At 39.5% G+C, this 72,089-nt stretch overlaps 2 protein-coding genes and 1 pseudogene across 2 annotated transcripts; 2 read left to right on the top strand and 1 right to left on the bottom strand.

The window, feature by feature from the left end:
* Window positions 1–637: 637 nt before the first annotated feature.
* On the bottom strand, window positions 638–2,977 carry LOC127627189 (SCAN domain-containing protein 3-like). The gene is made up of 2 exons (XM_052103467.1): window positions 1,972–2,977; window positions 638–1,504 (listed from the first exon to the last, which is right to left on the bottom strand). Exons 1-2 carry the CDS (start codon window positions 2,962–2,964, stop codon window positions 638–640), a joined length of 1,860 nt encoding a protein of 619 aa, XP_051959427.1. The 5' UTR covers window positions 2,965–2,977.
* An 18,137-nt stretch (window positions 2,978–21,114) lies between these two features.
* LOC127626487 (protein FAM133-like) lies at window positions 21,115–23,820 on the top strand. The gene is made up of 3 exons (XM_052102295.1): window positions 21,115–21,213; window positions 22,468–22,710; window positions 23,309–23,820. Exons 1-3 carry the CDS (start codon window positions 21,129–21,131, stop codon window positions 23,539–23,541), a joined length of 561 nt encoding a protein of 186 aa, XP_051958255.1. The 5' UTR covers window positions 21,115–21,128; the 3' UTR covers window positions 23,542–23,820.
* A 10,651-nt stretch (window positions 23,821–34,471) lies between these two features.
* LOC127627188 (uncharacterized) lies at window positions 34,472–61,884 on the top strand (annotated as a pseudogene).
* The last annotated feature ends 10,205 nt before the right edge of the window (window positions 61,885–72,089 follow it).

Raw genomic sequence — 72,089 nt, 5'->3', positions numbered from 1 at the left:
CCAATGTTATTAAAATGAATTGTTTTCCAAAATGTAACTACCTGTTACAATCTCTCCCTATAGATGTCCCCCTCTCTTACTTCCAGCAATTTCATAGTATAGCGAAGTCCTTCATTTGGAATGGTAAGTCCTAGATTACATTTTAATAAGTCACATAGGCCGATTGACAAAGGTGGGCTAGGCCTACCCAAGATTTTGTTTTATTATTATGCATTCGGTCTCAGACATTTAGCTCATTGGTCACTTCCACCTGAGAGAGCCCCTCCCTGTTTTTGTATTGAACAGGAAGTTCTTGCCCCATTTCACCATTGCAAAGCCTTTCAATCAAACTAACCGGCGAAGCCAAGTTACACCCCGTTATCTCGTATTTGGACGTGGTTCTATTGGACCCCCTTTAGACTGTATAGCAGGGGTTCTCAAAGTCTACATTCAAAGGTCCAAATCTGATTTTCATCAATGTCAAAGGTCCGGAACTATTGGTTATTACAAAACTTATTTTTAATAAACATGCATAAAAAAAAATCAACATTCATTTCATTTCAAAAATAAGGTGTTTTTGAAAAATTTCCAAAAAAATTCTTAACAAAACACAACAAGAGGTAGGCCCAAAGTAACATGGTGCAAAATACTGAACAGTCTAATGTGAGAAATGGCACTGTCTGTCTCCCATCAGCTGCCGAAACCGTGGCACAAAAGGTGTGGTTGCCAGACGGAGACACTGGCCTAAATGTTCATTAGTCAAGCTGCTGCGGTATGAGTTCTTTACAGCATTCATTGCTGAGAATGCAGACTCACACCGATAGGTCGACCCAAACATGGTAAGAACACAGATGGCTACTTTCTGCAGATTGGGGAAATTTTCAGCTGTGACCATTTTAGTCCAAAATGTAACAGTGTCACAGTACACTTCCTGCAAAGTCACATTTTCCTGTAAGTCAATGAGTTCAGTCTGCAGAGATGCCATGCTTGCCCATGGGAAGATGCCCTTGGTTTCTTTTGAAAACTCCTCAACATTCTTGACCAGGAATGGAGATGGAATGCAGAGCAGCACTTGTCTGCCTACATTGAACCCCTCAAAGCGCATCCTGAAATTTTCAGCTAGCTTCTCCAAAAAGGAAAGATGGTGACGATGGTGATTGCCATTAGTCTGCTGGAGAAAAGTTGGAAAGTGGATATGTGGCCCTGTGATGTCACCCTTAAAGATCTCCAGCCGGCTTTCAAAGGAGCGTACGGCTGCCATCAGATCACACACTGTGTTGCCTTGGCCCTGGAGCTTCAGATTCAGTTCATTTAGATGAGATGTTATGTCCAATAAAAAGGCCACAAGCTCCATGCTGTCATCATCCCTCAAAAAATCCAAGTAATGCCTGGCTTTGACATTCTTCTGCTGGGACAAAAACATCTCCAAATCTTTCCTGATGGCCCAAAACCTTTCCAAGACTCTTCCCTTACTCAGCCACCTAACATTGTTATGGAGGAGTAAGTCGTCATAAGCAGCATTTACCTGATAAAAGAAAAAAAAGAAAAATAATAAATTTTTTAATCAATAATACAAGAAAAATACATGATCTTTGTGAACACAAACACCTTTGTAAATTCTGTAAGTCTGTTGTATGTAGATTTTGATGACAACCTTTAATACTTCCAAATGCATATAATTACATTATCTCCTACATTTTATTCACAATTAAAAATGATTATATAAATAAAAAAACATTTGTGAAATAAGGGTTGACTTAATATCAATCAGTGGGGACATATTCAGCATTTCCTGCATTAATTATGCCTTAGTTTCCCATTGATAAAAAGTGTTAAAGATTTAAATGCTTTGGCTCTGAAGCAATGTGTGTGTGTGTGTGTGTGTGTGTGTGTGTGTGTGTATGTGTGTGTATGTGTGTGATCATCACTTAATAATCCCCTATTGAACCACACACACAAAAACACAGTAGAAAAAGTCAAAATAATTCTCACCTCAGTCAGGAATGCCCGCAGAAGACGGTGCTGAAGGGCAGAGGATGCTCTCAGGTAGTTCACAAGCTTCATAATAGTTTCCATGACGTCTGAATATTCTTTTCCAAGGCTAGCACACAGCACGGACTGGTGTATAATACAGTGGTATGTCAGCAGGTCGGAGTGCTCCTCTTTCAGACGTTGAACAGCTCCCTTCTCCTTCCCTATCATGGCTGGAGCACCATCAGTAGTGATGGACACAATATTCTTGACATCAATTCCCCGTTCATTAAGCATCTGCATGATAGCTTCATAGATGTCCTCTCCTCTAGTGTGACAGAGTGGAGTAAGGCCCAGTAAGTCTTCACAGAATGTCCCCTTTGCCTTGCTGAAGTATCTGACAAACACACATAGCTGGGCTTGGTCTGTGCAGTCTGTTGACTCATCCACCGCAAGTGAAAGGCAGGGTGCATCTTTGATATCATCAGTTAACTGATTAATTAAGTCATGGGCAAGTATCTCTGTCCTCCTGGTTGAAGTGTCATTGGACAGTGGGATTTTCTTTAATTTATCTGACATCTCCTGTCTCTCCTTTCCCTCAAACAAAGCATCTGCTATCTCCACTAAACACTCCTTAACTATCTCTGCATCAGAGAACGGCTTCTTGTTTTTGCCAAGTACCCAGGCCACTCGGAAAGATGCTTCTGTAGCTCTCTCTTGCTGTGTCACAGCTCTCACAAGCAACTTATTTGTTGATTCATATGATGACTTTAGCTGTCGTAGTTTTGCTGTCTTTACCTCTGTATTTTGTGGATATTGCTGTTCAAAATGTTTGTGTTTTGTTTCGTAATGTCGTTTGACATTTCCACTCTTCACAACTCCAACGGTCTCATTACAAATTAAACAGAATGGCTTCGTGCTGGATTGGGGCAAAATGAACGCATACCTCTCGGTCCAATCATCTTTAAAAATTCTGTTTTCTCCGTCAACTTTTCTTTTCTTGGACGATGCCATCCTCCACACCCATTCAAACGCTTACTGCGGTGAACTTGAAGTGTCGAACAATTACGTCAAAAATCAACGCTCACTGGATGTCATGGCAACTAAATCACGGAGGAAAACTTTAAATATCTCGCCTTCGCTTTAATTTCGGACCATCTCACAAAAGACATGTGATTTTACAAATGATTTTAACATGCGTTTATCAAAGTAGAAATCCACACTTTTAATCCATTACACACAATTAGTGCTCTTGAAATACGAAAAGCAGGCCGGTCCGGATTGAATTCCCTCCGGGTCCGGATCCGGACCGGAGTCCGGACTTTGAGAAGTACTGCTGTATAGGCTTGGTTTTAAAGACACACTGACCTTCTGGCATTGCCAATTGGAAGATGGAGACATGGCCCATGTTTTTTGGTGGTGCACGGAGATTCAGAAATTTTGGTTGAAGGTACAGAGTTTTGTGTGTGACATGTGGGTCATTCGGATTTCGTTTTGCCCCAGACGCTGTGTCTTGGGTGATGGGGTGGTCATCAACGTAGGTGACAAATACAAAAAAGATTGGGTCCTCACCAGTACGATGATAGGCAGGCAGTTTTAAGGAGTTGGAAGTCTGTGGGAACACCCTCAATTTGGAAGTGGTGTGAGGAGATGGGAAGGGTGGCAGCCTTTGAAGAGGTTATGTGTAGAAGGCTGGGGATATGGGATTCTTTTAATGGGAAATGGGGTAGATATTTGATGTTTTTGGGGGGCTCTTAGAGAGAGTCTGTGGAGAGGTGTATAGTTTAGAGTTGTATGTTTATTATATGTGTAGGTGTGTGTGTGTGTGTATATATATATATATATATATATATATATATATATATATATATATATATATATATATATTAAATTTATAAATATAAAATAATAAAAAAAATAAAATATATATATATATATATATATATATATATATATATATATATATATATATATATATATATATATATAAAATTTATTTTTATTTTTTTATTATTTTATATTTATAAATTTAATTAATCTCTGTATATGTGTGTACTCATGTAAGACCACTGGGATGTTCATTTGGGGTCGGGTGGGGTTCTTGATTGGGGAGGGGAAGTAGTGGGAATTAATGTTGATTCATTGTATATATGTTTTGTTTTTCTTTGCTTAAAAATGTTAATTAAAAAAAGACGGCCCACGAAGCTAAAGAGATCCTGCTTTCTGGCCTCCTGGATTTCCAAAATTGAGTATCCCTGGTCTACACCATCCTACTATGCTCGGACTGAAAATGCTCGTGAGGTGTTTTTTTTTGTAAATGTACAAGTTCGTTTTTCAAAACTCACGAAGGAAAATTGGACCTGTCAATTGGCACTCTTTCATGATACAAGCATTTCATTGTTATACATGTAATTCTGCTTCATTCTTATGGTTTGAACTTGTTAATAATTTGTTCAAATGTGTAGTTGACATGACATTTAAAACAGGACAGCTCATATTTGACCTGGTATTTCACGACATTAAAGGAAATTATTTAAAATATTTAAAAATCCCTGACTGAACAGACACCAGTGTCATCCTGAATCGTCACAGCCAGGTTCTACACCAAGATACGCAGCATGCTGAATGTTCAATGCTACGCACCCACAAACGACACAGATAAAGACAGAAAAACGTAATTTTATGAGTCATTGCAGAACATATTATACAAGAAAAGGATATATATTATTATTTTGAAGGGAGATTGTAATGAAGGAAGGGAGGAACGGATAACACAGGAAAGGAGCAGTTCATGGGCATTGAAGGTCTGAGAGATGCCAATGAGAACGGAAAACTGTTCAGTTACTTCTGCTCCTTTAACAGATTGGTGGAAGCATCTTTCCACATAAAAGAATCCAAAGTTACATGGATTTCTCCAGATCATCAGACTGAAAACCAGATAGACCATAGCTTCCCCTGGGAGATATTATCAGGAATCGTGGAATAAATTTCCACTGCTATGCCGACGATATACAGAGTGTATCAATTAAATAAAAGATTGGATGGACAGAAGTTTCCTTCTACTCAATTCTGACAAAACAGAGGTACTAATTATTGGACCAAAAAACTCTAAAAATAAGCCACTAAAATATAATTTGATTCTCGATGGATGTACTGTTACATCATCTTCAACAGCGAAGAACTTAGGTGTTATATTTGATACCAATCTGTCCTTTGAAAATCAAATGACCAATGTTTGTAACAGCATTCTTCCACCTAAGAAATATTGCTAAATTAAGGCACATGCTCTCAGTTGCTGATGCTGAAAAACTAATTAATGCGTTCATGACCTCAAGACTAGATTATTGTAATGCATTACTGGGAGGATGTCCAACAAGTAATAAACTTCAATTGATACAAAATGCAGCAGCCAAAGTGCTAACGAGAACCAAGAAGTATGATCATATTAGCCCCATTTTATCATAGGCTACCTGTTAATTCCGTATTAATTTAATTAATTCTGTTAACTACGTACAAAGCTTTGAATGGTCTAGCTCAACAGTACTTAAGTGACCTTCTCCCACACTATATTCCATCACGTTCATTATGATCACAAAATTCTGGCCTGTTAATAGTTCCTAGAATATCAAAATCCACAAAAGGAGGTAGATCCATTTCATATTTGGCTCCTAAACTATGGAATAGTCTCCCTAACACTGATCGAGATGCAGACACACTCTCTCAGTTTAAGTCTAGACTAAAGACTCATCTATATAGCCAGGCATACACCTAATTTATCCTCCAACCCACAATTAGGCTGCTTTAGTTTGGTCTGCCGGAACCAGAAACAGAAACATTGATCATGATTTATAACTCTGTGGTGATTTATGACGTGGTGATTTATGGCATCTATGCTTATATTATTTTTATTTGTTTCCCTGTCTCAACCCCGGGACTCCTAAACTGAGGTCACCAGAACCGGCTGGATCCAGCACCATTCCTGCTTCATGTTGGACTCCACTGCTACATGTCGTTGAATGATGATGACTAAATGCAGCCGGTGCCAGCCAAACATCACTTCAGTCTATTATGATGGACTTCAGAGGATGAACTGATGCCAACTCCAACCATAAGACATGGGATACTTCATATGCCATTTTCTGAACCTTGGATTTAGGATGGACCACACCGGACCTCACCAAAATTACCGGCGAGGTTGAACTGCGTTTCACATCCCTGATCTCTGCCTGCATCACCTCGGTCTATTGATGGACTTCGATCTTGAAATGGAATGCATAGACTAACAATTGCCAACAAAATCCTTCATCAGCCAATTAACAAGGACAATTGCATCTATGTGAACTTCTGCAGTTAATCCAGGATGGACTTCAAATACATTGGTCATTAATCTTACAGTTCAAACAAAATCGATGTTTAAACACTGACCCTTAACCCTTACTTAGTTTAATCATTTTAAACCATGACTTTAACTATACATAAGTAATATTTACATTATATTCATGATGTTAGTCAGAGGGGAACTGACCCCCACAGTGAGTCTGGTTTATTCCAAGATTATTTTTCTTCATTAATCAACATCTTTTGGAGTTTTGTGTTCCTTGCCACAGTCGCTTTCAGCTTGCTCACTGGGGTTATTAATACAATTATTATTTAATTACTTATTTTTAAACTAAATTCACAATGATGATTCATCGACATTTTAGACATTACAGTTTTATCGTCTATTAATGCCTGATCTTCTGTAAAGCTGCTTTGAAATGATGTGTGTTGTGAAAGGCGCTATACAAATAAAATGTACTTGACTTTACAATTTTACAAGTCCACCCACTCCTCTTTCAGAAACGGTTTTCGTTTCTGCTCTAAAGTGACATCACGTTAGAGCAGGCCTCACCCACGACTGGTGACAGACTCCACCCTATTATCATCCTCCCCTGAGTGATTTTGTTCCGCACTGGAACAGATTTACATTTACATTTATATTTATGCATTTGGCAGATGCTTTTATCCAAAGCGACTTACAGTGCCATTATTACAGGGACAATCCCCCCGGAGCAACCTGGAGTTAAGTGCCTTGCTCAAGGACACAATGGTGGTGGCCGTGGGGTTAGAACCAGTGACCATCTGATTAACAGCCCTGTGCTTTATCCACCACTCCACCTCTCCAACTCACACTATCAACAGATACAGTGAGAAGAATAATGTCTCATCTTCGTAAGCATCATAAGTGTTCTGTTGTTGGCTGTAAAAGTGAACATAAGAGTCTTCATGTACTCCCGGCATCAGAGCCACTGAAGACGCAGTGGACTAGTTTTGTTTTTGAACTAAATGTGCCCCAAAACATACAAACATGTGTGTACGTTTGTGCAAATAATTTTACACTGGATTGCTTTGTGAATGTGTGTCAATATAAAGAAGCATTTTCAAAAAATGTGATTCTCAAGCATGGATCAGTACCAACTGTTCGTGTTCCAGCTTTATATCCTGAAGATGTAAGTATCGCAATTGATATTTTGTGAATGTTTGCAAATCGCCTTTCCGAATGTGCTTGTTAGCTGATTCCACGGCTAATGCAGCTAAAGTTACCATTGTCTCTTATTGTATTCATGGAGACCAGATATACATATATATATATATTCATACATACATATATATATATATATATATATATATATATATATATATATATTTATGCTGTCAGTCATATTAGTCCTGATTTGTTGCTGCTGTAGTATCGGAAGCACAAGCTGTAAAGGCACAGCCCTCTTCCTGAAAGGGGGCGCGATCAGCAGCTCATTTGGATTTAAAGAGACACACGATTCCACCCAAAAAGAGGCATTTATAACATGGTTTAATAAATGATCCGTGGGGTACATCTTGTAAAAAGGGGCATAATAGGTCTCCTTTAATAGAGCAGCTTCTTTATTAATTCTTAGTTGTTTTAAAGCTTTGGATCTTTGGATAGCCAGGGATCTGACTTTGAAATATTCCCAATTATTATCATTTGTAAGGTGGTTAGAGAATATACCACTAGCTAGCAACTTAACCTGGTCATTAAAAACCCTGTCCTTTAGCAAGGTATTATTAAGTTTCCAATACACACCCAGGGTATTATTTTCTTGCTTCGTTTGTAAATTCAATACAATCATTAAATGTTTTTTAAAATTCTACGGGGCCTGAGTAGCTCAGCAAGTAAAGATGCTGACTATCACCCCTGGAGTCACGAGATCAAATCCAGGGTGTGCTGAGTGACTCCAGTCAGGCTTCCTAAGCAACCAAATTGGCACGGTTGCTAGAGTGGGTAGAGTCACATGAGGTAACCTCCTCGTGGCCGCTATAATGTGGTTCTTGCTCTTGGTGGGACGCATGTTGAGTGGATGCTGTGGAGAATAGTGTATAACATATTTAGGAGGAAATCTATCAATAGAATGTTTCATTAAAATCTCCAGCAATTTTAAGATTTTACATAGATTTTATTGGACCCCCTCTAGATTATATAGATTTAGTCTTAAAGACACACCCAACTGCTGGCGTTGCCAGTCACAAGTTGGAGACACAACAGTGTTAAGTTTTGTTATGATTCAGACGAGGGCAGATGAGGAGTGAGGATCTAAATGCAGTTCTTTTAATGAGGAAACAAACGGTGAACAGGATAACTAAAAATAACAAAATATAAACATGAAAAACATCCACGGAGAGCACGGGCAGGAGAAATATCGAGGACAACCATAACATACATTTGACGACAGACAATGAATGAACAAACAACAGGGTTTAAATTACATACAGGTGAGAACAATGACACTGGCAGTGATAAGGGCAGGGGATTATGGGAAGTGTAGTTCGGGACAGGTGACAGGGGAGTAACACTGAGCAGACAACGGGGAATCATGACATAACCCCAAAGGAGCGGATACCAGACACTCCTAAAAAGAAAAAAAACCCCCACACAAACCAAAAAAAAAAAAAAAATCATCTAAGGAGTGAAGGGGGGCTCAGGGCAAACAGGCAGTCCAAGGGGGGCACAGAGGGCAAGCAGGCAGTCCAAGGGGGGCACAAGGGGCAAACAGACAGTCCAAGGGGGGCACAAGGGGCAAACAGGCAGTCCACGGGTGGCACAAGGGGCAGACAGGCAGTCCACGGGCGGCACAAGGGGCAGACAGGCAGTCCACGGGCGGCACAAGGGGCAGACAGGCAGTCCACGGGGGCCACAAGACGGGAACTGGGTCAGGAGGCCTGGAAGGTGGCCACAGGACAGGGACTGGATCAGGAGGCCTGGGAGGTGGCCACAGGACAGGGACTGGGTCAGGAGGCCTGGGAGGTGGCCATAGGACCACAGCCATGGAGAACTCTGAGGGCGGAGCTGTGGAAGGCAGAACCATGGAAGATTCAGGGGGCGGAGCCATGGAGGGCGTAGCCGTGGAAGGCTCAGGTGGCAGAGCCGTAGAAGGTTCCGGAGACAGGGCCGTGGTAGGCGGAGCCATGGAGAACCCTGGGGGCAGAGCCGTGGAAGGCGGAGTCATGGAAGGCTCAGGAGGCGGAACCGTAGAAGGCTCTGGAGACGGAGCTGTGGAAGGCGGAGCCGTGGGAGATTCTGAAGGCGGATGCCTTGGAAAGCTCAGGAGGCAGAGCCGTGGGAGGCTCGAGAGGCAGAGCCCTGGGAGGTGGAGCCCTGGAAGGCTCGAGAGGCGGAGCCCTGGGACGGTCGTGGCTACAGGCGCTGGCTCTGGGACGGTCGAGGCTACAGGCGCTGGCTCGCTGGCCGTGGCAGGCGTGGGCTCTGGCTCGCTGACCGTGGCAGGCGTGGGCTCTGGCTCGCTGACCGTGGCGGCAGAGACTGGGGAGCAGAAGCCTTTCCTCTGGCAATGCTGGCTCTGGGACGAACGAGGCTTCCAGTGCATCGGCCGTGGCAGGCATGGGCATTGGCTCGTTGGCCGTGGCAGGAACGAAGGGACGAGCCATGGAAGGCTGGGGGGTGACCACCGTGGGAGGAGAGGTGAAGTCCTCTTCCTCAACACCCACAGTGAACGGTGAGCCGCTAACTTGCAGAGTCTCCTCCACGAAGTCTAGGAGCGTCCAACGAGGGGTCGCCAGTGGCAACAGGTCCCTTAATGCCTCGTTGAGGTTTCCCCTGAAGAACGCCACCACACAATACTCTGGGAGGTCCGCCACATTTGCCAGCTCCTGAAACTGGAGCCTCCACGAATGTGGTCCTCCACTGGGCATTCCTCCTGCTTGAGGCAGAGAAGCCGGTAGTTTGCCTGGTGACCTGCTAGATCCATTTCGTGGAAGGTCGTTCTGTTATGATTCAGACGAGGGCAGACGAGGAGTGAGGATCTAAATACAGTTCTTTTAATGAGGAAGCAAATGGTGAACAGGATAACTAAAAATAACTAAACAACACAGGGAACAAACAAAACATCCACGAGGGGATAACAAAATATAAACATGAAAAACATCCAAGGAGAGCACAGGCAGGAGAAACATCGAGGACAACCATAACATACATTTGACGACCGACAATGAATGAAAAAACAACAGGGTTTAAATACAGAAGGGTGATGATGGTTAAATTACATACAGGTGAGAACAATGACACTGGCAGTGATGAGGGCAGGGGATTATGGGAAGTGTAGTGGAGAGGTTCTCCTCATGGGGGCTGCCATGTTAGAATCACATGACCAGCTGAACACTACTAACTTAATCTCATTAACCGTCCTGTTATTTGACACTTTCACATGTTGATGTAAGGTATGGCGGAGGATCAGTGGCTTTAACAGATTCACGAACAAACAAGAACTTACTGTTAAAAACTCCCCTAATTACTGAAATAGCGCCAACCAGTCTCCACAAGCACAATAAATGTATTGACAAAGAGACAATGAACTATTGACAGAGAACCGCATGTGACATCCGCATGCTCACCACGTGCTTATCGTGTGGACAGGAAGGGGGAAACTTTGAACGTAAAAATGTGTGTGTGTGTGTTTTTCAGTTAAACACAGAACTGCATATTGCTAATTAAATACGTGTAATCCCTGTATGTTGTGTATTTCTGAGGTATATCAAACTCGTTAGAACTGTTTCGTTGTGTGTTTTAAACTCTGAGGCCTCATATTTAATAGCCTCAGAGTGTATATTCCCTTTTTAAGTGTACTAAACACACGTTTCTTGGCATCAAATTAAACCTTACGATTTGTCCGAGCTGAATTCGAATATAAGATCTCTGTAGAATGATATTACGCGATGTTTTACTATCTTTTGAGTCATTCAGCCCAAAATCTCTTACTGTCATAAACATGCAAATGAGCCTTGACAAAGGAACTCTCTCATGCCCAGAGTAAGGGAGACTTTTACGACCTCCAAAGGAATGTTCAGAGAAGTGCTGACCCTCACTTCATTCTCTTACTGAGAAAGAGAAATGAACCCTGTTAATCCTATATATATATATATATATATATATATTCTATATATCCATGTGATAAATTCATTGACATGTATCTAATGTTCCATCTCATAATTTTCCTAAATGTTGTTTGATCTGTGTTTTCTTTCAAACTCTAATGGGTTAATGTTTCAGACTTTGCATACTATGGTTAACCGAAATCATATGTGTGGCATATTTGGTCTCTATAACTTGGTATTTTGAAGATCGAAATGACTGTGTACATGATATGTCGATAACAACAACATATTAGTATTACAAGTATATTTCCTAGTTTCTTTCTTGCTCATGCAATGAGAAATGTGAGAACAAAGAGCAATAAACCAAATTCCCGCCTGGAACCCAAACCCTTCTCATTGGTCGAGCCAATGAGAGGTGGGACATGTTTTCTAAGGTTATAAATGCTCTTATGCTCCTCTTGCTTCCTGCCTCTCTTAGCCCTCTCTTAGTCCTCTCGTCTCTTCGCTCTCTTATGCTCCTCTTGCTTCCTGCCTCTCTTGCCCTCTGAGCCTTGTGCTCTCTCACTCTCTTGCTGAATGATGCTGACCTAGAAGGCCCCAAGGACTCCCAAGCGTGCGCCAGGCTACGGCCTTGTCTCTGACTCCCACTGGTTCTCTCTCTCATCAAGACAACATCATCAAAGATCAACTCAAGCCATCAACAAATTGCATCAGGACAGTTTAATTCAAATGGGACATGCAAGTATCAAACTTAGTCTCATTATTTGATACATTAAGTATCCTTAACCCCTTTCTAAAAAGGGCGTGTCAGAACTAATATGATGGTTTGCTCAGGCTGTTGATCTGCTGAACTTCAAACAATGCTATAACTTCTTGCCTTCCTGTATTCTGCTTCAGCCCTCTTTCCCTTGGTAAACTGTATGAATGTATGTATATGTATGTTAGAGTAGTTTAAATGTTTAGTCTAGTTAATAAAGTCTTGTTCATGTCACATGTAAAGTTGTCTGTGTCTCAAGCTCATATCTAAAGTCACTAATCATAGATTTTGACTACTTGCTCTTAATACTTAGTAAGAAAGACATTTCCCATGCCCCGGAAATGTACCTTTCTATTAATTAATTAATTAATAACCAATGTTGAGTGTTCACGGGATGAACCGAGTATTTGGTTGTAATGTTAATGTAGCTACATAAAGTTAACCCGATTAACTGATCCAAATATTCATAATCGATTATAACAAGTTATGATTGATTATTAATATTTCATAGAGCTGATTCGCTACATTGATTAAAGTAATTACGTGTGACTGTGAATAATACATTTCTACAATGACATCTGAAACACTGAGCAGACAACGGGGACTCATGACAAGTTTCAAGACTTTTGGATGAAGGTACAGAGCTATTTGTATGATGTTTTGGGCACTCAAGTTTTGCTTTGCCCCAGACTTTGTATTTTGGGTGACGGTGCGGTTATAAATTTCGGGGCCAAATTTATACAAAAATTGGGATTTGACAGGCGTTATGATTGGCAGACAAGTCATTCTAAGGGGTTGGAAGTCCAACAGAGTGCCATTGTTGTTTATGGGAAAGTGGGGTAGATATTTGGCATTTTTGGAGGGCTCTCGGGGAGGGACAGTGGAGAGAGAGATGTGAGGTTGTGTGTGTGATTAGTATATTTTATTTAATTAATTATTGTATTTTTAAATGTAATATATTTATTAGATTTTTTTGTATATCTATAATTATGAGGGACCACTGGGATGTTCTTATAGATCGGTTGGGGATTGGGGGGTGGGGGGGTTGGTAGTAATAGAGGGGGTTAAGTGCTGATTCTGTTTGTATATGTTCTTGCTTGTATGTGTTCTTAACACATATGCACTGCTCTTACACTTTAGTTTAGAATGGCACAATGGCAAAAACACAAGCGGAGTGATACACACAGTGAATCAATAAAGCTCATTTGGTATCTTTGGTGTGTGGGTTTTGAAAAGAGGGGGCTTGGCTAATCCAACGGTTAAGCTTGGGGAAATTCTAGAATGGCCGAAATCGCTTACAGCACCTTTAAAGCTGGATTGTCCCGTATATTGGCTAGTAGAAAGTTGCCAACTCTTGTAACATATGAAAGCTGTATTATTCTACATGGAGAGGTTCTCCTCATGGGGGCTGTCATGTTAGAATCACATGACCAGCTGAACACTACTCACTTAATCTCATTAACCGTCCTGTTATTTGACACTTTCACATGTTGATTAAAGTAATTACGTGTGACTGTGAATAATACATTTCTACAATGACATCTGAAAATGAAAACAATTGATTTTAAATTATGCTGCATCCACATCACTATAGAGGAGAAAGAAGGTTTCCAACCATCTTTTCATTTTTGCAAAAACAGAACTGTTATGTATTAGACAGAAACTTTAACAGTGAAAAATATCAATCATAAGTGTCAACAGTATAAAATACACCATATATAATTTAGGCTTCATGTTTACACTGTTCTCACTGTTTGATTTGCATTATGTTTGCACTGCTGTCATTATATTTCTATGGACATAAAATGATTCATACAATGAGAATTTGTGGATTAAATGGGCTAAATTAAATAATATTTTAGGTATTTAAGTAATTTCTTCTAATTATTTGTATTAATTTCATTTCATCACATTATCAACAGCAACAATAATAATAGTCATAGTAGGAAAAAATATTAAAATAATTTAGATGTTTTTAGAGTAGAAAGTTTGATTGCATTCTTTAAAGATAATAATAATCAGTCCTAATATACACAGATGAAAATAACATCCATACATATAAGTCTGTTTTGATTTGAAATGCGTTCATAAGTGAAGCAGGCACACGCAGACAGATAGATTATATGTCCGTTGTGATGGGGCATACAAGCTGATTGGCTGTTGGAGTGGTAATAACATTCTCTCTCTCTCTCTCTTTCTCTCTCTCCTTCATTTCATCACTGTCCTTGGGTGTGTTAACAGTGTATGACATTCTGTTGCTGACAACTCTCTCTCTCTCGCTCTCTCTCTCTCTCTGTGTGTGTGTGTGTGTGTGTGTGTGTGTGTGTGTGCGGGCAAAGCAGCTCTATGACTTTGTAAATTTGTGCTCATCCAGGAACAGGAGTCCTCCGGCAGCAACAGTATCAACATCATCCTGTGAGCAGGACAGAGGAGAAGTATGTCAGTGAGCTCTGTGTGTGATACGCAGCTATATAGAGGTGAGTCTGTTTATCCAGCTTTCTATTCCATCCATTTGTCATAATGAAATATTCATTATTTACAGCCTATTTCTGTCCCGATTGTCATCTCCAAACATTACAGCAGAGGTGAGCTATATTCATTCTTTCTTTAAAGACTGTAAGTAGATCTTTCAGACATTTTCATTATCCAGCATACAAGGTTATATACAGCTACGTTGGCCAGGAAATGTTGGTGAGCATATATTTATATATTATATATTATTTTTGTTGTTTTAGCCCTGCAGTGCAAGTAAGCTGTTTTTTGCAGATATGAGCTCACAGGTCAGATTCGTCCCCTCCCATCTCAATATTGATTTGTTTGCTATTGCCATTCCCTGCCTGTCAGCAACTTAACAGCCCTGCCCCCTTATTCTTATAGATGGGTAATGTGTGGTGTATTAGGCAGTTTTATGGCCATTATCTTCATATCTCCATCTCACTGAGATGACTTGAAACTTAAGCATTCACATATACAGAGTCAGTTGCCTAGACGGTTAGACTGGAGTACTTTCGTAACAAGAACAAAAAGTCTGACATTTGTACATCGTAGTCCTGTTTTGTGTGTATTTGGTGGATATTTAGTGCCAGAAGAGGCTCTGATTAATGCATATGGGGAGATGAACCTTTCAACCACCTCACAATCCCGTTCTGCTCACTCATAAGAATTAACAGGAAAAGATGGATCAGTCCAGATAATGCATAGATGGTTATGTGGCCAACTCGGGCGGTGGGCAAGAAAAGAAGGACGAATAACATGCAGACTACACCACCCTGGGAATTTCACCCAGAGAATAATTGTACTACCTAATGGCAGTGATGTTGATAAAATTAAGGACACACAGGTACTTGTACAATTATGCCAAAGACGACGTTCAATTTTGGAGAAACACCTTTTTATTTCAATCGTTTAAAACCATTTTGGTAACACTTTATTTTGATAGTCCGTTCATTGAGACTCTACTACTTATTAGTAGCCATTCAGTAGCTTGTCAACAGTGCATCAGTTGACATTCAACAACACTGTTTCAACAGACAAGTAACATACATTCAACTAACTGCCTATAGACTATAAGGTACATTTCAAGTGTTAATATCAGTTGACATTCAACAACACTGTTTCAACAGACAAGTAACACACGTTCAACTAACTGCCTATAGACTATAAGGTACATTTCAAGTGTTAATGTACAGATTTTACAAAAAGTGCCTGTTGACTTTCAATGTTATTTTGCAACAAGTTATTAGCCGATTATCAACTAACTTTCTGTAGATTGAGTGACCATCTTTTAAGCTGTCTACCAACAACTCAAAATCAATCTGTCAGTTGAAAGTCAACTGTCATGTCAGCATACGATCTGTATATGATACTGTATAGGGGTCCCAAATGCATCACATTAATGATTATTTCAACTGAATAAAAACTGTTTAAAAAAAAAATCTGTAGTTTACCATTTGTTGATAATCGGTTGATAGTCAACTAAAGATTAGTTGCTTATCTGTTTCTTGTCAACAAATATATTGTTTATGATCAGTAGACTATTAATAGACATTCTCCACTAAGCGTTAGTAGATATAATTTAGGACTATCTAATTAAAGTGAAAAACAGTTGATATCAGTAGAAAGTCTATAACCTATTAACAGATTAGCGTACAGGTTTCCATTAATTATATGCAACATAATTACGATTTAAAACGAGAACAGTTTTGCATACCTGACTGAAGTAGAACAAACACCATAGGCAGCACATCAGAGAAAAAATGCACTTTTATTAAATTAAAAAAACACTGCAAATAATACAACCCATTCTTTACTAGGGTATCAGGATCACATCTGATTATGTGACATTATATTGAGCATTTCAAAACGAGAAAATTCTCGCAATACTTGTCTACAACAACATTTCAAATGCCCGAGGCCAAGATCAAAAGTTATAAACTACAAACAATAATTAATTAATACATTTTGCCTTTCATGACAGTAAGTTTTACAGAAAGTTCCTAAACTTATCTGCGGTTAACATTCCTTATGTCCTTGAGAAGTCTTCCAAGTACTCCATGTTTATATCTTCTGGCTAACCAGTAGGTCCACTCTATGAAGCTGAGCTGTTTTTTTAAGGCCTTCTCAGAACGATTCCCCCGCATACGCCAAACTTCCCTCTTGTAAGTCTGCCACGCTCTCTCAATGTTTTGAGTATATAGTCCTGTTTGTGGATCTACATAATTCTGGCTGTGGTTGACTCTGACATGCTTGTAGCCCTCCTGGGAAAGACTGGCATATGCTCTCCACTCATCACTCACAACTAGACTTTGACGTTTGACATGTTTCCTGATGATGGGAACAAGGGTATCCTTGTTTCTTTTCTTCACAAGGCGAAGAATGGGGCGTCTGCTTGCAGCTTTGATCTCAAGTATACCAAACACCCACGTTCGCTATCTTTTCCAGGTGTTGCCAAAGCGTCCTCTTGCATACTACCAAAAAAAAAACAGCATGAACAGTATTACTAAAGAAAAAAAATTACTAAAGAAAATCTCTGTATCAGCCATGTATCAATTTATTTCTAATCAGGTGTTCTCATCTAAAACTCTTTTAAATTCCATATAACACAATAACAATGCTTACATAATAAGAAAATCTTTAAATGGTCAGTTCACCCAAAAAGTGGTAAAGTGGTAAATTATGTGTGTGTTTTTTGTGGAAACAAAGCACTTAGCGTCATTTTATAAAATTGAGGTTAAACCACTGGAATCACATGGTTTAGTTTTATGATTTCTTCATGAATTTTTTTAAGTGGTAGTTGTGTAGCTGTCAATGGAGGGACAGGAATCGCTCATATTTTATAATTAAGATCTTCATTTGTGTTCCAAAGATAAAAGAAAGTCTTGCAGGTTTAGAACAATCATGAGGGTGAGGATATAAAGACAGAATTTTCATTTTTGGGTGAACTAACCCTTTAATAAAATGTATTGTAAACAAGTAACAAAATATTGAATTAAACATTGAATATTAATTTAATTTTTGTGTTAAGAACACATTCCTGTTTTATTATACTTAAGCATGAGATAACCCTTCTTTAGGTTAAACAAAATAAATAAAATGTCAGTGAAAGTCAAAATTGTATTTTTAGATTACACTACCTTGCGTTTGTGGCAAAACTTGCTTTCATCAATGTGAACAACTCCACCAACTTTCTGTCTCTTTTTTTTCCAGTGCTTCTCCAGGCTTTGTACACAAATTCTTCGGAGTTTCTTTGACATCATGGAAAGTGTCGCTGTGCTCTTTGCAATGCCATCTTGAAGCATGTCTACTTGCCGTAGATATAAACCCTGAGCAAATCTACAAAGATTAACAAAAATTATTATCATTAAATCAGAACATTGCATTTTCACACAAAGAGAATGTGCGCATCAACCTCCAGGCCACAAAGCATAATTTGTACCTGGTATCCTGTATTTTGAAAACTAGTTTTTTTTTTTTACTATTGACTCTAAGTATAAAAAAAACATAATCATATTAATACATTCTGTCAAACAATTGTAGAGCAATTGCCACCAATGGTCTCTACGATCAACTTAGGCTTACAATGCTTTTGGGAAACGCAGCCCTGTACAACATACTGTAGTGCTGTACAGAAACTGACTAAACTTTAAAGCATCACAGTGAAAACATATATAATCACCACCATCATTTTCTGTTAGAAGCTTATGTTATATGTTTTATAAGACATCCTAAATACTAATTCAAAGTATGGTCCAAATATAGTCAACTTGATACAATTTTAAAAATAGTTTGTTTTAGAGTTTTTGGGTTACTGTAAGATATTTGGCAAAGTATGGTGGGGTATATTACAGGAAATGCTTTTGCAATAGGATATATGCTATAGATTGACCATAATATTTTTTTATGCCACCATAAAGTATGATAACGTGCTGTAATGCAATTGTGCTCTATGGACTCAAAATACACCATAGAAATAGTGTAATATGTCAAATTCTGTAGTTATGTAATATATTTGCATTGCTTACCTATGTATATACTTCATCCATGTGAACAGACTGCAGTGTGATTGTGAGAAAAGTGAGTTTGTCCGAACACTTCTTCTCAACCGTCCACATCTTTTACGTCGACACTCCCTGGAAGTTTCAGGACATAAGACTGTATGATAAGTTGACATTTTTAACATATGTCTTGGAACACACACACGATAGTTGGATATATAATTAATATAACAAAAGCTTATGTAAAAATCATGTTGTTTAGTACCAATATGTCGATACAGATGTTGAGCAACTGATTATTGTGCTGAATCTGATACTAGTAAAATCTATTTACTTGAAATATCTGTTTTACTACTTCCAGCTGCTTATTCAAACTGATTAGATAAAATAGAAATAATCATGATAAATTGACACTCTTACAACGATCTACATTTAAATGACAACATAAATACAATAATAGCTATACATTGCTTATGATCCACTGTTAATGAACTATGACAATCACTTGACGTAGGTGTGCAGTATTCATTGCCAACTGCATGCTCTGAAACAGTGCGCCACTATAGAGCCCGCAACCGCACCATATTTTTGTTACTTTGAAACGTGTACCTCTCACATTTATTTAAATAGCCTTTTGAAGTTTAACACATTATGTCATTATTTCTTGTATAACCCCTAAACACATCTTAAAATAACAACTAACACTATTTTATAGGCTACCATTTAAGATTTTTAAATTATCTTAAATCATACAAACAAAGCATTTATTCTTACCAGATGTAAAGGTCCTTGGACTGGGAGGCAACCATGTTCATTTTATGCCCGCAGTTATTGCATTTAATTTTATGCTTCAACAAGCCAATCTTTTGCAACCATTTTATTAACTTTAAAGACGATTTTTTTGTTTCTCTAACATAAACTTTGTTCAAAAGTTTGATCTCCAGTGAATACATCAAGTCAGTGGCTCGAAACTCGAGCTAGTAATACAACACAAAAATTAAAAATTGGCGCACTTTCCTTTCATTGGCTTACGGGCTCTGATCAGAATCAGAGAGTTGACACGTGACCGAATACTTCTTCAATCTGATAGGCCAAGCACTGCCTACAGTTACAGGTTGCTCTGCAGTCTGCTCCGAGTCCCCGAACATTTGATTGTAGAGATGGTAAGTGGGCCTATCAAATCCCTTGGGAAATATTGTCATTTATTATTTTCATTCTTGTGAAACAATATCTTTATCTCACTTTTTTCAGCATCAAGATGATCAAGCGCCTTCAGTACACTGCCCTCAGCTGGCACTGGCAGTGGGGGAGTGCGGTACCATGCATTTTACCCGCACAAAGGCACAGAGAGGAAATACCAAGGAAAAGAAGAAGTAGTTTCCATCCACACAAAAAGTGGTAAGTTGTGTTTATAAATGTGAAAATCGTTGGTGTTCTACCAAACACAAAGCTGATATTTCCGGTGACGCGATTGCATACAAGTCAACACAAATTAAAATTGATTTAGCTCGAGCTGAATGATTCACACAATGCGATAATTCATTAGTCTGAACGCTGGCATGAAGTTGGTATGACGTTGGACATTAGACATTCAGCGTACTTAGGGACTGTCTCTAAAGTTACATGCAACATAGGTTTCTAGCATTTGAAGACAATGACTTATAGCCATAAAAACCAACTGTAAAGAGTTCATCTAGGTGTCAAGTATGATGCACACCTTTTAGATTTTTGATATTATTGACAATAAACTGTTAAATCATATGTAAATATTGCTATGTATTTCACTACTGTATGGGGTCTTACACAAAATATGCCATAATTTAAAGCTCAATGACATTTGAAGACAATGACTTACAGTCATAAAACCAACTGTAAAGTGTTCATCGTTTTATGACTGTAAGTCATTGTCTTCAAATGCTATTGAAGTTAGAAACGTTTATACCAATGCCGCATGTAACTTTAGAGACACAACCAACTTCATGCCAGTAGTCTGAACTACCTTACCTAATGGTGAGGGCTTTCTGGTCCTGAGAAGCATTCATTGGTTTCTATGCTAGGATGCACTTTTTGTTAGAATGCTACAGTTATCTATTGTAAAATGTTAAAATTTGGTAATTTTATTTTTTAACCTTGGATTTAGGAAATAATCAATGCAATACTTTTCAGAGGGAATAATTAGTGCATTTATCTAATTACACTTTTGAAGATGTAATTAGTAGTAATCATTTTTTAGAGTAACTTGCCCAACACTAGGGATAGGTGGTGGTTATTGTAAAAAACTGTTGTGCAGCTAACTGTTGCTTAACCATGTTAAAACCAAGCTAAAAAAAAAAAGTCTTAAGTTATCTTCTGAAAGATGTATATAATTACATATTACAAAACACTTTTTACTATGTGCTTACAAGGTTTGACCACTCTACCCCACTGACAATTACTCCTATTTTTTCATGTCATATTTTGCAGTTAGTAGGATGGACAGTCTCAAGCCTGTCAAACAGCATATTCTCTGGGAAAAGAAGGCTGAGATGCTCCAGTCTCGGGTGAATGAGCTGGAGGAGGAAAATGACTTCCTCAAGAGGCAGCTTGAAGAGAAGTCTGCACAAGAACAAGGTTTGTACAGGTAGAGCAGAAGGCTCTCCAGAACTTCTATGGGCTTTAGAAGAATAATGCTACAGCATAACTGTACATATTTTAGCTATGTTTGACAATATTGTTGCTGGCCTTTCAGTATTATTTTGTACCTGCTTTAGATTTTGGCTTAAAATTTATATTTAGCGCACGCGTATATTTAGGTGGACAATGTATAGGATCTCTAAAGCAGATAACCCTCAAGGTGCACTTAAAAATAGAGACATAAAGATTTATGTGTGAAAACATTTGTATTTAAAACGAAATGCTGCTGCTTTTTGTGCACCTGTTAAATTGCAGCTAAAAAGGATTTTCTACACTAGCTATATAGTTTTTCCATTTATAGGTATCTACAGTGTTTTATTTTGCTACGGTTTGGAGTTTTTGTTATTGATATTAAATTGTTCGTTTTTATTTTTTATATATTTTTAAATTATAAATCAGATCAAAAATATATATTTAAAAAATTGGTCCCACTTTATATTAAGTGTCTCTAACTACTATGTACTAACATTTTAATTAATAATTTGACCTAATGCATTTATTGTGTAATGTACATGCTTTTACATTGTAATTAAAAAATATATATATATATCTGCATGTAATTGCAGCTGTAATTAATTTCTGTAATTACATTCTGTAATGTACTACACTTTTCAATTAATGTGAGTATATTTAGGTTTATAACGGGTCTGGTTCTCACCTGATTGATGAACAGGAATTGTAGTTTGCAAGTAAAGTTGCAAGTTCCTCCATCAAAGTCAATCGCGTTGGGCTCGGTACAAGCCAATGCCTTAAACCTACCTATACCATCACACCTGTCTCTAACCTTACCCGTATCTACCTCAAAAGCAGCAGTGTTTTGCAATACAATATGAACACAAAAAGTGCATTGTACTATTTTTTATGTAAGTACATAGTAGTTAAGGACACCTAATTTAGTGTGACCAAAAATGTACATAGTGAAAATAAAATAGTCTCTTATTTGGGTGACAAAATTTAGAGCTTTAGCTGTTAAGTCATTTGTAAGGATTGAACTGACTTCGCTTGGGTATAGCCTGTAGACTGCTGCCTTGCCATAGCATATTGCCTTTCCATTTACAGCAGAAGTTGCTCAGACAACATTTGCATTAATTTGGTAGAATTCACTGAAATACTCAACTAGTTACAGTGAAGTTCTACAAGCAGCTCAATTATACAGTGGGTGTAGGTTTACATTATAAGTTTATATTACAGGTGGGAACTTGGAGATAATGGCCACTGGAGATGAGGAGGCACGGGCCATGATTTTGGACTCCAGCACTGACACTACCACTGATTCCAACACTGACTCCAGCACTGACTCCAGCTCTATCTCTGACTCTTCAGATGAGGGAAAGAAGAAAAAGAAGCGCAAAAAGAAGAAGGTCAAGAAGAAAAGCAAAAAAAGAAAGAAGGAAACCAAAAAGGTGAAGAGGTCAAACGGAAAAGGAGAGCGAGGTATGGACACACTGTATTTAGTTAGTTATGAAGTATTTAGGTGATTATTTTTATTTTAGTGCTTTATACTTGATTCGTTGCATAATGCACACTATCCCACAACCCAGTCATCATCACTCTTGTCATCTCTTTTTTTTGAATGACATGAAATCCACATGTCAAAAGCTTAACTGTTCTGTTATGGCCAGTGTCCCTGAATTCTCAGTGAATATCAGTGATGATCTGTATCTAACTTGTATTTTTACTATAGCTTTCTTACAAAGATTATGTAAGGAATGAAGTAAATAAAGACACAACATGTGCTTACCTGTTATGGTAATCAATAATTCAATATAAAGAATGTTCTCAACAGTATTTACCTGTGTTTTTATAGCAATACTCATCAATAGTCTTTATTGGCACACTGCCCTCACACTACTGACTATTAAATGTTCTAAATCAAAGAATAAGCCACACGCCTTAATCCAAGTTGTAGCCTTCCTTTTAAAGAGAAAACATGTGGGTAACACTGTGGCTCACCATGCCACTAAGAAACCGCACAAGACACAACACAACAGTCCTTGGTGATTTATTCACATTATTGTATTGTTTTTTTCAGTTGCCTCAATCGCAGATGTGGTGAAAAGATATCGGCGTGTCCTCAAACTTGTGCAAAGAGGCTTCAGGATGACCGCAGCTTTCAAGAAAGCTTGTGTTTCTACAAATGCTGTGAAAGACACGGCAGCAATTGCAGAGATTTACATGGTAGACAAAAGTGTCCTAGAACAGTTCAAGGGTAAATACACACTTTTGCAACTAGCACAACTCTGTCAGAAAAAAAATTGTTGGTGAACTGGCAGAAAAGATAGTTGAAATGAAAAACAACAAACAGCTCATCCCCTTTTCTGTCAAGAAAGACTGAATGAGTTAAGTAGGTTGTTGTTAACTAAATGCAAGTTTTTTTTGTTTTTTGTGGTTCTACTCTTTATAACTTGACCACCAAGCTAGACCAACTAGGCCAGTGCAGCATTTTTTTTTTTCAAGTATTGAGAGTTTTCTCGTTTTGAAATGCTCAATATAATGTCACATAATCAGATGTGACCCTGATATCCTAGTAAAGAATGGGTTGTATTATTTGGAGTGTTTTTTTAATTTAATAAAAGTGCATTTTTTCTCTGATGTGCTGCCTATGGTGTTTGTTCTACTTCAGTCAGGTATGCAAAACTGTTCTCGTTTTAAATCGTAATTATGTTGCATATAATTAATGGAAACCTGTACACAATCTGTTAATAGGTTATAGACTTTCTACTGATATCAACTGTTTTTCACTTTAATTAGATAGTCCTAAATTATATCTACTAACGCTTAGTGAAGAATGTCTATTAATAGTCTACTGATCATAAACAATATATTTGTTGACAAGAAACAGATAAGCAACTAATCTTTAGTTGACTATCAACCGATTATCAACAAATGGTAAACTACAGATTTTTTTTTAACAGTTTTTATTCAGTTGAAATAATCATTAATGTGATGCATTTGGGACCCCTATACAGTATCATATACAGATCATATGCTGACATGACAGTTGACTTTCAACTGACAGATTGATTTTGAGTTGTTGGTAGACAGCTTAGAAGATGGTCACTCAATCTACAGAAAGTTAGTTGATAATTGGCTAATAACTTGTTGCAAAATAACATTGAAAGTCAACAGGCACTTTTTGTAAAATCTGTACATTAACACTTGAAATGTACCTTATAGTCTATAGGCAGTTAGTTGAACATGTGTTACTTGTCTGTTGAAACAGTGTTGTTGAATGTCAACTGATGCACTGTTGACAAGCTACTGAATGGCTACTAATAAGTAGTAGAGTCTCAATGAACGGACTATAAAAATAAAGTGTTACCACCATTTTAAAACACATTCATCTCTCGGGGAGGGGAAGAGAGAACACACACACACACACACACACACACACCTCTTATGGAGGAGAAAAGGAGTCAAAGGCAGTAGAAAAATCCCACGGAAAGTCCCCCTAGCAAAACACACCAGCACACCACAGTGCATACAAATGGAAACAAGGAAGGCAACACAGCACACCATAAGGGGGACGCTACCACCCAGACACCAGCACCACCATTGGCTCTCAGCCACTGTAACGGAAACACACTCAATTTAACAAATATTCACAAAAAAAAAGAAAGAAAATCAATATATAATCTTTAAATGAAAAGAACTAACCAACTTATCACCAGATAAACACAATATAAACTGCCAAAACCAGCAATGGTTATAAAGAGGCAGTATATAAAAAAGGATATATAAGTAGATATATATAAATTCAATAATCAGCAACAAAAGAAATCAAACAAAGGAAAATACAACTTTAATATAATTTGAAATCAAAACAGAAAGAAAAAAAAACAAACTTCTTAAATCAGCAAAATTATAATATAAAGCCCCAACCCCTTGAGCTATCTTCCAACATCATAAAAACATTGACCCACATGGAACAAATGGCACCTATTTTTAGCCATGCAGCCTTAATTGCCCAGTAGTTATAATGGCAAAACCAGCGCACAGCAATCTGCTCCAGTTGCTGGTACAGTGTTCAATGCATGCGCATGAAACAAACAGCGGTGCAGGCGCAAAGCAAACAGCAGCAGTGCGGGCAAGACAGCAGTGCAGGCAAGACAGCAGTGCAGGCAAGACAGCAGTGCAGGCAAGACAGCAAGTCCACCAACGTAGGCAAAAACAGCAGCTAGCGATTCGCACTGCGTAACTGGCGACGATCTCCCACTAAACCGGCCTCCGTCCAATCAAACAGCATTCACGCATACCCAAGAGGAACAGCAAGTCCGTGTGTTGACTGCGCAGCATAACGAGAGAGATCTCCAGTTGGAGAGCCAGTGTTCAATCAAACAGCATTCACGCATGCCCAAGAGAAACAGCAAGTCCGTTTGTTGACTGCGCAGTATAACGGGAGAGATCTCCAGTTGGAGAGCCAGTGTTCAATCAAACAGCATTCACGAATGCCCAAGAGAAACAGCAAGTCCGTTTGTTGACTGCGCAGCATAACGAGAGAGAAATCTCCAGTTGGAGAGCCAGTGTTCTATTAACACAGCATGGCACACGGAAAAGCGACGCGGAACCACAACACACGTTCCGTCATTAACGAGCAAGAGAGGATCTTAGACTTCTCTACTCGCTACATGTTTATAGGATGGTGCTTCACACGGGGATTGGCCACAGACGCACCAGCTCATTACGCGTTAACGAGACACCAGCTCATTACGCGTTAACTCGTACTGCTACAGTTAGATCTGTTCGATAGACAATTAGATCAGCTGGGTACATACTGTAGACAGTTGGATTAGTTGGGAAAACAGATAAATCTGATAGTTACATAGATAGTTAATAAGTTGAGTATATAGATAGCTTGATCTGTTGGGTTATATAGATAGTTACAGGGAGGGCATAGCCTGTGCTGAAGCTGCAGGGCAGCAGATGGCACAGGGGCCTGTTGTCTGGACACTGTGCATGTGCCACCCAAATCCAACCTGGCCAACTGTGCAAGTGTACATTTGAGTGCCCTTAAAGTGTGAGTTTGTGTTAAATTAAGAAATCATATGTAATATAGATTACATGTAATGATACATGTAAATTATTTTAAGAAATATAAAAAAACAGGTGGGAAACAAACACAGAATGGAAAAGCTAATAAAGAGACAAATAAATGATTAATAATACATGTGCATTGTCTTGTAATAGCTTGGTACAGTAAAACACTCTTAGTGTGTAGCTGCTCTTTATTGTTTGTGTGTACAGAAATATTCTCTCATCCATATGCAGCTACATTGTAAATGTCCACAATTTACCTCTTTCAGATTGAAGATGTCCTCCACTCCACTGGCCGAGGCAGAGGAGGATGTGTTTGGTGAGTGACCTCTCTCTCCTGTCAGCCCACCCCCACCCATTAATGCCCACACTCCCAATACACTGCATTACAGGAGGAAGCAGCAGGGTCTGGATACACCCTGAGCATGTGGAACACTTTGTTGTTTGAGTTGTAAATATTTTATTGAACATTTCTGTTAAATATAAATGCTGTTTATATTGGCAGAGCAGTAATGGTAGACATTGTGGGAACATAGAAGAGGTTGGCTTCTCATATAATGTCTCTAATATTAGGGCTGTCGATTTAACGCGTTAAATTCAGTGCAATTAATTGTATTATGCATATAAAAAATATACGCAATTAATCGCAACCCCAGATTGTAATAAGGAAGATTCCTGAGAAATACAAGATTGTAGAAACCCTGTTTACTCCAGAGGGCAGTAATTGAAATTTCAGCTGTGTGGCAATGCGCAGTGATCAAAACAACACTTCAGCAGACAGAAGAACAGAAACATGCGTCACGTTCTTGCATTCAAACACTTGATGGAGTGCAAATTTGAACTAAGGGATCTCAAGATGTGTTCTAAGTATTAAACTATATTTAACTTGACACAGTGACCTAAAAAAATTATGTTTATGATGCAACGCACCCGAGACGTTACACAAGTATGCCTGATGCTTGTTGAAATTGATGGGTCCTTAAACGAGCCCTCATAATAAATCTCCAACTGATTGACGAAGTCACTTGTGAAATGGATTGCTGTGAACTGTATGCCAATGATTGGCTTATGTTCAATAACATGGTAGTAAACAATATATAGTATTCTAAAGCCGCTTTTTGTATCGTCTTATCAATGTTTAACTCTTTTGCCACAAGAATGTAATGCATTTTAATTATCTGAATATACATGTAAATATATATATATTTTTATATATTTAAAGATAACTATGTATAATTATTTCATCATTATATATTGAATTATTGTTATATGAGGGGCTTTCTCAGCAAAAAACAATTTTTATCGATTCTACCCACAGCTTAAAGAAGAAACATTTAGCTGTATTATTTAGCGTGTGCTACATTGTGTTGTTGTTTGTAACATATCTTTGCGGTGGCAATAAAGCGGTTGTCTTCTTGATTGTTCTTTCTTGCCAGTAAACGTTTAACCCTCTGGGGTCTGAGGGTGTTTTGGGCCCTGGAGAAGTTTTGACATGCCTTGACATTTGTGCTTTTTTCAGTTGTCTAAAAACATATTAATGGCTAAAGTCTGATAACACTTTATTCAGCACAAACTGGGCTACAATGATATGTGAGCAACATGTGTTTACATGGTTATTTTCTCAAAAATACAAACTTTATGCATGGTTTTTGAAAAAAAAAAATATTTTTAAGTCATTGAAATAAGGCCATATAACACATACTAAACATTTGTCCACAAGACTTTTGAGAACTGGATCTTGTAGCCAAGAATTTTTGTTACAAAATGATGTGAAAACCATCCTGATCACTTATTCATACAAAACAATATAGTACTTTAAATATTGTAAAACACTTTTAGTGTTAGAAATGTCATATGCAGGAAGTCGTGAACTATCTTGAATATTGAAGTATTTCACACCTGAGGAGACAAAAGACCCCTCCCCTGGGCCTATCAATGAGGAATGTGACAGAGAGAATGAATGTGATCAAAATCAAGTTTTAAGTTAAAAGAAGTAATCTGACTATACATTTTCTTCACATAAAGACCAAGCACTGATGATAACGAGGCAGCATAAACACTAGATAAAATATATTCTAAACATTCATATAATTTTAAATCATACAGCATACAATTTAAATACCTGCTTTAGCCAAAACAGCATTTAAAATGTAACTAAAACTTACTTATTAGGAGTCATATTTAAAATTTTAATACTAGTGGGAAACAGTCCCACTAGTAAAATGTGTACTTGTTTATATAAAATAGCATGTCAACTAAAGAAAACTAAATGACTTACTCGTCCGAAATTGTATCAAGTCCCTCTTCAAAATACAAACGTTCATCGGAGTCCTGCTCTTCTTCTGAGGAAAATGTTAACTCTTCCTTCCTATCGCATGTGTATTGTTACAAACGCACAGAAAATGAATGAATTGTGTTGTGTTTACATCAAACCTCTGAACACTGTCGGGGGCGTGTACATTTGCGTTGATCGTCTCAGCACATTAGCTTATGAATGGCGGCTGTGCTGGTGGGTGGGATCACATTACAGATAATGAGATGGACCAGTAAAAACTGTACATCACTTTGTTTCATACAGATTACATTGCAGGAGAATATTTGTTTTAAATTTGAATTGTTTTATTTAAATGTAGACATTTTAAGCTTTCTTTAGACATATGTGTCATGTTTGTGTGATAAGTATTCATGGAGTTTCAGTTCATTTTTGTGACGTGTTTAAGAAATATGCTCTTGAACACAGAGACTGCTGAAAGCTCACCCTTTTTATTTTATTTATTTTACAAAAGCACAAGGTTTTATTGTTATTGTGAGTGTACACAAATAAAAGTAGACGCTTTATAGTCTCTAATGATGTCTTACACTTTTCTGTATACCCAAAAATGACAGAGTATTTTAAGTTGTTTCTACTGTAATGACGAAAATATCCAGCAGGACGCACCAGCGCGTCGACCCGAGAGCCATTTGAGTGTGGTGTGATCTGAACAGAGGGTGAGGACAGCCAACTTGATCGCAAGAAACACCTTCTCGATGGTACTTTATCTCACTCAAGGAGAGTGTCCGAGCCATTAAATCAGCAGGGAGTTGCATCATTCAAGGGATTAAGTACCTCCTGCTGGCAAACACGAATTAGTTCTCCAAATCCCTCCTTCTGGCCTGTGATTATGTAAATGAAGCTTACACCTGAAAATCAGAGTAAAAAAAGTGGCTAGTGTGACGTCACTTTACATGTACCACAATGCCCCCAGAAATTTGGTATAATGCAACCTACTGATCAGAAGTTATAGATATTGGTAACTACATCCCTACATTCACCACTGGAAGTGCCATGACCAAATACATCTTCTAAACCTTTCATTCTCCTTGACATACTGTGTGCTTGGCGATGTAATGTTCTGTCCAGCTTGACACAGCAACAATAGCTGCTTTCTCACCATCAGGCCAAATGGTTCTGAGCATGGTGAGCAACAGTTCAAGTAGGATTTCCACTTGAGCATGGTTTGGCATGGCACAATTACAAACAATTCTCAACATGGATTTCTCGACACGTTTAGCTAACTGTGCTTAATCATGCTTAACCATACAGGTAGAATGGCTTTAGTACGTGGTGACTCATGATTGTCACTTTAGTATGTGTGGTGTATCTTTTATGATGAATGTTTAACTAGTATAGTACATACAGTCACCAGTCACTTTAATATGTACGCCTGTACATCTACTTATTTATGCGATTATCTAATCAGCCAATCATGTGGCAGCAGTATAATGTATAAAATCAGGCAGATATGGGTCATGAGCTTCAGTTAATATTCACACCAACTATCAGAATAGGGAAAATTGTGATCTCAGTGATTTTGACCATGGCATGATTGTTGGTGCCAGACGGGCTGGTTTGGGTATTTCTGTAACTGCTGATCTCCTGGAATTTTCATGCACAATAAAAAACTAAGTGAGCAGCTGTTCTGTGCACGGAGATGAGAGAGGTCAACAGAGAATGGCTAGACTGGTTTGAGCAGACAGAAAGGATATGGTAACTCAGATAATCACTCTGTACAATTGTAGTGTGCAGAATAGCATCTCAGAATGCACAACATGTCAAACCTTGAGGCGGATGGGCTACAACAGTAGAAAACCATGTTGGGTTCCACTTCTGTCAGCCAAGAACAGAAAAATGAGGCTGCAGTGGGCCTACCATTTGTGTAATTCAGCAGAAATCCAAATTTGTCAGACCAGGCAGTGTATTTCCAATCGTGTACTGGAGAAACTGGAAGATCTTGAAAATAGGAGAAGACGAAACAATGTACAGATTGTTGGAATTCCTGAGATATGGTGAAATTCCTTGATGAGCTCTTCTAGAGTCTGTTCGACATAACAGGCAATAAGCTGGAAATTGAGCGAGCTCACAGATCTGCTGAGGGGGACAGGCCCGGATCAATTCTGGCTAAATTTCTGAGATCATCCAATAAAAACCTCATGTTGCGCGAGGCAAGGAGCAAAGAAAAGCTTCCTTGGAAGAATCACAATATTTACTTGTGCCTGGACTTTGCGAATTCAACAAGAGAGAAGCGCAATCAATTTAACCCTCTGGGGTCGACAGATGCACCGGCGCGTCCTGCTGGATATTTTCGTCATTACAGCTGACACAACTTCAAATACTCCGTCATTTTGGGGCATACAGATAATTGTAAGACATCATTAGAGACTATAAAGGGTCTACTTTTATTTGTGTACTCTCACAATAACAACAAAATCTTGTGCTTTTGTAAAATAAAGAAAATAAAAAGGGTGAGCTTTCAGCAGTCTCTGTGTTCATGAGCATATATCTGAAACATGTCACAAAAATTAACTGAAACTCCGCAAAAATGTATCAGACAAACTTGAAACATATGTCTAAAGAAAGCTTAAGATTTCTACTTATAATTAAAACAATTCAAATTTAAAACAAATATTCTCCTGCAACGTAATCTGTATGAAACAAAGCGCTGTATATTTTTTACAGGCTTAGCTCATTATAGGTAATGTGATCAAACCCACCAGCAGAGCACGCCATTCATAAGCTAATGTGCTGAGACAATCAATGCAAATGGGAAACGCCCCCGACAGTGTTCATAGGTTTGATGTAAACAATATATTCATTTTACTTTGTGTTTGTAAAGATACACATGCGATAGGAAGGAAGAGTTAACATTTTCCTCAGAAGAACAGCGGGACTCCGATGAACGTTTGTATTTTGAAGAGAGACTTGATCCAGCCGAGGATACAATTTTGGATGAGTAAGTCATTTAGTTTTCATTATTTGACATGCTATTTTATATAAACATGTACATATTTTACTAGTGGGACTGTTTCCAGACTTGCCAGTCATGATTCAGAGTATTTACATTTGAAATATGTCCTAATAAGCAAGTTTTAGTTACATTTAAATGCTGTTTAGGCTAAAGCAGGTATTAAAATTGTATGCTGTATGATATAAATATGATATGTAATATGATATAAAATTATATGAATGTTTAAAATATATTTGATCTAGTGTTTATGCTGCCTCTTTATCATCAATGCTTGTGCTTGCAAAATGAGTAAAATGCACTTTAAATATGCCCATATTAGAAAATCAGCATATTATAATCATTTCTGAAGGATCATGTGACTCTGAAGACTGCAGTAATGATGCTGAAAATTCAGCTTTGATCACAAATTGCATTTTACAATATATTCAAATAGAAAACAGTTTTTTTTTTTTATTATAAAATGAGTTCACACAATGTTTTTACTGTATTTTGGATCAAATAAATGCAGTCTTGGTGAGCAGAAGAGACTTCTTCTAAAACTTTACTTAATTTTAGACCTACACTACCATTTTAAAGTCTTCATGTAAAGAAAATGTATAGTCAGATTACTTCTTTTAACTTAAAACTTGATTGTGATCATTAAGTCTCCTCACATTCATTCTCTTTCTGTCACATTCCTCATTGATAGGCCATGGGGAGGGGTTTGTGTCATTATAGTTCATGCCGCCTCGCATATGAGCTTTCAACACTAAAAGTGTTTTTTAATTAAAAAAAAATATTTACAATTCTTGTTGCACTTAAATCTGTTTTGTATACTATTCTGATGATAGTGAAACTTTGTAGTATGGCACTTTTTGTACTACTGTCTCCTTAAGATGATTCGCTTATGTTTTCCTCTTTTGTAAGACGCTTTGGATAAAAGCATCTTCCAAATGAATAAATGTAATTGTAAAAGTGTCTTACAATTGTTCAATTACTATATTGTTTTGTATGAATGAGTGATCAGGATGGTTTTCACATCATTTTGTAGCAAAAACTCTAGGCTACAAGATCCAGTTCTCAAAAGTCTTGTGGACAAATGTTTAGTATGTGTTATATGGCCTTATTTCAATGACTTCAACATTTTTATTTTTCAAAAACCATGCATAAACGTTATTTTCTCAGAAATACAAACATGTACACACATGTTGCTCACATATTATTGTAGCCCAGTTAGTGCTGAATACAGTGTTATCAGACTTTAGCCATTAAAGTGTTTTTAAGTAACTGAAAAAAGCACAAAAGTCAAGGGATGTCAAAACTTCTCCAGGGCCCAAAACACCCTCAGACCCCAGAGGGTTAAGGAATGTAAGAAACTCTTACATGAACAGAAGATCACTTTTGGACTGATGTCTCTGGCCAAACTGAGAATAGATACTAAGGATGGCCCAAAGTATTTACGTATCCCAAGCAATCACTCTCCTTCATAGAAACAATGGGTGAGTAAGCTATTTGTTGATTCTCATGTAGCTCATGTGTGGATTAACTCGCTGTTCTTACCTTTGGCTGTCTGAGGAAGCTGGGTGCCATTTCATGTCTGTTTGTGTTGGTTCCGCCTAGCGGCTGGAGTTTGTTTTGTGGAACAACACTCCTTCAAGAAACTTTTGCATTGATGGAAGATCACTTTTACACTGAAGTTCCTGGCCAAATTGATAATGGATACTAAGAATGGCAGCAAAATATCTACATGCCCACAAAATGATGTCTTACTGAGTAAGTCATGGTGTATTTTTTATGTGGCCACGATTGCATTTGACTCACTCAATACACTCTTGACCATCCGAGGAACTGGGACGCCTGTTTTGTTTCTTTTTCTGCTGGTTCCGCATAGCGGCTAGAGTTTGTTTTGTGGAATTACACTGCTTCGGGATCGAATTTTGCCTCACAAAATTTGTGCAAAAGCACCGGACTTGAACAATCCAATGGCAAAGTTGTCGCGGGGGCACTTGTAGGCATACATGGACTTTTTGAGTTTAGAGGGATTGACACCGGTTGGCTCTGTCGTGCTTGGGGATAATGCACATTTTTCTTTTTTCTGTTTGTTTCGTTCGGGGTTTGATCATTGCAATAATGTTGGAATGTGGTATTCTACAAATCTCTCTCGATCAATGTTATCCAAAAATCCCAACCCTGCCATTCAGATTCCAGGTTACCATTTACCTTGGATCTATTAATCAGATGCTTAATCACTCTTCACTCAGGAAACATTGCCAGAACTCTCGACATCCTAGTCACCCTGTCTTTTTTGGTGTTTCATGGACGTGCAGAATTTACATGTATTTTAAAATTCTATCCGGTGGCCGGAGGTGGCGGGGAATAAGCACTGTCCAGTAGCCTGGGAGATGGGGAGACTGGAGAGAAAAAAGAAAAAAAAGGAAAAAACAAGACTAAACTGGTCTGAATGCAAGCCAAAGGAGAGAAAAAAATCTAATAAAACAAGTAACTATGCTTAGTAAAATAATTGAAAAAGGAAAGTTAAAAACCAAATAAAACTAAATATCAAAACAAGGCTGGATAACAAGCTGAGCTCAAGGCAAAATAGAAATAACTTGGAATCCAAAGCAAAATCAAACTGAAGAAATAAGCTTGACTAGATAACTAGACTGGATAGGAGTTTCATTGGATGCTTACTCAGCAGGCTGTTTAGCCTATGGGGTACAACGAGGGTACGCTGGCGCACTCTGGCTGCCGCTCCTCTCTCCATTGCGATGCGTTGTGCTTTCTTCATGTATGTCGGGAGACTGCTTTTTTTTATGTCGGCCTCGTTGCTTCCTATCGGCTCTGTGGACTCACAGATAGGCTTTTTTGGAGCGGGTGCAGACGAGGCTTCAAGGAACATGGCCTTACTGTACACCTCTTGCCAGCTCTTATCCCTGAAGCGGAATTACTATCTGTCGGGGGACACCTACGACTACTGTGACCGGGCTGGATTATTGCGGCCTAAGCGGTATACTCATCGGAGCACAGGGCGAAGTTACGTCTCTTCCTCGCCCAGTTACGTCTCTTCCATCCCAGTTTTGAACTGCTGGCGAAGGAATAAAAGACTGTCTTCCTCTGGGGTTGATGTTACTAACTTTTCTGCTCTGTCGTACGAGCGGCATTCCTGTGATGCGGTGTCTGCAAGCCCTCTAAAAGCCGCGCTACTTAACGTGCGCTCTGTGAACAACAAAGCTTTATTGCTGGTGGATTTTATTATGGACAAGAAGCTGGACTTGTTTTTTATTACGGAAACATGGCACAAACAGGACGATGGTTTTCTTTTTAATCAGCTGACTCCAGCGGGCTTTGGACTAATTGACGTTCCACGAACTACAGGTAGAGGTGGTGGTATCATAGTTGTTTACAAACTGCAATACAAGATTCATCCAGTGTCCATTCCTTCTCCTAACACTTTTGAATGTCTTGTTTTAAATGTGTTTGATACTCACTCTGCTCTCCATTCTGTTATGGTCACTATCTATCGACCTCCAAAACTGAATAAGGACTTTCTGTCTGAGTTTGCTGATCTTCTTTCTATATTGATTGTCAGATTTAAGAGAATTTTGATTCTGGGTGATTTTAACATACATGTAGATCAGAAAGCCTGTCTCTTAGCCAAGGACTTTCTATCACTCTTGGACTGTTTTAATTTATCTCAGTTTGTAAATGTCCCCACTCACTGTAAAGGACACACGTTAGATTTAATTATTGCAAATGACTCATCTCTTTCTAATCTCTCTGTTGTGGATGTTGGACTTTCTGATCATCTAGCCATCTTCTTTAACATTGAAACATTCCATTGTAGTAGAGAGACTTCATGAACTATTTCATTCCGTAAATGGCAATCAATTGATCATGTTACCGTTGCAAACTTGATTGTCTCTTCTTTAGATGGCATGTCTTCTGCTCCTCTTGAGGATAAAATTTCAGTATTTAATAATGTTCTTACAGCCAACTTGGACACCTTTGCACCCATAAAGACACGTAATGTTTCATTTGCACAGTCAGCCCCTTGGTATAATGGTGATTTACGTATACAGAAGGCTGTGTGTCGAAAATTAGAGCGAAAATGGCGTCACTCTGGTTTAAATGTGTTCCACCAGGCCTGGAAAAATTCCTTGTCAAACTACAGAGTAGCCATTGAAACTGCAAGATCTGGCTTTTTCTCAAACATTATTGAGAATAATCAAAGAAATCTCAGGAAGCTCTTTCATACAATTAACAGTCTACTCAAAGCAGATAGTGTCAGTTTTTTTTACTTCATCTGACTGGCTGTGTAATGAGTTTCTCAAATCTTTCAGTGAAAAAATCAACAATATTCGCACAAATATTCATACCTTGCAGTCTGCTGATCTTACAGTTAATACTCCGAGTTTCTCTGGCACTTCTTTATCCAAATTCACTTTAGTACAATCTGAGATGCTCTGCAACAAGGTTTCTAGTATGAAAGCTACCACTTGCATACTTGATCCCATGCCTGGTAGCCTGTATAAATCCTGCTTTGGTCCTTTAAGTCCCTCAGTTCTTGCAATAATAAATGACTCTTTATCATCCGGGGAGGTGCCAGCAGCACTTAAAACCGCTGCGGTTACTCCGGTTTTAAAAAAGCAAAACTCTGAGGTGAAAAATTTGTCAAATTATCGCCCAATCTCAAATCTCTCATTTCTGTCAAAAATCTTGGAGGGTGTGGTCGCAGCACAACTAAACAAGCACTTAATTGAAAATAAACTATTTTAGCCTCATAAATCAGGATTTCGAAAATTACACAGCACTGAGACTGCATTGGTGAAAGTTGCTAATGACTTACTAATTGCATCTGACTCCGGCTCCACATCTATTCTCATTCTCTTGGATCTCAGTTCAGCCTTCGACACTATTGACCATGCCCTATTACTCAATCGCCTCGAACATGTTTTTGGTTTATCAGAGACTGTTCTTGACTGGTTCAAGTCCTATTTCACTGACCGCAAGTCAATTTGTTTTTATGGGTGGTTATAGGTCCAAAGTTGGTTCTGTTCATACGGGTGTTCCTCAAGGATCAGTCTTGGGTCCTTTACTCTTTAGTATGTACATCTATCCACTTGGTCAATTACTACATTCTCTCAACCTTAACTATCACTGTTATGCTGACCATACACAGATTTATATACATACTACACCGGGTCAGCAAGTGAACGTTGGGCATCTTTCTAACTGTATTGCTGAGATAAAGACTTGGATGTCCAATAAGTCACTAAATGGCTCAAAAACAGAAGTCATGCTCCTTGGATCTCCTCATCAACTGCGAAAGGTTGGGTCCCCTACTCTATCTGTTGATGGTGTTGCATTGGAGTTTAAGACCAAATTAAAAAGTCTGGGTGTCATATTTGACGCCACACTGTCATTTGAGTCTTTTATCCAAAATACAGTTAAAACATAATTTTATCACCTCAAGTTTAAGACCAAATTAAAAAGTCTGGGTGTCATATTTGACGCCACACTGTCATTTGAGCCTTTTATCCAAAATACAGTTAAAACATAATTTTATCACCTCAGAAATATAGCTCGGCTACGTCCCATGATGTCCTTCTCGGTAGCTGAGAAGTTGATAAACTCTTTTGTCTTTTCGCGCATTGACTACTGCTATGGTCTTCTAGCTGGGGTATCTAAATCATCATTGGATAAATTGCAATATCTTCAAAATTCAGCTGCTAGAGTACTGTCTGGGGTCAGGGCCAGGGACCATACAACCCCGGTCTTGGAATGCCTGCACTGGCTACCTGTTAGGTACCGTATTGATTTTAAAATCCTTATGCTGGCCTATAAATCTCTGCACAATCTGGCACCTCAGTATTTGACTAACTCATTAATCCCTTACTTACCACGTCGCAATCTGCGCTCCTCTCAGAGTGGTCTTTTGGTTGTTCCGAAGACACGGCTTCATACGTGGGGTGACCGAGCATTTTCTGTCTATGCTCCTAAGCTCTGGAATTCTCTTCCGGCCGACATCAGGGAAGCAAAAACTTTTGTGAATTTTAAATCTTTTCTTAAAACATTTTATTTTAGGATTGCTTTTACATGATCATAATGTTATGTGTTTATTTTTGTATTTACATTGTCTTACTCCTCTGCTGTTATGTCTGTCTGTAAAGCGCTTTGAGAAAGCTACTTTTAAAGGTGCTATACAAAATAAATATATTATTATTATTATTATTAGACTACTAGGAACGGCCAGATGAAAAGCAAGATTTGAATAACAAGACGCAAATACACGATTTTGCATGAAACAAAAAAACCTGAAGGGAATATAAAGAGAAGCTAATGAGGGGTAACACGTGAGAGTAATGTTGAACTAACAGGGTAACAAGAGGGCGGGGCGACAACTGACAGAACCACATGGCGAATGAACACAAACACCACATGCCGAAGTGTGTGGGCGGACAAACAAGACAGCCATGCACTCCGTATGAACAACGGCACAGACACAAACACAACTTGGCTGACATCTAAAATTTTGGCAGCTACAGTAAGATCACACCAGCTCCTGCAGGAGACTAACACTCACAGCAGTTCATTTACCTCATTCACTACCTCATTACCTCAATCTCTTCATCCATTCTGAATATTTAACTGCCACAGCAGAATGTTTACCCCAGCTTCCGCAGAAGCGCTCTCTTTTAAACCGCTCTCAAGCCCCTTAAAAATTATGAAATAAATGTCACCAAATTAAATAACCAAGCACTGTTTACTTTTGGGGGCAACGGTAAGTTAAATTACCTTTACCCTAATCTAAATTAAACATCCAGCTTGCTGTCTCCTTTTCAATAAAATATTTTTCCCAATTCGAGTCTCGATCTCGAGCCCCTTCGACAGAGACCACATGCCAATCCTGTTTACCCTTAATGCTTAAGGTTACTTTTCATAAGGTGACCATTTTTTTTAGCACAACATCCTCCTTAGAACAAACACATATGTTCATTCTAACTTCAAGGGCTGTATGGCCAGGTGAACTTATTAATTATTAATAGAACAATTGGTTAATAAGTAGTCATTAATAATAATAATTGTGTCCAAAGCAGCTTTACATGAAATAGTGTCTTATAACTGGTGAGCTAGCAAAAAAGAAAATCAAATAATTTTGTTTTTTACCATTTTCTCTCAAATTTTCTACGGACCCCCTAGCAGTTCCCTTGTGGCCCCCTGGTTGAAAACCCATGTGCAAGAAACAGTAACTGTTTAATATGGAAATATATTAGACCATAGAACAATTAGTCCATAGTGTTGAGTTTACAAAGCAATACTGTATATACCACATCAAATTTACATTTGCACTTATGAACTAATACAGGTAGCATTTATGTTGTTTCAGTTTGGCTTTTAATAACACATTAATTCTGTAAACACATTCATAATAATACAAAATCTTTGTAGATCTTTGAATTGGGTTTTTGATTTGTATCAATCTGTTTTTGGAAGTATTTGTGTGTGTTTGTTTCACTCCCTGACCACGACTCCGAGGTGGTTCCTGAGACCGAACGACTTGACAGCAGCCTACAGAAAGCCAAAGCACAACTGTCAATCAAAACCAGGAGGCACCGCCCCTCTCGAACCCACCTGAGAGACAGTTTGAGCTCCATAGATGGAGATGACAGCATCGATAGAACAGTGTGTGTAATGTATATTTCATGCATCTGATTATTGGGATAGTTCACCCATAAAATTCTTTCCTTATTAACTAACTCTCCATATAATTTTATTTTTTCCATTGAACACTACAAGTACATTTTGGAAGAAAATTCACGAAGTTTTTAATAACTACCAATATTGATCTATGAATAGATGACAACATCTTGTTCTAAATATCTGATTGGAAACATTCTACTTTGTCATAACTGACAAGTATCATTATTATTTTATTATCAATCAAATATTCATAATGTATATTACGTTTTATGACTGATATTGATTATTTAGACTTAAAGAAACCTGAGGATTTAAGTGGTGCAGAAATGTATTTATTTATTTTTGCATGTCATTTTGAATACTTTGGGCTAAAAATCATGATTCCAAACTTAATATTTGATCTCATGATCATGTTGTGAGAGTCCATGTGCAGTTTCAGGACAGTGCCATCCAGTGTTCAAACACTATACAAATGATTATATCTTCAAATGAACTTCAAACTGCTTGATTTAAAAAAAAAAATGTGGGTCTTGCTTGGCTGCTTACTCTGGACCTGGTAATTGTTGCTTGCTGCTATATATTTTTTAATATAATTATTACACTACATTAATTAGTTAAATTGACAGCCCTAATTTCAACATAAACCAAGACATTTATAAAATGAATAGTTATACGTTTACATTAGTTAATGCAGTATGAACTAACATGAACTAACAATAAAGAATTGTATTTTGATAAATTAACATGAACCAAGATGAATAAATGCTGTAAAAATGTTGTTTATTGATAGATCATGATACCTAATGTATAAATAATGTTTACAAATAAACGTGTTTACGAAAACATTATGAGTTGACCTCTGCTGTAGATTTCATGCACCCTGGAGACTCATGGGACGCGTTTATTTGTGTGTTTGCTCTAGAGTTTTGGAGGTTCACTGCAGACCTCCTGTTCTCCTCATCACCCCTCCTTTCAATGCTCCTCTCCCTCATCCAACCTCCTCCTCTCCACCCATTCCTCACAGAGAGACCGGGACTTCACCTTTGACCTCTGCACTGTGGCTGGAGACAGAGAGGTACATGATGAGAGGTGGAGCTACAGACACCTCCTGAACACCTCCTCTCAGGTGCCTTTGCCTCGCACCCCATCTAAATCTCCCACCAGACCCTGTAGCGTCCATTCAGAGACGTCTTCTCCAGCACACCTGTGTCAGATGCGTGAAGGGAGTCAACCGCTACTACACTATGGAGAATACACGCATAGTGAAGGTTTAAGCAGCTCATCTCACATTACATCATACTACATGATGGATTCCATGTGTTTGATATGATCATATATTGTAAATATTTTATATGGCATGTTTACGGTGTTCTTTGGAGAAAACCACCAAATCATCAAGACTACTTGTAAGTGTAATTTAGTGAATTCTGTTTTACATTCAAAGCTGCTCTGAAACGATGTGTGTTGTGAAAGGCGCTATACAAATAAAATTGACTTGACTTGACATTCTGAAACTGATCAAGAGTCTTATTTTGATTCCAATTCTGGATCCTTATTCTGATTTCAATTCGAATTCAGTTTCTGGTTCCAATTTTGATTCTGATCAGGATTTAATTCAATTTTAAATTCTCATTTTGATGATCTGTTTTCAGATGACAGTTACAACATGGATCCTGATGAACCGGACAGTCCAACAGTGCTTCTGGATAAGAAAACCAAGAGACGATTTCTTGATCTGGGGTCTGTGTCTTCAGCAAATAAATATGTTTGATTAAGGCTGGTTTAATGTGCACAGAAGACTATAAATAAGCCACTTCCTGAAGAGTGTCTCTGTGGCACTCTGTTTCGTTGACCGGTGTGATGTGTCAGCTTCTGGTTCAGCCAATGGTGTTAGTTTGAGGTGGGTCTACCTGCTTGGCTGACCAATGGTAGACGTGGGCAGAGCTGGAGGAGAGTTAGTTGTCTGCCACTAAACATTTGACATTTAACATAGACGTAAGTGAGATCAGTGTGTCTTGTGCTCTCTTTTAGATGAATTCTAATAGTCTTCAGACACTGTAATCACAGACTGATCATATACTGACTCTAAATGTTAGCTGTTTTTTTCTTTGACACAGGGTCACTTTACGTCGTACATATGGGAAGGTCAAGAAAGACAGATCGAACAGACTATCAGCAGGAATTCGGTATGAGTGTGTTTGTGTGCACCAGTCATCTGAACACCAGCATGTTTTCTTGTGTATATGTAGCTGTATAGATGGATAGTATAGAAAGTGTTTGTGTTTTTATGGGCTTCATGGATTCAGAGAGAACAGAGTGCCAGTCCTCACATTCTTCTGGTCCACCGTTTGTGCCTTTCTCCTGGTTCAGTGAAAGAATCAGAGGCTCCGGCTCCCCCAAGAACACACAGGTCCAAACAAACCTTTCACACAGGTAACCTCAACTAGACTCAGTATTATTCTAGGTGTGAAATGGTGGCATAAAATTACATTTTCTACATCAAAACAAAGTTATGAAAATTTGAGTTTCATGTTTTGCTGCAAAAAATGCAGCTAACATGATAAATGGACCTCAGTGAAAAAAAATATATCCTAAAAAATTTGTGAAATGATCATTGATACAGTTGAAGTCAAAAGTTTACATACATTTAGGTTGAAGTAATTAATACACATTTTTAACCACTCCACAGATTTCATATTAGCAAACTATAGTTCCCCTTCTGTCGCTCTGTCCACGTTGTGTCAGAGAAGCGACACTAGGGGTCTCTCTTGAGCGCCGATATACACCTCTGATCTATGAAAAAAGGCCAATGAGAAGTTGGCAGCCGGTATTTGCATATCCCGCCCCCGGACATACGGGTGCAAATACGGGAGTTCATTCAGAAAATTTCTTCGGAGCCGATGGTCATGTCTGCAATTTCTGCGAGTTACACACCAGTTCCTGTATTCCTCTGCTGCATGCTGTTGGATCTTACGGCGCATAACAAACAGGCTTTCTCCTGTTTGCACGGCTGTGCATTCCTGCCCCTGTGCACTTCGACAGCGCAGATAAAAAAGAACTCTCACGAGTCCTTTTCATAAAAGAGTGATTTTATTAAAAGAGTAATTTCCTCTAAAAGAGCAAAACACAGCGGCGTTGAACGTCCTTTTAAGGACGCGTCTTTATAAAGATGCCTTTCCGCCCCTGTGTTGTTCCTGGATGCGGTAGAGTGTTCTCCGCTTCAGACGGCCACAGGCGTTTTCTCGTGTGTCTGGGTAGCGATCACACCGAAGCTGCGTTTGTGGGGTTCTCACTGCGAGAACATGACCATGACAACGTTGCGGTCATGGCTCGCTTACAACCGTAACGAAGCCACTCCAGCCGCCCCCCGCGTTGCTCCTTCTTCCCACGGGATTGAGGAAGATGCGGTTGTACGCATTTCCCCCAGTGAGCCTTCTTGCACAGGTGTTATGCAAGGTCAGGGAGGACGAAGAGCAAGTCATTCTGGTGGCCCCCTACTGGCCCACCCGGACTTGGTTCTTATCACACCCAGGCCATGCCCCCCCTTGCGGGTCTGAGCTCACTCCACCAGGGGTGTTGCGTCCTCGTGGGCACTGGCCAGGGGCACCGCCCTAGCGGACATCTGCAGAGCAGCAGGGTGGGCAACACCTAACACTTTTTAGAGATTTTACAATCTCCGAGTTGAGTCAGTATCGTCCCGTGTTCTCTCAGGTCCGAGCCTGTAGAACTTGGTAACACGCTGACGATCTGGCCGGATGAATCGCTTGCACCTACTCCCTTTCCCTCAGTAAAATAGTGTGCCTCCGTTCCCAGGAGATCCCATCTTCGGGTCCCTGGTTGACTCCTCCCTAGCCCTTTTTGGGTCCGCAGTTCAGCGGAGGAACTTGCCGACCCATGCCACTATGGGTACCCAATCTACCCTGTACTGGAATAGGTGCTCTGCAGGTAAGGCCTCCTGTTCGGACTCCCCCTGTGTGTAATTCTGCGGTACTGTCCCCTCACGAGCGGACCCCTGTGTCTCCCTTAGGCAGTTACAGCTGCCTCGGTCACCATGCTGTACGCTTCCCCCACTCTACGAGGCTGGATCTACCACCGCACCAACTTTCCCACATAGGTCCTAAGCAGGCCTTGTGATGTATTTGCCACTCTTTGCCTCCCCTGCAGGGTAGGTGTGGCCTCCGCAGGGTCTTCTCCCCCTGAAAGAAGGGCTAAGACCCCTTCCCTTAATGCATGTAAGGGCCCTGGCCGTAGTTGCTCTATGCGAGAAACATAGAGAGAAAAGAGGCCCAGCCAGGCTGGCCCATTCCCAGGTTGGCAGACATCACCTTGTTCCCCCCTCCAGGGTAACCAGAAGGACTCTGATGGCTTGAATGTGGCATTGGGGAAGGGTACGTGCAGTCTGATACAGCTGGTCGCCTTTGCACATAAGAATACCTGCCCGCTCCTGTATCAGCAGTTCACGTACACGGCTCAGCACATGGCACGTTTAAAAGTGGACCCCTAGTGTCGTTCTCTGACACAACGTGGAGAGAGTGACAGAAGGGGAACGTCTAGGTTACATATGTAACCTCCGTTCCCCGATGGAGGGAATGGAGGTTACATACATAACCTAGACGTTTTGGCAAGTCGTTTAGGACATCTACTTTGTGCATGTCATTAGTCATTTTTCCAACAATTGTTAACAGACAGATTGTTTCACTTTTAATTGACTATTGCCTTTAAGCAGCTTGAAAAATTCCCGAAAATTAAGTCTTTAGACATTTAGCTTCTGATAGGAGGTGTACTGAATTGGAGGTGTACCTGTGGATGTATTTTAAGGTCAAACTCAGATGCCAAACTCTGCTTGACATCATGGGGAAATCAAAACAAAATCAGAAACGACCTCCAATTGTAGACCTCCAAAAGTCTGGTTCATCCTTGGAAGCAATTTCCAAATGCCTGAAGATACCACGTTCATCTGTACAAACAATAGTATGCAAGTATAAACACCATGGGTCCACACAGCCATCATACCGCTCAGGAAGGAGACGCATTCTGTCTCCTAGAGATGAGTGTAGATTGGTGCGAAAAGTGCAAATTAAACCCAAAACCACAGCAAATGACCTTGTGAAGATGCTGGAGGAAACAGGTAGACAAGTATCTATATCCACAGTAAAACAAGTCCTATATCGACATAACCTGAAAGGCTGCTCAGCAAGGAAGAAGCCACTGCTCCAAAACCACCATAAAAAAGCCAGACTACAGTTTGCAAGTGCACATGGGGACAAAGATCTTACTTTTTGGAGAAATGTCTTCTGATGTAATGAAACAAAAATTTAACTGTTTCGCCATAATGACCATCCTTATGTTTGGAGGGAAAAGGGTGAGGCTTGCAAGCCGAAAAACATCATCACAACTGTGAAGCATGAGGTTCATCATGTTGTGGGGGTGCTTTGCCGCAGGAGGGACTGGTGCACATCACAAAATAGATGGCATCATGAGGAAGGAAAATTATGTGGATATATTGAAGCAACATCTCAAGACATCAGCCAGGAAGTTAAAGCTCGGTCTCAAATGGGTCTTCCAAATGGACAATAACCCCAAGCATACCTCCAAAGTTGTTGCAAATCACCTTAAGGACAACAAAGTCAAGGTTTTGGAGTGGCATCACAAAGCCCTGACCTCAGTCTGATAGAACATTTGTGGGCAGAACAGAAAAAGCGTCTGTGAGCAAGGAGGTTTACAAACCTGACTCAGTTACACCAGTTCTGTCTGGAGGAATGGACCAAAATTCCAGCAACTTATTGTGAGAAGCTTGAGGAATGCTACCCAAAACATTTGACCGAAGTTAAACAATTTAAATGCAATGCTACCAAATACTAACAAAGTGTGTGTAAACTTCTGACCCACTGGGAATGTGATGAAAGAAATAAAAGCTAAAATAATTAATTCTCTCTACTATTATTCTGATATTTCACATTCTTAAAATAAAGAAGTGATCCTAACTGACCTAAGGCAGGGAATGTTTTCTACGGTTAAATGTCAGGAATTGTGAAACACTGATTTTAAATGTATTTGGCTAAAGTGGATGTAAACTTGTGACTTCAACTGTATTCATGTGAAGGGTGAGGGTCAAAATCCCTTGGCTCTTCAGATATATCAATACATATATATATATCCTTTTATATCAATATCTATCTGTATTCTGTTGCTTAACTTCTTTAATAAAGTGATGAATTAACTATATGCATGATCACATAATCAATTCTATTTTCTTATGCATAATTGAAATATACTTTGAATCATATGTGTGTTGAATGTTAATTAGTCTCTTTTAGGAACATTCCAGAGTTTCTCTGTCCTGCACGTCGGCTGAAGGTCTTTTTGGGGATAAGCTTATTTGTGACGCTCTCCAGCCTCTCAGGGGAGGGGGTCAGGGGGAATGCGTTAAACATGTGTTCCAGATGTATTCTGTGTTTGATTGTTACCTTTCCATGACTAATTATATGGTTTAAAGTCCTATGTAATAAAACCTAAATAGTAGAAGTGTGATTTTCTCTTATTATTTCTTTAGGGAAGAAATGTATGTTATTTCAACCCTCTCCTCTGCCGAGGAGTGAATATTTTATCTCTCTGTTTTGGTTCAAATGGCCTGATAATGTGTGCTCTGGCTCTCTTGTGCCCAGAGAAGAACTGTCGTTCGTCAGTGTTTTGTGTGTGCGTTTGACCTTCTACCTAGGTTTTGAACCAGGGATGCACACCAGGCCGACTCGAAGACGCCCCGCGACCATCTGCGAGGTCACTTCAGACGTAAATCTCAGGCGCGGACGACAAGTGCGCTGATTAATGTTGATAGGCCATTTAACTATCTATATGTTGTGACTTTATGTTCTTTTAGCCAATCAGGAGTAAAATAATGGAATGTACGTCCTTGCAAATGGTATAATTGATGTAAGATTTTGTGTAAGGTACGAGTTAGCTTTCGATCTCCACGTGAGACTTTGTCGCTGGCTCTACCAATTTCACTGCAAACTATTCTTCAGTAAATTTTGATTCTTTAATTGAATTTCTCGACTCCTGGTTTTCTTTCTCCATATCTGGTCCGGGTCATAACTGTTATACCCCTAACACATGAGTACTGTTGCATATTTTAAAACCTTTTATTCTGTTGTTTTAATCAGGGCGGATAAAGTATGTTAAACTTATCCTACATTTTAAAAGCAACAGTGCCCATGTTATTTACAATTAGGGTTGCCAACTTTCTGCCAGCCAACTACGGGACAATCCAGCTTTAAATACGGGACTTTTTTCAGCTGATCTCAGGCATGAGAAGATGTGCAACAGATAAAGAGCTCCACCAAGAGCTTGTTTACATGGGAAAACAATGTGCAGAAGGACTCAAAAACCCTTAGAACCAAATGTATATCAATCTTCACTTTTAATAAACATTACTTTTTGCCAAAAGAATGTAGCTTCAATCAATGGAGAAAGACAATATTAATATAATATAAGCTTAATTAAGCTTTATTCATTTTTAAAGCATAACAAACCGGCTTTCCGTTTAAAATTGGGCTCATCAGTTTACAGGGCTAAACAGTATACCGAATATGACGAATGTGTTAAAATAGTATATATATGACTAAACAAAATATAATGATAATTTGGCATTCCATGGCCACTGTCTCAATACAAGTCTTAGTACTGTTTTAAGTAACCATGCATTATGATGACCTCTGGTTGGCTCAGAGTGAGAGGTCACGGTTTCACACCCTCTTACAGTAACTGTAATTTAATTAATTTAATTTTCAAACCAACACACAACACTTAATCTGTACTGGTGTGAGTGGCATAAGAAACGTTGCAATAATGCTGTCAAAAAAGAAGATTAAAAGTCAAGGGAAATTGGGCATTGAAATGCAAAATATGTCCTCAGACCCTGAGAGTTCTAATGGACATGACGAGACGGGGGAAGAAGAAGGTAGAGAGATCTCTATCGTTAAGAATCCTAGTAATGCTGATTTAATGGAGGCATTTAAAGGAATGGAAAAGGAAGTCAGTGTTAAGTTCGACGAGGTTCTTTCAGCGGACACGGAGGTTATAAACAGAAAGACGGAAGCAGAGGAACATATATCAGGGGCTGAGGATCGCGATTGTTCAATAAAAGACTACAGCTGATTCGCTGGAAACACAGGTGAAATTGTTCTTGGATAAACTAGATGATTTGGAATGCAGAAGTCGGAGGAATAATCTCAGATCGGTCAGTCTTCCAGAGAAGGAGGAGGTAATGGATACATGTGCTTTTTTGGAAAAGTGGCTGCCAGACTTTTTGGAGATAGATCCATCCCATACTTCACTTATCATAGAGAGAGCACATCTGATACACAGCTCCAGCCAGGGTCACAAAAGGCAAGATGGTAAAGTGACACAGAGAACAATCATCATGAAGTTCCTTAATCTCAAGCAGAAATAGCAGGTATTGAAGGCTGCCAGGTCTAAGGGAACCATCAAGTATAAGATCACAATCTCAGTTTTTTCCCTGACTTTTCTGCTGAGGTCCACAGAAAGCAGAAAAGCTATGATTTAGTTTATCAAAAGTTAAGGGAATAAGCCGACATAGAATAATTTTTCCTGCTAGGCTGCTTCTTAAGCATGGAGATTGTAGTGTGACATTGAACAGCCCAGAAGAAGTGAAAAATTACATGTTGGCAAGTAATTTGTAGAATACAAACTGAATCTCTCATGGATCAAACAAGCCCTGAACAGGATGTTTATTTTATTTACATTGTTATATGTGAATAGTTTAATTGGGTACAAAGGGACCTCGTTTCACTGGTGTTGATACTACTCATTTATGTTCTAGGAAACAGATCCAACATTTTATGTGGGAGCTCAACTTATTGGATATATGGAGACATCTTAACCCAACTCTAATTTCTTATTCCTGTTATTCAGCAACACATCAAACTTACTCCCGAATTGATTACTTTTTTATTTCAGCTCAGATACTTTCTAGGATCATAGATTGTCAATAACATAGTATTGTAATTTCCGACCATGCAGCAGTGTCATTGATATACATTGATACAAAATTGACTAGGGACCCTCCAAAATGGCGGTTTCAACCCGGATGGCTGGGGATCAAACGTTTGTTAGGTTAAGCTTTAGGTAAACAAATTGATATTTAATTTGTAACAAATCTATCTGAAACCACGGCTGGGGTTCGTTGGGAGGCATTTAAAGCTTTTTACAAGGACAAATCATTCGTTTTTGCAGTTCAAAAAGTAAAAAATCTCAAAAAGAGTTAAAAGCATTAGAGATGAAGATTAAGAAGCTGGAGAATGAGATCTATAAGAATGATTTGATGTGAATGGATTTGCATAAGCAACTTTTGCTGCTTCGATCGAAGTATAACACATAATTACTGAAATTGGAACAGAACTTTTATGATCAAGGAGAGAAGACTGTGCTTGCATGGCAGATAAAAACTAGACAAGCTGAGAGGGTTATTGCTTATATTGAAAGTACTGATGGTAGTATTATGGTCGACCCACAGCAAATTAATGACTCGTTCAGGTCTTATTATGTGAAATTATATAGTTTGGAATGTTTACAAGGCTCTGAAAAAACTTCTTAGATCATTTAGATTTACCATGCACAGCGGAAGAACAAAAAAAAGCTATAAATTAGCAAGAAGTACAGGTAGTAGATGCTATTGAACTGATGAAGGCGGGGAGGGTGGCGGGCCCAGACGGCATCCCCATAATTTACAAAGGTATTATTTGGCAGCTCAAATTAATATTATGTTTTTTTTTTCTCATCTTCTCATGACCCACCTACATGGTTAGAATTGGAAAATAATTCAATTCAATCAGACTTATCTCTGGAAACGTATTTATAGGATTCAGATTGTAAAATATTAAAGAAAATGAAGGAAAATGTTACAAATCCAATTGTTTTAAACATGGTAAGGTTGTGGCATGAAATGCGGAGATATTTGAGTATCTCTTATACAAACTCATTATCTTGTTACTGCCCTATATGGGGAAATTAAAAATGTACTCTGGACAGAACAGATGAAGGCTTCAAATTATGGGCAGAAAAAGGTATTCAAAAATATAAATGATATAATAATGTCTTTTCAAGAAGATATCACCAAAAGTTAAAGTCTGGTTTCACTTTTATATAACATGATTGTAGAAGGATCTCAGGAGTCTGCAAATTCTTGATTAAAGGTATGGAGGAAGGACCTCAATAAGGAGATATCAATTAATGATTGGAAAGAGGCCTGTAGAGACGCTCAGATGCAAACTGTTAATAGAAGATTGAAATGACTACAACTGAATTGACTAAAGCAAGTTTATGTAACCCCAGTATTTTTAAATAATTTCAATGAAAATATTACAGACATTTGTCCTAAATGTAATTCATGTTATGGTACTTTCTTTCGTTGTGTATGGGAGTTTGAAGAATTTTCATAGAGTCAGGGCCACTCGACTGAAACTTGAGTACCACAAAATAATCTTTATTGGATGATCTTAGAAATTTGGCTAGAATTGATTGGTGCCTGTCTCCCTCAGACGATCTCTCCGAGCTGGGACTCTGTGAACTTGCTTCATTTCCAGCTTATTGCCTGTTATGTCTAGCAGACTCGGAAAGAGCCCATCCAGGAATTCCAACAATTCGGATGTTATTCGGATTCTTCATATCTTCTAACATTTCCCAGATGTGCTGCAAGTCCGCCTTGGTCACTAGCGAATTAGCAGCTAATTCCCTCTCCGATTTCTCAACATCCACCACTCTTGTAACCATCTCAGAGAATTTAATCTCCACGGAAGTAATTGATCGACATATTACATCAAGCTCCTCCAAGTCTGCAACTACACTTTATCAGCATTGCCGATACGTTCATCAACTGTCGCCGAATTTCCTTCACCTCTCCAGCAAAATCAACTCCTGGGCTTGCGGCCTCGTGAACACAGAGACTGCTGACAGCTCACCCTTTTTATTTTCTTTATTTTACAAAAGCACAAGATTTTGTTGTTATTGTGAGTGTACACAAATAAAAGTAGACCCTTTATAGTCTCTAATGATGTCTTACACTTATCTGTATACCCAAAAATGTATACAGATAAGTATTTTAAGTTGTTTCTGCTGTAATTACGAACATATCCAGCAGGACGCGCTGGCGCGTCCGTCGACCCCAGAGGGTTAAACTATTATTTATATTGTCAAGCCGGTTCTTGATTCCTCCTTTCCATTGAACTCCTTTACATAAGTATAGTTATACTTTTATAGAGTTTGTAGTGTTATATTTAATCACTAAGGGTAAATATGCAGCAAATATATATTAAAACAGGGTTCTTGCATTTATCTCATTATCCAAACAGTAGATCCGTATCCACTCTGGATACACAAACCACTGAATAAATTGCTATTGTGTTGAAACAGTTCATCATATAATAGACTGACATACATTGTCATTATTGAATATCTGTGTAAAACATGATCATTTTATGGTTAGATAAATAATGACGTTTGTAGACGACACCACTGTCATTGGCCTCATCCGAGATGATGATAAGTTAAACAGCTGGCCGTCTGGTGCAGTCAAAACAACCTGAGCTGAACATGCTCAAAATGGTGGAGATGATTTTGGACGTTAGAAGGAACACCCAAACACTGTCCCCCCTCACCATTCTAAACCTCACTGTGGCAGCAGTGGAGTCATTCATGTTCCTGGGCACTACCATCTCACAGGACCTGAAGTAGGAGACCCACATTGACTCCATTGTGAACATGGCCCAGCAAAGGTTGTACTTCCTTCACCAGTTGAGGAAGTTCAATCTACCACAGGCGCTGCTGGTCCAGTTCTACTCCGCAGTCATTGAGTCTGTCCTCTGCACTTAAATAACTGTCTGGTTTGGTTCAGCTACAAAATCAGATATCAGAAGACTACAAAGGATAGTTTGGACTGCTGAGCAGATTTACCCCCCCCCCATTCAAGAACTATACACTTCCAGAGTGAGGAAAAGGTCTGGAAAACTGTTGAACTGTTGCCTTCTGGCCGAGTTAGTCTTATTGTGTATTCTATATATACTTAATTTTTTCTTCAATTTGTTATTATTTTTTTTATTATCTATGTGTTATTGCTGTTTTGTATTGTTTTGCACTGGAAGCTCCTGTTACCAAGACAAATTCCTTGCATGTGTAAGCATACTTGGCAATAAAGATGATTCTGATTCTTAACATTCAATTTATAGACTACAAATTGCACTGAAATTATTTTATTATCTTATTTTGCCCAGATTATGGTTTATAATATATATGGAAGGATTGGTGCTATATAATTTAATAAAAAATATATTCTGGAAGTTTTTGGGGCTAGGTTCATTCATGGTTATGATCTATCTGCCTGTTGTATTTATGATCACTAGTCTCACCCCTTTTATTAGAAGCTACAAGCATTGCCATTATTTATAAGAGTATTTTAGCAAAACCCTGTTGACTTTTAATTTTTATATAATATACAACATTGTCCAATGTTTATAGCAAATCAAATCTTGTGAAAATTGTGTTCAAATCTTGTGAAAATTCATTTTCATAGGAACAGCTGCTAATGAGCTATGTACATGTACTGTATGTTCTGCATATCTATGCATGTGACCCATTTAATGAAAATAAAAGAATACAATGCTACATTTTTATAAGATTGCTCCCACAGGTTAAATCTGACCCCTGTGGTTTCACAAAGCACTGATTTGTCTTTGTTGAAGGGCTCCAGCACTGATGAGGACATTGATTCTTCAGTGGGTTTACTGGATGACAGCAAGACTGAGTCATCACAACCATATCAGACCCACCCGGAGCACTCAGATGGGGTAAGAGTACAGATCACATCCAAACTGAACACAGCACAACAGTCAAATTACATTCATTTTCATAAAGAAACATAAACATATACGTTTCAAAATCACAGCAAAAGAGCTCTGCTGCATCGAAGAACAGCAAATGAGTCACTCTCCCTACACTCTAAAAACTACTTCTATATTTTGATATATCTAAATATGTTGTAGTAAAAATATAAGGTATTCTATATTAATTGTTCAGGAACATGTAACAACAGGGGGTGTTTGCATTATCTGCATTTGCATGGCATATGTTGCATACTTTTGGGCCTCATGTGCAGGGCCGTAGCTAGTACGGTGAAAGGTGGTAATGATACTAGGGGCTCAAAGGTCCAGTGGGGCCCCACAACAAATTCTAAACTGTATTTTTTATAGGAAAGAGGCCCAGAGCAATGTACATCAGGGGTGCTAGATTACCTTGCGCCCTACTCATGTGCTCAGATAGGAGACACAGGCAGGCCTACACACAGTCATAAAGCCTGACTGAGGCCTGTAGGAACACTCAAAGCCTGATAAAACATAAATGGCACCAAAATCAAACAAAGGGAGTTCTAACAGACTGCAGATCCCATCAAGCCTTGCTCACTTTACAACTAGGTGTGAGATTCTGTATGAGCGAACTCTCAATTCCTATTGGAAGAAACAGATGACAGAATGTGTCCCTCAAACATGATGTCATAGAGAGTATAAAACCACAGAGATTCATCTGAAGCCTTGTGTAAAGGGGTTCAATGGGTAGGAGGAGGCGAGAACCGGCTTGATAATATAAATAATATTTTCATGAATAACTTAAAAGACACAAACAAACATGACAGAAATGTCCGTAAACTATCTCTCTCTCGTCGCACCACCGTCTGCCATCTGCCTTTATCCCTCTCAGAGGCTTAATTAGCCTGATAAGGGACCGGTGTGTATAATCACGACCCAGCCCCGCCCTCCGCCCTGCCACACCTTACTTCCAGTGATAGTATGCGCCATGTCTTGTTGCAGCCCTGCTGCTCCCAGATGTAGCCTCGTTGCCCAAGGAAGTAATGTACGTACCTGAACTTTGGCCATACAATCTCCATCATGCTGGACGAGCAGAGATTCTCCATGTTCCAATGACCACTTTAACAGATCCGATCAGCAATTTGCGTCTCACACTTTTGCCTGCAGAAGTGAAGAAGATTTCTCTTGCTTCTTCAACAGTCACCTGCCGTCAGAGCGAGGAAACGGCCTCCCGTTATCACCCGAGCTTCGAGGAAATGAGTCGGAGTCAAACATTCTACCCACGACCTCAAGCGTCTCAAGTAAGAGGTTTACGTCTGGGCAAAGATAGATTGTTATGGTGTGTTATTTTTTTTATTATTATTTTTTTTATTGACTAAAGCATATAAGAAAGAAAAAAACACAACGAGAGTCCCCCCAAAAAAAACACATACCTGCCTCACTTCCTAGCAAACAAATCTCAAACCCCCAGCCCTCTGCTCGGCATCTCCTGAAAAGCCGCCACCCTACCCATCTCCACACACCACTCCGGAAATGAGGGAGCCACATCTGACTTCCATCCCCTTCAAATAATCTGCCTGCCAATCATAATACTGGTCAAGGACCCAATTTTTAACAATTGCCCAGAATACAGAGTATGCGGCAAAACCAAATTTGAGTGCCCAAAACGTCACATATGACACTCTGAACCTTGGATCTTAACACATCCCCAAAAAAACATGGGCTGTGTCTCCATCTTCTGATTGGCGTCGCCAGTAGGTGGGTGTGTCTTTAAGACCAAGCCAATACAATCTAGAGGAGGTCCAATAGTATCTATGTAAAATCTTGAATTGCATTAAGGTGAATGCTTCCATCTCTAGATGCAGACTTGACATTTTTTAGAATCCTATCCCACACTCCTACCTCCAATACCAAGTTTAAGTCTCTCTCCCTTAATCTCTTGAGAGAAGCTGAAGTTCCGTCCCCCAGACTCTTAATTAGCAGGGAGTAATACACTGATGCCTCATGACCTTTTCCATAACCTGTAATCGCCACTTCTAGAGTCTCATTTTGGGGGGTGTATGCTACTCCCAAAAACAGCACAGAGCAGATGGCGCAGCTGTAAATACCTGAAGAACTGAGAGGACCAGATTTTAAACGATCTCAACCCACCGCTCTCATATAGGTCACTGAGCATATTAACACCCCTCACAATCCACTCCGACCAGCAGAAAGTGGACTCACCAATACGCAACTTTGGGTTCAGCCATATGCTTGAGGCAACATATAAATAAATGTCTGAATTAAACACTCTGTATACTTTTGTCCATAGTGAATGCAGATGCAAGAAAATGGGGTAAAACTTAACTTCTCTGGTTAGTATATTAGAAAGGCTTGGTAATAGTAAAATAGGTGCAAGAACTTTCTGTTTAATACAAAACCAGGGAGGGGTTCTCTCATGTAGAAGTGACCAATGAGCTAAATGTCTGAGACCTAATGCATAGTAATAAAACAAAATCTTGGGTAGGCCTTACCCACCTTTGTCAATCGGCCTATGTAACTTTTTGAAATTTAATGTGGGACGCATACCATTCCAAATGAAGGACTTTGATATGCTATCAATTTGCTTGAAATAACAGAGGGGGACATCTACAGGGAATTTTGGAATACAGTTCATTTTAATAACATTAACCTTCCCAATTATCGATAAATGTAATGAAGCCCACCTGTCCACATCATTATCAAAAATGAAAAAATTAGCTGGGAATAAAATTCCCAAATACTTAATGCCCTGTTTGGGCCACTGGAAGGCACCCGGCTGAAAAGCCGTTACTGGACAGTATGCTGTCAAAACCAAAGCTTCGAATTTAAGCTTTGTATCCTGAGAACTTGGAACAGGAATTACTAATTCTGTGGAGGCAAGGCATAGATCTATTAGGGTCGGAGATGAATAATAAAATATAATCTGCATAAAGCAGAAGCTTATGCACCACACCTCCCGCAATCACCCCTGGAAAATCGTCCTCCTTTCTTATCGTGGCTGCTAATAGTTCCAGGGCAAGACAGAATAATAATGGGGAAAGATTTTGAAGATTTACCCTATCCAGGGTAAAATAATCTGAAATTAGTCAATTTGTTTGTACCGCCGCTACAGGGTTTCTATAAAGTAGCCTAATCCAACTAATAAAAGTATTCCCGAACCAGTATATTTCCAAAATCTTAAAAAGATAATCCCATTCTACCATATCAAATGCTGTTTTGGCATCAAGTGAAATGGCAGCGGCCGGAGATTGATCATTCACTACTGACACATGATATTGATGAGACGCCTAATGTTATCAGAAGAGCAACAGGCTTGAATAATCCCCACCTGATCTATATGAATAAGTGTTGTCATAACTTTACTTAATCAATTAGCCATAATTTTTGACAAAATATTACATCTAACTGAATCAGGGAAATTGAACTTTTACACTCGCTTGGATCTTTGTCCTTTTTAAGAATCAGACAGATCAAATCACTTTATTGTCAAATCACTTTATTTGACATATTGTCACTGCCATGTACACAAGTGCAACAGTAGGTGAAAGTCTTGTGTGCAGTTCCGAGCAACATAGCAGTCATGATAGTGACGAGACATATACCAATTACAATAAACAACATATTTACACAACACAATTTACATATCAAATGTACACATACTTACACAACACAATATAATATACAATGTACAGGAAATAATACACACAATATAGAATACACATACAATAAAAATAAAAAATAAAGAGTATATAAAAAAATATATATACAGTTGTTTTATTGAGGAGAATATAATTATGACAGTCCAGTGTGAGATAATAGATTAACAAAGTGCAGTGCTAATTATTGATCATGAGGGATCAAGTGTTCAAAAGTCGGATTGCTTTGGGGAAGAAGCTGTCATGTAGTCAGCTGGTGCGGGTCCTGATGCTGCGATACCGCCTGCCTGATGGTAGCAGTGAGAGCAGCCCATGACTCGGGTGGCTGGAGTCTCTGATGATCCTTCGAGCTTTTTTCACACACCGCCTGTTATATATGTCCTGGAGGGAGGGAAGCTCACCTCCGATGATGTGTCTTGCAGTTCGCACCACCCTTTGGAGGGCTTTGCGGTTGTGGGCAGTGCTATTGCCGTACCAAGCAGTGATACAGCCAGTCAGGATGCTCTCTACAGTACTGGTGTAGAACCATGTGAGGATGTGGTTGTTCATTCCAAACTTCCTCAGCCGTCTCAGGAAGAAGAGGCGCTGGTGAGCCTTCTTCACAACAGCCTCATTGTGTAATGTGGACACCGAGGAACTTGAAACTGCTGACTCTCTCCACCGGTGCTCCATTAATGGTGATGGGGCTGTGTTCTCAATCTGTCCTCCTGAAGTCCACCACAAGCTCCTTGGTTTTACTGACGTTGAGGGAGAGGTTGTGCTCCTGACACCAGCATGTAAGAGTGTGCACCTCCTCTCTGTAGGCTGTTTCATCATTGTCAGTGATCAGATGTATCATCAGCAAACTTAATGATGGCATTGGAGCTATAAGTTGCCACACAGTCATGTGTGTATAGGGAATACAGGAGTGGGCTGAGAACACAGATCTGGGCTTGTGTCATGATTGGGGAAAGCTTTCCATTATTTAATGATTCCATATAAACTTCTAGCAAAAGTGGAGCCAATTCTGTAGAATAAGATCTAAAAAATTCAGCAGCAAAACCATCTGGCCCCGGAGACTTGCCTGTAGACTTAATTACCTCATCAACCTCCTTCAATGTTATCTCAGAATCAAGAGCATTGTTTTGCTCAGTTGTCAGTTTAGGAAGATCTAATGATTCCACAAAGTTTCTAATATCTTCATCAGTAGATGAAGACGTGTAACTATAGAGATCAAAGTAGAATTATTTAAAAGCATTATCAATATCAATGGCCGGGGTACATACAGTATTTCCCCACCAGCAGATTTCACTGAGGGAATTGTAGAAAAAGACTCTCTCTGCTTTATATATCTAGCCAAAAGTTATCCTGCTTTGTCCCCTGACTCAAAGTATGACTGTCTTGCCCTGAATAACCAAAACTCCACTTTCTGTGACAAAATATTATTATATCTATATTTCAATCAGATCAACTCTCTGAGGCCATCAGACGACAAATGGCGCTTCAGCTCTGCCTCTCTATTTCCTTCCAACACCACAAGTTCTTGCGCTTTGGATTTTTTGAGGAATGAGGCATACTGTATGATCTGCCCCTAAGAACTGCCTTAATTGCCTCCCAAGCCACGCCCACAGAGGATACTGATGACCAGTTGGTCTCCATATAAAAATTTATTTCAGTCTTTAACATTTGTTGGAACTCAGGATTTTGCAAAAGGGACACATTAAAGCACCAACTATATGATTTATTTTTCTCAGTTTGTGACAACACCTCTAAACGCACCAGGGCATGATCTGAGACTAAGACATTTCCAATTGAGCAATCAACCACAGATGAAATTCTATTCTAGAATAAATCTTATGGACTGATGGACAAATGTATAGTCCCTAACAGAAATAGGTTCAAAAGTCCCCAAATATCTATAAGACCAAGATTTGTACACATGTGAAACGTCAATGTTGCTCTAGGGGGCTTACATGCTTTTGCTTCACTATGATCAAGGACTGAATTCATCAAATGATTGAAGTCTCTGTAAGGAAAGTAGGTCACCGGGACAGGAAGGTCTAGGTCTCAGGTGAGCTTTTAATCATAAACTTAGGGGTAATAGTCACAAGTGGCACCGCAACTTCTTCAGCTTCACAAACACTTTAGCGTCACAGGTTCCTAGTCACAGTTTCTTCAAGTCTTTATCACAAATCTTTAGCATCATGAATGCAGCAGCTTCATTGTGAGACTCTAGTGCCAGACTCTCTCTCTCTCTCTCTGTTCTGGTGGTGGCTTGGCTGTTGATATGGCACTCTCCCCAAGCTCACTGGAATTAGAGACAGGTGTTAGACATTATTTAGCTCATGTGTAAGCACCCTTACTGCTTTCTCTCTCTCTGGATGGGTGCTCAACCATGCCCCCACTGCCACAGTCTCCTCCCAATATTATATCATGAGGGGTGCCAGTGGCATGCAACATCCCTTCAAGAGTTATACAAACCTCTGATCATCTGCATTAGGTGCGTAAATATTACCCAAAATCTACCTTTGACCCTGAATTTCAGCTAAAACAATAATTATTCTCCCTAATTTAGGTTAGGATATATTTACCAATATAATGACTTCCCTACTCTTACATGAGCCAGCACTAAAGTAAACAAGTCCACCCCATATCTTCACAAATTTTCCAGCTTCATATGGAGAAAGGTGTGTTTCTTGAAGAAACACATTATCATATTTCTTACTTTTAAGAAAAGTATTAACCTTCCTTGTTTTTATAGGGTGCCCCAACCCATTCACATTCCATGTGGAGAGAGACTATCAAAATATCAAATGTTAATATAAGTGGATTTAGGCCTGTCAGGGCTTTCATCCTGAACACCTACATTACTTTTTATATCTCCAGATCCTGAGGATTTTGACTTCTTTGCCATGTTTTACCTCAAAGAACAAATGTGTAACTGGGTGTATCGATTTCACCAGATTATGACATGAGAATAATAAAAAATGTAGCAAAGTAAGCAGAGCTCGCCGCTCACAAATCTGCTTCTTAAATGGCGTCACATGACCCCCCCCCCCCCACACACTATATCACATTCCAACATTAGTGTAACAATCAAAATCTAAACTTCCCCAAAAACAAACAGAAAAAATAAAAACGTGCGCATAAACTCCACGCACGGCAGCGCCAACTGGCGTCCTCCCTCTAAACTCAAACAGTCCATATATGCCCGCGAGACAACTTTGCCATCAGATTGCTCAAGTCCGGTGTTCTGTACAAATTTTTTGAAACAGAATTACACAGCAAAATATAGTCTATAAAACAAACTCGAGCCAATAAGCGGTATAAACCCCCAAAATTTGTAGATTCATCCACATAACTCTCACAAAGGTGTGTTCCTCCACAGAACAAGCTCCAGCCGCTAGCAGAACCAGCACGTAAAAATAAATAAATAAAAAGTTCTGCTCTTCGGTTAGTCAAACGAATGTTCAGTAAGCGACCAATTTGGCCGATACATGGGTGCAACAAAAGAAAAAATCACTCCAATGTCCTAAAAGAGATATTCCACAAAACAAACTCCAGGCCATAATAGGCATAAACACCAAAAATATGCAGATTTATCCACAAGCTGTCCTGAAGAAATTATATTACACAAAAAAAACTCCAGCCGCTAGGTGGAACCAGCAAAAAAAATAAAAAAATCAGGTACCTGTCATGTCAAGATGTGTTTTGTTCACGTTTTGTTTTCATGTCTTTAATTTTGAAATTGTAGTTCCTGTTTCATGTCAAGCGGTTCCATTGTCATGTAATTTCATGTTTCCCTTCATGTTCATGTGTCTTGTTTTCATTGGTTTATTGTCATCAGTTCTCTCTTCTTATCAGTTTGTCATTGGTTTAGGGTTATTAGCCATGTTATCTTGTTTATAATTCTGTCTGTTTATTGGTTTTCTTGTTATTGTTTTACCCAATGTCTGTATTTAAGCCCTCATGTTTGCCATTGTCTTTTGTCAAGTATTGTTGATGTAACCTTGTTTGTTATGTTCATGTTAATTGTTCATGTTTATGTTTAGTTTAGTTTGTCTATAGTTAGGGTTTTGGATTTCACGTATTTTAATAAACTGCACTTGGGTTCTTCTTTTTTGATCCAAGATGGCGGCGCGGTTGCATGCAGTGGCCGCTCTGGATCCAAAATGGTGCTATTTTTGTTACTTATCCCGACCTTTATGGCACATGGACATCCGGTGTTCGTGTTTACCATCACCAGACACTGTTCAAATATAAGATCCATGAAACAACCAAGCTGCATGATGATCTGCAGGAGAAGTTACGCAACCTCGGCTTGCTGTGGAGACCAGGCCTCCAGTCCTCAGCATCGCCTGATGCCGGTGGCCAGAGAAGGGGACTTGGAAGCGGTGTGCGAGGAAGTGGAAGCGCGGCAAGAGGGCAGGGGGTCTATGCTAGGCTAAAAACAAACCCTAGCCGGTCGGCTCTCTCATCTATCCTGCTCTCAAATGTTTGCTCCATGGACAATAAACTGGACTTTATCTGACTCCAGCAGACTACGCAGCGTGAGTTTAGAAACTGCTACGTCTTTGTTTTCACGGAGACGCGGCTCAGCAACACAGTTCCAGATGCTGCCATTCAGCTAGATGGGCTTGCCTCGTTTCATGCCGATAGAAATGCAGCTCTGTGCGGTAAGACTCGCGGTGGTGGCTTGTATGTTTACATCAACATGGAATGGTGCAAGAGCTCTATGCTAGTCTCTAGCTACTGCTCATCGCTGGTGGAGCTTGTGACTGTTAGATGCAGACCTTTTTATTTACCACAGGAATTCACCACTGTCATTATAACCGGAGTTTACATTCCCCCCAGTGCTAATGCTAAGGAAGCGCTCAGTGAACTTTATGGGGCTATTAGGGAACATGCTAGATCTTGTTTACACAAACATCCCAGGCGTGTACCGGGCGGAGCCCCGCCCCCACCTCGGCTACTAAGACCACATCTCTGTTATGCTAATCCCAGCATACAGACCGTTCATCAGGTGCACAAAACTGCTTCAGAAGCAGGTGAAAACCTGGCCAGCAGGAGCCATCTCTGCTCTTCAGGATTGTTTTGAGTCTACTGACTGGCACATGTTCAGGGAGGCTGCAACATATGGCAACTCTACCAACTTGGAGGAATACACAGCATCAATGATCAACTACATCAGCAAGTGTGCATTGATGATGCCACTTTTTCTAAGACATCATCATACGCTCCAACCAGAAGCCGTGGATGACTGCGGAGGACCCGAGACACCGCATTCAGAGCAGGCAACAAGGCGGCCCTAAGAACAGCGAGGGCCAAACTGTCCCGGGCCATCAGAGGCAAACCACGCACACGTCCAAAGAATCCACGGTTACTTCCAGGACAGTGGCGACATGCAGCACATGTGGCAGGGGATCAAGTATTGTTCTGCATGGCCATGTGTCAAGGGCTGGCAGGGGATTGGATTCAAGCCTTCATTTATCCCTTTTTGAATGTCGATGTGCTCCGGATGTTGACTTTCCTAAGAGACTACTATACTGTCTGGTTATTAGTCCTTGATTCCAGGGTGGTGCCCCGGCAATATGAATCCTTATTAATATTCTATTGATTTTGATAATTGATAGTTATCTTTGATTTGAAGGATTAATAAGCTAAGGTTGATTATAATCAATGTTCTATTGATTTTAATAATTAATAATTGTCTTTGATAATTATAAATTATTGCTAATAACCAAACCTGCTCCTGAATGAAGCCCCAACAATATCCCATTTTGCATCATTGTGTAAAAGTAAAAAGGTTTGATTTTGATGTCCTGTTGACTTTTTTGTTGATCTGCTCGACCAATAATTCTCCACTCATTACACCTGTAACTGACATTGAGAAAGCCATTTGAATGTCATTTTTGTATTTTTCAGAATGTCTGTGACAGCAGTTGCAGCACAGATTTCAGTTTTAAAAAGAAGATGCTTTCTGCGGCCGGTAAGGACAGAGATAGGACTGAGAGACAGAATGGTGTCTATGGGAAACGAGACAGTGGGATAAATGGACACAGTGAAGAAGTACAAAACTGACCACTTGATGGCGTTTCTGAAAGACTGCATATAATACAATGTAGGTGCCATTATTACTGTTCAATATTGAGTTTGATTTCACAATGTCTTACTGATGAACATATAAATAAAGACTACTTCCCATTACACATTTTATTGAATATGTTTGTGATTTTACAGCCTTAGCAGGAGGTATCTTGTTTATCACTTGGATTGGATTGATTGTATGTTAAAGAGAGATGCCCAATAGTGTCAGTATATCAAAGTATGGACAAGACCATCAGAAAAATACACATCCAAAAAACAGTCATGAATAAAAGAAAGAATTGGTGAGTTCCAAATGATTCAAAAAATTGTTCAAGCATCTTTATAATGGACAATTGGTCATGAAGTGGAAAATAAAGATATGAGGCTCACTTGAGGACAGACTTACACTTGGAAAAAATACATTTTATTGTATTACACTCGTACTTATCATTAACACTCATACACACATAAACAATACATTGTCACTTTCCTACAAATGATTGAAAAAACTAGAAAATAAAAGTTGTCCTGACAAAGCCTTGTCTGTTTAAAAGTTTTAAATAGTTTAGAAAGTTTTGAGGGCCAAATGTTAATTGGAACGTTAAAACATTGTATAGTGTTCAATGTGTATGAGTTGGATATGATAGACAGTTGTTTTTGCCATTTGATTTGATTGATAAGACTTTTTTATTGTCTTCCTCGATCCGATTAGGTCGAAAAATAAAGTTTTTGATGTCAGAATAGGTTGAAGGTCTGTGCAGAGTAACTCATGGAAGAGTTTGAGATATTGTTCTGTTGAGTATAGGATTTATAATATTTTTGTTAATTAAAAACACAAGCCAGCACACTGAATGAGAAATTAGCATAATATCACCTATATATCTATTATAACAGAGTAACAATGCAGTTCATTGATCTGTGGTTGCATGATGACATGTAGGTCTTGAAGGATCGTTTCTTTGAGCAGAATCCACATCATTAATGTCATTTTGCAGATCTGCAGGTGAAGTTATCATTTGTATTTCACTAGTGTGTATACTAGTTTCTGTCTAAAATTTTATTTACATTTATTATAATTTTAATTTATTATAAGACTTTTCAATTTAAAAAATATATTTTTCAACATTATGATCAGTGTTACAGAGGACAATTAGAAAATCATCCTTAAACCTTCATTTTGATTTGTAAATACAAATATTTATTTTTTTATTACTATATTGTCTTGCTTTTAATTAAATACCTCAACTCAACTCAATTTTTATTTATAGAGCACTTTCAAAAACCACACTGGGTACCAAAGTGCTGTACATGGAGTTACAAAAAATAAATAAAATCAGATACATACAGCTTAAGAATGCAACAAGCATTTAAAACCAATAAAAACAGATATTTTATATGATAAAATTTACCTAGTACAATTTATAATGCAATTAATTAAAAGCTAGGGAAAATAAATAAGTTTTTAAGGCCCCCTGGAAAGAGACTAGTGACAGAGATGATTTTATAACCAATGGAAGCTCTTTCCAAAGTCTAGGGGCTGCCAACACAAAAGCTCTATCACCTTGAATTTTTAGGGGTGATCGAGGTCGAGGAACTGACAGACACAGCTGATCACCAGAGCAGAGAGACCTTGAAGGATGATGCAAACTTATTAAAGCAGAGATGTACTCTGGTGCAAGACCACGATGAGCCTTAAATACATACATCAACTCTTTGTACTTGATTCTGTATTGGATCGGTAACCAATGTAGTGAAATCAAAACTGGGGTGATATGGTCTCTTTTCCTGGTTCCAGTTAAAAGCCTAGCAGATGAATTTTGGACCAGCTGCAGGCGAGAGAGAGAGGCCTGACTCACACCCAGATACAAAGCATTAAAATAGTCCAATCGAGAAGACACAAAGGCATGCACAACCTTCTCCAAATCATCAAAAGAAAGGATGGACTTCAACTTTGCTATTGTTAGGTTTGGCAGAAGGAGGCAGACAAGGAGTGAGGATCTACTTGCAGTTCTTTAATGATATGAACAAAAGGGTGAACAGGATAACTAAAATAAAACAACACCAGGAACAAACAAAACAACCACGAGGGGAAAACACAAATAAACATGAAAAACCATCAACGGAGAAAACGGGCAGGATATAAACACACAGACTACCATAACATTCACAAACAACGACCGACAGAGATTGAACAAACAATGGGGCTTAAGTACACAGGGATAGTGATGATTAAACGAGACACAGGTGAGAACAATGAATGACTGCAATGATGAGGGCAGGGAATTATGGGAAGTGTAGTTTTATGACAAAGACTAGTGAAACACAGGGCAGACAACAAGGGAATCGTGACAGCTATAGTTCAAAGATAAAAAAAAAACTATTTTTAACAACAGCATTTATTTGTTGATCAAACTTGAGCTCAGAGTAAAAAATAACACCCAGGTTTTTTACATAGGGAATTTTTTGTCCTGGAAGCAGAGACAAATTGCTATCTAAATTTACCTCACATCCGCTTTGACCAAAAACAATAAACTCAGACTTATCTTCATTTAATTGGAGAAAGTTGTTGCCAGCCAACAAGTCAAGTCAATTTTATTTGTATAGCGCCTTTCACAACACACATCGTTACAAAGCGGCTTTACAGAAGATCAGCATTAACAGACGATAAAACTGTAATGTCTACAGAGTCGGTGAATCATCATTGTGTAATTAGATAAAATACGATTCTTAATCATGTTTAAAAATAATTAAATAATAGTTGTATTAATAACTCCAGTGAGCAAGCTGTAGGCGACTGTGGCAAGGAACACAATGTTATGTGGGTTATAGTACACTATAAGGAGGCTCGACACAAGGATAACAACAGTACGTCCATTGAACCCAAGGCTTTATTCCTCCCCCCTTTAACAACCACCTACACAAGGTTCCTACCCCAGTAGTTAACCTGATACTACATCCCCCTTTCTAAGCAAAGGATAAACTATGTGCAGATGCAGAAACATTAATAACATTAAGAGCATTTCTAAACTTTAACAGAAGGCTCTTCCGATTACTTATACTGAAAATATAACCCATATCATCACTAAAATGATGATCAAGATCAGTACAGCCGTAACACACATTTATGGTTCTTTTTTTTCCATAAGTTTGGCTGTGAAGTACTATGAACATGTGCTTCTGTAAACACTTTATCAACAACATAAATTGGCGACAATCAACTACTCCCTGCCCTCCCCCACCTCTCGGGTGCCATTCCTAAGAACGAACAAAGTTTTTCAAGTAAGATGGAGGATTCCTTATTCGGGCTGGGAAACGTCTTTCGCACACAGGAGACTGCTGACTGGCTACATACTGTGCTCCGGGTGTGACAGGAGTGTGTGTGTCAGGAACTGTGCTCTCGGGTGCTGGTTCAATTAAGTTACCAGGTTCTCCAGGAGCCACAGGGGTTGGTGAAAGATGGTATCTGTTCCTTCGCAAAGTGCCCCCAGGCGTCTCAATGATGTATGACCTCGGCGTGCCGGCAGTAGACACCACCGTGCCTCTTTCCAATGTATCTTTGACCCACACATGATCACCGGGTTGAAGGTACGGCATGTCACGTGCTCTGTGTCTTTGGTCATAATTCTGTCGCAGTTTTTGTGTGTACGTTTGTCTGTCCTTTTCAGGTTATCCATGTCTGCGCACCCTGGGTTGAGCTTGGATGGAATGACAGGAACTGGCGTTCTCATTTTCCTCCCCATCAGAAGTTCAGAGGGACTGTATCCATTCGCCAGGGAGCAGCTCGATAAGCCATCAGGGCTAGATAAGGGTCGCTGGATTTCTTGAGAAGACTTTTGATTGTCCTCACAGCACGCTCCGCCTCCCCGTTGCTCTGTGGGAAATGGGGACTGGATGTCACATGACTAAAACCCCAATCCTGTGCGAACTGTCTGAAAATCTCAGATGCAAACTGTGGGCCATTGTCTGAGCGGACCACTTCAGGTATACCATGACGAGCAAAGATAGACTTGACGTGATCAATCACAGCTCCAGATGTTGTAGATGTCAGTTTGGCTACTTCAAAATATCTGGAGAAATAGTCCACGATGACCAGGTATTGTCTGCTGTCTATCTGGAGTAAATCCGCTCCTACAGTGGACCATGGTCTTGGCGGAAACTCAGTAGACATCATCTTTTCTTTGAAATTGACTCTTTCACGGCTACACACATCACATTTCTCTATCATGTTTGTCAGCTCTCTGCTGAGCCCTGGCCACCACACTGAATACTTAGCTCGCTCTCTGCATTTAGTTATTCCCAGGTGGCCCTCGTGCAGCTTTGACAGAATGTCCGCCCTGAGTGATGCTGGGATGACTATCCTGCTGCCATACAACAGTAGACCATCTTGGATTGTGAGCTCACCTGAAAATTGCAGATATGGCTGAAACACTCTGTTAATTGAAAATTTATCTGGCCATCCTTCGACACAGAATTTCTTCAAGTGCTTGAGTGTGGAGTCGTCGTCCTGGTGTCTCTGAATTTCTCTTAACCTCTTTTCTGTAGCTGGGAGATTCGCAACAACAGAGTCAACATAGAGGTTGATTTCCTCCTCTTGCAATCCTTCTGCTGTGTGACTGATGGGAGCTCGGGACAGCACATCCGCAGTTGCAATGTCTTTGCCGGCCACATGTGATATGGTGTAGGCAAAATGCATTAGTCGCATGCGCAGACGCTGTATGCGTGGAGGAAGTTCATCTAAGCTCTTTGAGCCTAGTAGAGGAATTAGGGGCTTGTGGTCTGTCTCAATATGAAAACTCTTTCCAATGAGTAATTCTGCAAACCTCTCACAGGCCCATGTTGATGCTAGCGCCTCTTTCTCGATCTGGGCGTAGCACTGCTCAGTGCTGCTGAGGGCTCTCGAGGCATACGCCACAGGTTTCCACTCTGTGTCTGTGTGCCGATGGAGAAGAACGGCGCCCATCCCATATGAGGAAGAGTCAGCGGAGACAAGCGTTTCAGCATTTGGGTCATACAATGCAAGCCCTGGGGGTGTCGTCAGTTCTTTTTTTATGTTATCAAAAGCCTGTTGTTGTTGCGGCCCCCAGACCCACATACTGGACTTTTTCAGCAGGTCTCTGAGTGGTCGTGTTCTCTCAGCCAAGTGAGGCAGGAACTTCCCCAGGTGGTTTGTCATTCCCAGGAAGCGTCTCACCTCACTGACGTTACTGGGTGCTGGCATAGCTTTTACAGCACTCACTTTATCAGGGTCAGCACTGACGCCTGATGCCTCGATGACCTACCCCAGGAATTTGATCCTGCTCTTAGAAAACTCACACTTGTCGTTGAGCATCACTCCCACCTCCTGCAGTCGTGACAGTACTCTCCACAATCTCTCATCATGCTCCGTCTGTGTGGCTCCCCAAATGAGCACGTCATCCATCTGACACAGAACACCCACTAGGCCCTCCAAGATGCGTGATATGGGCTTTTGGAAATGTTCTGGTGCTGACGAGATCCCAAAGCACAGGCGATTGTAACAATACCGCCAGAACGGAGTTATGAAAGTGGTTAGCAGAGTTGACTCCTTGGACAGTGGAATCTGCCAAAAGCCTGCGTTGGCATCTAGCTTTGAAAACACTTTGGCTCCAGCGAGCTGTCCTAAAGTGTGTTCAACTGAGGGGAGGGGGTGCTTCTCTCTCATAACTGATTTGTTCAGCTGTGTGAGATCGGTGCATATTCTCACCTTGCCCGTGCGTTTCGGCACCACCACCATAGGCGCACACCATTCAGTGGGCCCCTCCACCTTTGAGATAACTCCCTGCTGCTCCATACGGTCCAGCTCCTCTCTGACCATTGGCAGGAGTGGGAGGGAGATGCGCCTGGGAGTTGAGAGGGAGAAAGGCTGAGCGCCTGGTTTCAGTACTATGTTGTACTCGCCCTCCATTTTACCTAGTCCACAGAAAAGCTTTGGGAACTCTCTTTGGAGTCCAGGCTGACGTTATTTATTCTGGCGACCAACTGCAGTGCCACTGCAGCAAGCCCGCCTAGCAGTGGTGTGCACAGCCCCTCCACAACGTAAATTTCCTCTTTAGTACTTTTACTGTTTTTTCTGAGAGTGGCGGTGAACTTGCCCTTCACATTCAGACGAGTCCCTCCTGGCCCCAGGAGAACCCTCATTGACTTCTCCAGCCTGCTGAACTGGCCTTGGTTATACAGCATTTCCGATATAGCGGTGACGTCTGCGCCAGTGTCAATTTTAAAGCGTGCATTGAGATTCTCCACATGTATGTCTGTCATCCATGGGCTGTCATTTGCGTCCGCTGAAAGTGAACCCAGAAATGCAACTTCCTCACCAGTGTCCTCAACCACTGTAGCTACATGCATTTCACACATTCTTTTGGTTTCGCACACTCTGGCGTAATGTCCTTTTTTTCTGCAGTTATTGCATATTACCTCTTTAGCTGGACATTGTTGTTGGCTATGCCATCTTGAATCACCACATCTGCTGCATTGTGTTTGTCTTTCCTTCTGTTTATTTTCTGTTTGCTTGTAATGTTGCTTGGGTTGTTTTGGTATGGGTTGTTTTGCGCGTGCGCTGTTACGCTGTCAAGCTGAGCGTTAGCGATATCTGTTTTGAAGTTCATTTTTAGCATTTCTTGTTGCTTCTTCACTTGCTCGCTTTGTCTAGCTCTGTTAATTGCTTTCTCTAAAGTCAGTTCGGGATCGAGTTGTAGCTGTTCTGACAAGCGTTTATCTCTCAGACCCACAACAAGTCTATCTCTCACCATTTCGTCATGCAGAGCCCCGTATCCGCAGTGCTCTGCTAGACAGTGCAGCGCTGTGTGAAAGCTGTCAGCCGATTCGGCCATTTCTTGCTGCCTCTGGTTAAACTTTGCCCTCTCGAAGATCACATTTCTGCGTGTTACAAAGTGAGCATCCAGCTTTCTCTTCGTACTCACTCGCTTCCTCTGGGCTGAGGTGCAGGGAAACCAGTATATCCTCCGCCTCCTCCCCCATTGTGTAAATCAGTGCATTCACTTGATTTTCGTCCGCTTGTGTCTCCAATCCAGATGCGATGCGGAATCTGTCGAAGCGTTTAATCCATTTAGTCCAGTCTTCGGCTTTAAATGTGAACTTCCCTGGTGGGGAAACTTGAAACTGATTCATTTTGCCGTCCGTGAGCTCGCTAGCATTAGCGTTAGCCTCAAACTTTCGGTAATCGGCAGAGAGAAAACAAATAAACAACTAGCCTGCGTCCTGTGTTATCTCTTATTTGTTCGACGTCCGTTAATATTACGTTTTTACTTCTGACACCATGTTATGTGGGTTATAGTACACTATAAGGAGGCTCGACACAAGGATAACAACAGTACGTCCATTGAACCCACCGCTTTATTCCTCCCCCCTTTAACAACCACCTACACAAGGTTCCTACCCCAGTAGTTAACCTGATACTACACACAAAACTCCATAAGATGTAGATTAATGGAGAAAAATAACCTTGGGAGAAACTAGACTCACTGTGGGGGCCAGTTCCCCTCTGACTAACATCATGAATATAATGTAAATATTACTTATGTATAGTTAAAGTCATGGTTTAAAATCATTAAACTAAGTAAGTGTTAAGGGTCAGTGTTTAAACATCAATTTTGTTTGAACTGTAAGTTAAATGAACAATGTCTTTGAAGTCCATCCTTGATTAATTGCAGAAGTTCACAATTGTCCTTGTTAATTGGCTGATGAAGGCTTTTGTTGGCAATAGTTAGTCTATGTATTCCATTTCAAGATCGTAGTCCATCAATAGACTGAGGTGATTCAGGTTGGAGTTGGCACCAGTTCATCCTCTGAAGTCCATCATAATAGACTGAAGTGATGTTTGGCTGGCACCGGCTGCATTTAGTCATCATCATTCAGCGACACGTAGCAGTGGAGTCCAACACGAAGTAGGAATGGAGCTTGATCCAGCCGGTTCTGGTGACCTCAGGATAGGAGTCCCAAGGTTGAGACATGGAAACACATAAAATAATATTAGCATAGATGCCATTACATTTATTGCAGAGTTAGAGATCATGCTCAATGTTTCTGCTTTCTGGTTCCGGCAGACTAAACTAAAGCAGCCTAATTGTGGGTTGGAGGATAAATTAGGTGTATGCCTGGCTAAATAGATGAGTCTTTAGTCTAGACTTAAACTGAGAGAGTGTGTCTGCATCTCAAACAGTGTTAGGGAGACTATTCCATAGTTTAGGAGCCAAATATGAAAAGGATCTACCTCCTTTTGTGGATTTTGATATTCTAGGAACTATTAACAGGCCAGAATTTTGCGATCTTAATGAACGTGGTGGAATATAGCGTGACAGAAGATCACTTAAGTACTGCGGAGCTAGACCATTCAAAGCAGTAGTTAACATAATTGTTTAATTAATACGGAATTTAACAGGTAACAATTTAACGATGATAAAATGGGGCTAATATGATCATATTTCTTGGTTCTTGTTGGCACTCTGGCTGCTGCACTTCACACTTCACATCGACCATGCAATTATGCAGAGACTCAAAAAAGGGGTGCTTCCCATGTTTAATAGGAAAGTAAAGTTGAGAGTCATCAGCATACAGATGGTATTGTATGCCATGCTTATCAAAGATCTTTCCTAATGGAAGCATGTAGAGGGAGAATAAAATGGGTCCCAAAATGGAGCCCTGAGGGACCCCACATGTCAAAGGAACAACTGATGAAGAACAGTTCTCTAAACAGACTGAAATTGTTCTACCCTTCAGATATGAAGAGACCTAATCCAAGGGTAACACCTGAAGACCAACCTGGTCTCTTAGGCGATCAATAAGAATGTCATGATTGACCATATCGAAAGCGGCACTGAGATCCAGCAGCAGAAGACCAACAGGACTACCAGAATCCACACCTAATAAAATATCATTAAAACTATCAACAGAGCTGACCGGCTATGAAACCTGACTAAAATTTATCAAGCAAATTATTGATGGCTAAAAAAAATCATTTAATTGTGCATGCACCATCTTCTCTAATATTTTTGACATAAAGGATCATTTTGATATAGGTCAAAAGCTGCTGATATCAGATGAATCAAGGTTTGCTTTCTTAAGAAGAGACTGAATAACAGCATGCTTTAAGCAGCTGGGAACAATACCAGTGGTCAGGCTACTGTTGACAGTCAATAAAACGCTTGGACCAATTGAGTCCACCACCACCTTAAACAAAGTGGATGGAATAACATCACACGTAGAACAAGTAGGCTTCATATGTGCAATTATATGTTTGAGTTGAGACAGGGACACAGGAACAAAACAGGTCAACAGATTTTGTGGAATTCTATAGGTAACAGGATCATTACTAGCAGGTAAGATCCGTGAGCGTATACCAGCAAATTTAACAGTAACATTTTTTAAAAACTGCTCACATGTGTCCACCGAAGGGGAGATGGGAGTAAGGGCAGCTGGATGAAGAAATTATGTAACGGTAGAAAAAAGAACTTTGGCATTATATTGAAATTATATTAGAAAAATAGCTTAATCTGGCTAATTTAACTGCTCTTTGAAATTTCATCAAACAGTCTCTAAAAATTTCATAGGACACTTGTAATTTGTAGTTAAGCCACTTTCGCTCAGCCTTCCTGCACTCCTGCCTAAGAGCACGGGTATTACTATTCAGCCAGGGCTGAGCCTTGACTTTTTTCTTCCTAAGTTTTAACGTAGCCACAGTGTTTAAGATGCCAGAACATGACAAGTTGAACTTGGAGACCAACTCCTCAGGCCCCATACCAGAAAATGGAGAATCAAGCAGTGATTTCAGTGGAGAAACATTAAAAGCAGCTGAAAAACTACTAGCAGTAGAAGGAGTGATAAAATGAGATGTGACAGCAACAAGGCCATCATTAGCTTGATCATTGCATGTTAAAAATAACAGTCTTGTGATATGAGAACACAGTGTCAGCAATTTGCACAAAAAACCAAGAGATAAAACCAGATCAAGGGTATGACCACATTTATGTGTAGGGTCAGCAACACTGAAATAAACCAAAATAATCTAATAAATTAACAAACTCTTTGACCAGTGGTCTCGAAGGACAACTCACATGAATATTAAAATCCCCCAAAATGTAAATGTTATCTGAGCAAGGAATAATAGCAGATAAAAAAATCTGAGAACTCATTTATAAAATCTTTGTTATATGACGGTTGTCTGT

Source organism: Xyrauchen texanus, chromosome 33, assembly GCF_025860055.1.
Source record: "Xyrauchen texanus isolate HMW12.3.18 chromosome 33, RBS_HiC_50CHRs, whole genome shotgun sequence".
NCBI lineage: Eukaryota > Metazoa > Chordata > Actinopteri > Cypriniformes > Catostomidae > Xyrauchen > Xyrauchen texanus.
This window is presented reverse-complemented; position numbering and strand designations above follow the sequence as displayed.

Bases quoted from the DNA above. Each gene is read 5' to 3' on its own strand.
- LOC127627189 (XM_052103467.1), bottom strand. From the start codon at position 2,964: ATGGCATCGTCCAAGAAAAGAAAAGTTGACGGAGAAAACAGAATTTTT. The intron at 1,505-1,971 runs GTGAGAATTATT...TTCTTTTATCAG, and splicing joins TGCGGGCATTCCTGACTGAG to GTAAATGCTGCTTATGACGA.
- LOC127626487 (XM_052102295.1), top strand. From the start codon at position 21,129: ATGCTCCAGTCTCGGGTGAATGAGCTGGAGGAGGAAAATGACTTCCTC. The intron at 21,214-22,467 runs GTTTGTACAGGT...TTTATATTACAG, and splicing joins GAAGTCTGCACAAGAACAAG to GTGGGAACTTGGAGATAATG. The intron at 22,711-23,308 runs GTATGGACACAC...TGTTTTTTTCAG, and splicing joins AAACGGAAAAGGAGAGCGAG to TTGCCTCAATCGCAGATGTG.